At 46.4% G+C, this 71,301-nt stretch overlaps 3 protein-coding genes and 3 long non-coding RNA genes across 10 annotated transcripts; 3 read left to right on the forward strand and 3 right to left on the reverse strand.

The window, feature by feature from the left end:
• Nucleotides 1-5,076: 5,076 nt before the first annotated feature.
• Nucleotides 5,077-6,495, forward strand: LOC120703394 (ricin B-like lectin R40C1). Its single transcript, XM_039987458.1, has 2 exons — nt 5,077-5,450; nt 5,597-6,495. The coding sequence occupies exons 1-2, from the start codon at nt 5,178-5,180 to the stop codon at nt 6,101-6,103; spliced, it is 780 nt and encodes a 259-aa protein (XP_039843392.1). The 5' UTR covers nt 5,077-5,177; the 3' UTR covers nt 6,104-6,495.
• Nucleotides 6,496-6,519: 24 nt separating this feature from the next.
• On the forward strand, nt 6,520-11,339 carry LOC120703396. Of its 2 annotated transcripts, none has more exons than XR_005686938.1 (6): nt 6,520-7,166; nt 7,918-8,158; nt 8,436-8,590; nt 9,052-9,175; nt 10,342-10,780; nt 10,883-11,339. It is a non-coding gene; the product is annotated as an uncharacterized LOC120703396 (long non-coding RNA). The 2 variants fall into 2 exon arrangements; XR_005686939.1 differs by having other exon boundaries at nt 10,381-10,780; nt 10,883-11,338.
• A 2,511-nt stretch (nt 11,340-13,850) lies between these two features.
• Nucleotides 13,851-15,513, reverse strand: LOC120703397. The gene has a single exon (XM_039987459.1). It carries the CDS (start codon nt 15,356-15,358, stop codon nt 14,174-14,176), a length of 1,185 nt encoding a protein of 394 aa, XP_039843393.1. The 5' UTR covers nt 15,359-15,513; the 3' UTR covers nt 13,851-14,173.
• Nucleotides 15,514-36,400: 20,887 nt separating this feature from the next.
• Nucleotides 36,401-37,560, reverse strand: LOC120705111. Its single transcript, XR_005687785.1, has 2 exons — nt 37,400-37,560; nt 36,401-37,039 (listed from the first exon to the last, which is right to left on the reverse strand). It is a non-coding gene; the product is annotated as an uncharacterized LOC120705111 (long non-coding RNA).
• A 21,577-nt stretch (nt 37,561-59,137) lies between these two features.
• On the forward strand, nt 59,138-62,391 carry LOC120703398 (FBD-associated F-box protein At5g56370-like). 4 transcript variants are annotated; one of them, XM_039987463.1, is made up of 5 exons: nt 59,142-59,511; nt 59,932-60,211; nt 60,671-60,826; nt 60,925-61,120; nt 61,400-62,063. In XM_039987463.1, exons 1-5 carry the CDS (start codon nt 59,276-59,278, stop codon nt 61,543-61,545), a joined length of 1,014 nt encoding a protein of 337 aa, XP_039843397.1. In that variant the 5' UTR covers nt 59,142-59,275; the 3' UTR covers nt 61,546-62,063. The 4 variants fall into 4 exon arrangements, with proteins under 4 accessions (XP_039843394.1, XP_039843397.1, XP_039843396.1 ...); XM_039987464.1 differs by lacking the exon at nt 61,400-62,063 and adding an exon at nt 62,071-62,391 and having other exon boundaries at nt 59,149-59,511; XM_039987460.1 differs by having other exon boundaries at nt 59,138-60,211.
• A 4,154-nt stretch (nt 62,392-66,545) lies between these two features.
• On the reverse strand, nt 66,546-67,670 carry LOC120705112. Its single transcript, XR_005687786.1, has 2 exons — nt 66,972-67,670; nt 66,546-66,859 (listed from the first exon to the last, which is right to left on the reverse strand). It is a non-coding gene; the product is annotated as an uncharacterized LOC120705112 (long non-coding RNA).
• Between the last annotated feature and the right edge of the window lie 3,631 nt (nt 67,671-71,301).

The following is a 71,301-nucleotide window of genomic DNA, read 5'->3' on the forward strand; positions in this document are numbered from 1 at the left end:
TCGTCAATCAATGCGGGTATTATGTGCGTGAGAATATCCTCATCAGCTTCAGGCTATGGAAGAAAAGCAGTGCCACCAATAGTGATGATGACATCGTCCCAGAAATAGAAAAGGAAATGCTATGGGCAGATGTGAAACGACACTTCAGTGTTCCGGAGGAGCACGAACCACTATTTAAGAATTGGGTCATAAAAAAGATGGTTATTGCGTTTCTGACGTTCAAGAAAAACTTGAACAAAGACTACGTTAAAAAGGGCCTCACCCCAGACTTTGAGAAGGACTTCAAGAATCAACGTCCTTACTGGGATGCAGGTGTGCAATACAAATCGTCCGAGGGCAGCAAACAGCGAACAGCACAAGCCAAAGAGAATGCTAGCAAGAAAAAACACTTCCATCATCTTGGCCAGGGAGGTTATAAGGCGGCTATTCCAAAGTGGCAGAAAATGGAAGATGACCTCATTGCAAGAGGAAACATACCGGCAACCTTCAACTGGCCGTTGCGAGCAAAGTATTTCTTTTATGCTCACGGAGGCACATTGAACATGGAAGATCGCTCGTTTGTCACTAGCGATGCCATAAGAGAAGCGGCCACCAAGCTCAATGACGCACTCAAGGCCGTGTCAGAAGGCAGCTTCAAGCCTGATAGAGAGAAAGACGAGCTGACGTACGCTCTCAGGACACCCGAACACACTGGACGTGTCCAAGGCATGGGCGTAGTTTCATGGAAGCATGGCTTCAGTGGCGACATAGAGACATATCGAAGTCGACATTGAAGAAAGGCTGAAATAGCAGAGAAGACGCGTGCCCTAGAAGAACGGGTTGCTTCGATCGAAGGTGCACTTGCAGCTAGCCAGCACCAACAACCAGAAGCCAGATCAACGGCTCGGTTGGAGACTAGCCCAGTCGGCTCGCAGCGTCGTAGCAGTGTCGCTTCAACGGAACACCCTGCCGCAGATCGAGAGGAAACGGTTGCGGAACATTATCCCGTGGACGACATCGCCGTGAGGACCCCCTGTGAGCTTCTATATCAGCTAAGGAAAAAACTGAAAGTAGTCGCTCACGGGGTTGCTGAAGTCCCTGTTTAAGGCGGGACAATCCATGGCATGACGATTCCAGAAGGATATGCTAGAGTCATGGTTGACCGTGTCTAGCAAGGATGGGAAGACCTCGACCTCGAGATCCCTAGAGGCGATGGAGAAGAGGAACTAGGACAGGCCGTCCACACTTGGATCTGTTAGAAGAAACAGTACATAAGAATTGCAGAAAGGGATGCTAGCCCGTCTCCGAGGTCACCAGCTGCTCAAGGGTACCCCAGTATGGATCCACCGTCACCGGCCGCAGCCCGGGACCCCAGTGTTAGTCCATCACCGTCACCGGCCGCTTCCGGGGACCCCAGTGTTAGTCCGCCTCCGCCACCGCCTCCCCCCACAAAGAAGAAGCAATCTGCTTGGGTGCCGCCACCGCCACCGCCACCTCCAAGGCCGAAGAAGACCCAACAACACAAGAAGAAAGAGAAGCCCCCGCCAGAGAAGTCAGGTTATGAAATGACTGATGAGGAATTGATTGCTTGGGTGCAAAAAGACGTGCGCAAGCAGTGAAGCCAAAGAAGCCTCCGCCAAAGGAACCAGTGGATCCAGCAGGGAAGAAATTCTTTCTATCCACGATGTGCCAACCAAAGCAGAAAGAATCGATGTCGGACTACGACCGCTCGATCACAAAGTCATGGGAGAAGAAGAGTATCCAGAGAGTTCCCCAGCTCGGAGAACAACCCAACAAAACGATACCCCCACTACTATTGCTTTCAAAAGAGGATGAAGCTACTGCTGAGTTTGTCAAGGAAATGAACCTCACAAAAGCTCAGCTCCTAGGTGATGAAAAAATCCCGGTTCACCAATGGGCAGGAAGAAAGCCATTTGTAATGGGGGAACCTCTGATGTGGCCAGAGTTGATTGACACCCTACCAACAAGAATGCGTGAGTTCCATGAGTGGTACTTGAAAGCATGTGCAGAGGGGTATATAATGCTAGCCGCTCGAATTAAACATACCCATTTCCATCGGGGGATGGATGACATTTGGATCGATTTTGACCATTTTTTGTTTATATTCCATCAAGACGCCCTAGACAAGTCCCTCATACTTGTAAGTGTTTTCTGTCAATTCTATATATCTAACATTTCTTCTATCCATATGTATGTATCAACAGTTTCCACTAGATCCTACTTGTGATCGAAATCGATCGGTCCCGAGTTACTGTGTGGGACTCCTTGAAGAAGCCACCAGAAAAATATCAAAATCTCATACACATCATGCAAAGGGCATGGTCTCGGTTCCTCAAAGCACAATTAGGAGTCACGTCAACACGACTGAACTTGAATTCAACCATAACAAGCCGGTACGAATATCGCACATCTACTTTCATTTATTCAAACAGTATGAATATTTCATAACATGGATATATGTAAATAGTGTTTGACACAGAATCAAGGAACCAACCTTTGCGGATACTACATATGTGAGCACATGCACTATTTTTGCAGAGAAACCAAGATGATAACACAATAAACATTCGAAGTACGTATAACATTAGTAATAATTTCTTGCATCTAATTCCATGCAGGTACTAAATTAAAATATTGGTGTTTATTTGTTGTTGACAGATTTGGAATATGAAGAGAACTTCATCGAAACGGAAATAATTAGGGTAATTCAAGAAGTACTCTGTGGATTCCTGTTGGATGAGGTGATAAATCCAAAAGGTGAATTTCATTCCGATCCAAGGATAAGTGTGGCTCGAGCTGATAAAAAGAAACGCCGCAAGAACGATGCCGGTGCCGATGACGATGAAGATGATTAGAATTATTGAAGAATTTGTCGGAAAAACTTATGAGCATTCATACTTATAAATATTAATTTCTTTTATCCATGTATGTATATAATTTCTAACATTTCTTCTATCCATGTATGTATATAATTTTTTTATTTGCTCTGCTCCATGTACAAATACGAATTCTAGATTCGAGTACGAATACACAAACAGCTACGAGTATGACTACTAATACTAATTAATTGAAAAGAAAAAAGAACAAATATAAAGGATCAAAAATAAAAAAAATCCGTTTAGTACCGGTTGGTATCACCAATCGGTACTAAACTGCTTGGCCCATGTGCTGGTGTGGCCAGCGGTTTAGTACCGGTTGGTGTTAGCAACCGGTACTAAACAGACCGTTTAGTATCGGGTGAAGTGACCGGTACTAAGTGCACACGCACTTATTACCGGAGAAGCGGTACCGATCGGAAAACCGGTACAAACCGAGGGTTTCCGGCCGGTACTAAAGCCATTTTTTCTAGTAGTGACGAATAGATTCCCCTCGGTCTCCTCCTTTCCATGCGCCTCCCATCATTGAACTCTGGCCGTTAGAGCTCCGGCATGGCCGGCAACAAGTGCAGCCACCTCCACAAGGTTATCCGCTATGGTCCATGGATAAAGGATTTGGCCAGTTTGAAAATGGCCTCCTAAAAAAAATTAAAATAGAATCATATAGTATGAGTCTCGGTAGTTTTACAAAATTCCCAGTTTAACCTAGACTTTTAGCATAACTAACTCAGGATTTTTTTTCCAATTCGTGAGCACTACTCAACGTGTCTTGTGAAACTTTCGGCTAACCTCCGAAGTATAAAGGTTAAGGAACAAGTCCAATTTACCCCCTGAACTTGTCAAGAAGTCTAAAATACCCCCTGAACTACAAAACCAGACATATTGCCCCCCTCAACTTATAAAACCGGGTAAATCACCCCTGTCTGGTTTTCATGGTAGTTTTGCTGACGTCAGCATGCGGGTCCCACACGTCAGTCCCTCTCCTCTTTCCCCTCTCCTCTCCGATCACCTCTCCACCGCCGCTGGCGCTCGCCATCCTCCAGCTCTCCCTACCGGGCGCCGCCAGTGCCGCCGCCGCCTGGCCGCCGCGAGCCTCCGCCCCCGCCATGGCCGCCACTGCGCGTCTCCTCCTCGCCCTGGTGGAGCTCCGCGCGCCCCTCCGTGTGGCAATAGGCGACGGCAGTGGGCCGGATCTGGAGGCGTAGGCCGGAGGGCGCCGCGAGCCTGCCTAGCCGGCGGCCGGAGCTCCGCCGCCGGGACGCAGGGACGCCGCCCCCGCCTTGGCCCTTCCTGGCGGTGGGTCCGGAGCCGGGCCGGCCGGAGGCCGGAGCTCCGCCGCCGGGAGGCAGGGGCATCGCCCCGTCGCCCCACCTCGGCCCTGTCTGCTGGGGGCATGGCAGGAGCCTGCCCGGTCCGCCACCGGGGGGCATGGGCGTCGCCCCGCCGCCCCCTGGGCCCTACCAGGGGGTGTGGCCGGTGCTCCGCTGCCGGGAGGTAGGGGCGCCGCCTCCGCCTGGGCCCTGCCTGGGGGCGTGGCCGGAGCTCCACCACCGGTAGGCGGGGGCGCCGCCCCGCCTGGGCCTTGTGAAGAAGATGAGGAGAGGAGAGAGCCAGGGGGAAAGGGAAAAGAGAAAAGAAAGAGAAAAGAGAGAAAAAGAAAAAAGAAGAAAAAGGAAAAAGAGGATAGGGGAGAGAGGCTGACGGGTGGGACCCACATGCTGACATCATCGAAAATCACTGTAAAAACCAGTAAGGGGGGTGATTTGCACGGTTTTAAGAGTTGAGGGGGCAATATGTCTGGTTTTGTTGTTCATGGGGTATTTTAGACTTCTTCACAAATTCAGGGGGGTAAATTGGATTTATTCCTAAAGTTAATAACCTTTAAACCCTTATTTCTATATTTTTAAATGTCATCGGCTTAATTGTTTTAATTCCATTTCTGTTGCAATAGGTTCGTATCGATCTAAACTATAGGATAGCGGTGACGTTTATTATGGTACGCATTTTTAGAATTTAATTTGAATATTAATTCAATTAGTATATAATTCAATACATTTTCCAATCAAAGGCTAATTAGTTTTTTTTAAATCACGTGAGGCAAGCGTCTATGCTACGTAGTTGTCAAATAAAGAAAGAAAAAAAATTTAGGACCATGGAAGGAAGGAGTTATTTTTTCCATGTGAAATAAAGAATTTTCTCAAATATTTTACCGTGTAAGAATTGGCCACCGCATCGCTTCACCTTCCTCCGTCCAAGGTCCAACAAGCGCATCCTCTCCCTCCCCAAAACCCGCCAGAGAAGATGTACGGCTTCGGGGCCGGGCTCGGGCACCCCTGGTTGAACCCTGATGGCACCTTCAAGGTCTTCTGCAAGGCCGACGAGGGGCTCTGCCTCGCCGTCCGCAGAGGCGCCCTCGTCCTTGCCCCCGCCGACCCCGACGACGAGCACCAGCACTGGTTCAAGGACGTCCGCTTCAGCCTGCGCATCGAGGATGAGGAGGGCAAGCCTGTCTTCTCTCTCATCAACAAGGCCACCGGCCTCGCCGTCCAGCACTCGCTCGGCCCCTTCCACCCGGTATTTACCCTCCCACCCCTTGCTCTAGATCCTTCCCCTTTACTCCCTACAATGTTCGATTCGTCGGTTTGCGTGAATGCTTCTCGGATCATTGAATTTTGGAAGAATGCGGATCGGGATGATGTGATGGGGAACCTTGATTTCAGGTGAGGCTGGTGAAGTTCAACCCGGAGGACTTCGACGAGTCGGTGCTGTGGACGGAGAGCGGCCACTTGGGCAGGGACTTCGGCCGCATCCGCTTGTTGCACGACGTCGACATGGTCCTCGACGCCTTGCCCCGCGACGAGGACGACGGCGGCGGCGTGCGAGACGGCACGACCATCACGCTCACGGAGTGGGCCGGGGGCAGCACCCAGAGCTGGAAGATCCTCTACTGGAGCGTCGAGGCCAACAAGACCTGCGGCGGGCTTTTCTCCGAGCCCACCTGCCGCATCTACTGCAAGGCCGACGAGAGCCGCAGCCACACCGTGCGCCAAGGTGCTGTCTGCCTCGCGCCTAACACTACTACTAGAAAACGGCACATTCATCCCTGCACGTTAGTACCGGGCGCACTTTGGCCCGGTACTAAAGATCAATTTAGTACCGGACGGTATACACAGTATCCTGAGAGTCGAATAGTACCGGCTGAAACCACTACTGACGTCAAGAAGTAACGATTTAGTACCGGCTGGTAGCTCTAGCCGGTACTAAATAGCACCCACAAAATTTAATACCGGTTAGAGACACCGTCCGGTACAAAAAGTATTCTATTTGTACCGGACATAGCCTCCGTCCGGTACTAACCATGCCAACCAAAAAATCTTCCGTCGTCCTTAAAATATCCACTCCACCACTCACCAAGCTGAGTCTCATCCTCATACTCTCCTCTACACTCCATCGTCCTCTCCACTCAGTCCTCTCATCCTCTCTCTCCCTCCCTCCTCTCCTTAGGCAGGCCGCAGGCGGCATCCCGGCAGCGCATGGCCAAGCCGGACTCCCGGCGGCGCTCGGGGCCAAGGCCGGCGGCGCGCGAGGGCCTGGCCGGCCTCCCGGCGGCGCACGGGGCCAAGGCCTCCCGGCGGCGCTCGGGGCCAGGCCGGCCTCCCGGCGGCGCGCAGAGCCCGGCGGCGCGTGGGGCCAGGCCGGCCTCCTGGCGGCGCGCGGAGCTGCCTGCTCTTCCTCCGGTGATTGTGATTGTATTCTGTGAAATTTGTGATTGTGAGATGTATTCTTCTGAAATTTGTTATTGTGAAATGTATTTTGCTGATTGTAAAAGGTATTCTTGTGATTGTGATGACTGGTGTGGAAATATATTCTTGTGATTGTGATGTGATTTTTTGATTGTAATGACTGTGTGGTGGAAAAGGAAAAAAAAGGAAAAAGAGAAAAAAAATGAAAATGAAAACGAAAAAAAGGAGGGAAAGAAAACCTACGCGTTTGGACACAAAGACTACCGACCGGTACTAAAAGATCTTTTAGTACCGGGCAACTTGACCGGTACTAAATAGTACCGGCCAAGCGATACCGGTCGGTTACCCGGTATTAATAGGGGGTTGCAGACCGGTACAAATGGCAATATTTCTAGCAGTGTACCGACGCCGACGACGAGTACCAGCACTGGATCCAGGACAAGAGGCTTGGGAGCCGGATCAGGGACTTGGAAGGCTACCCGCTTTTGTCCTCGTCAACAGAGTCACCGGTGACGCCACCGATGGTTCCACAGACCAGGGCAATCCTGTAAGCAACCATTCACCCTTGTTCAATCTACCATCACATGATTAATATCAAACACTAACTAGTCATGAAGCTTTCTTTTTCAAACCCTTCAATCCTGCAACCTTGCCAAATAAAGTCTCGAGACTAGGGATGAAAACGGATTGGATCTGGGTAGATATTTATATATTTTTTTCTCGGGTTCGGATTCAGGTATAGATAGTGTCAGATGTGTCGGATATTGATATACACACACCCTATACACATATCAAATATCCGACTTTGAGTATTTGGATTTGGATCTGGATTAGATGTTGAGTATCATGATTCAGATACAGAATATCCCATTTAGTATCTGAACCCTTCCGTTGGATGGATGAACGGATATCCGTTCCATTTTCATCCCTGCTCTTGAGCTCTCAAAATATAGGAGTAAGTTCCAAACTGTTTCATGAACTGCCTTTTTTTTATGCTCTGTACTGATGCTTGTTTTCATCTCTAGCCTACCCAACTCCAACGTTTCTCGAACGGCTACCCAACCCCAACTTGCTTGGGGCTAAAGGCTTTCTGTTTTTTGTTTTTGTTGAATGAATCTCTACTAGGCTGCAAGGTTTCAAATCTAATGCGTTCATGTTGGATTTGGATGAATTTTAATTTTTGTAAGCAGGGGTATACCTTCAACCTTTCGTAATCAACATTCACCATGCAACATTATTTTAGAGAAGGAAAGTGAATAATAGATTTTTTTTGCATGTTTGATTGATCCAATGTACAGCTGAAGCTTAAGGCATCCAATCCGTGCTACTTGGATGAGTTCACAATGTTGTCGAAGGGCCGTGACATGGGGGATGGCTTTGGGTTCATACACATGTTGTGCGATATCTCCCTCAACTTCAGTGTCTTCCATGTGGATAAGGACCATGGTGGGGTGCACGATGACACCAAACTCATGCTCTTGGATTGGAATCTGGGACTGGAAGACAACTTGCACTTTCAGTGGAAGATTGTCCCCTAGTGTAAGTCTCCCTACAGCACACATATAGCTTGCCTTGAGCAGTGTAAATCTCCTTACGCAAGATCACATTTCCCAAGCTCCTACTAAATTGCCACGGCTTTTCTCAAAATTTTGATTTCCACTGTTGAAACTTTTGCACAATCGCACATCCTAACAAGACGACAACCATTAAAAGAATGCCATAAAGTGGTAGGCTGATAATTTATAGCCTTTCAGGATTAGCATGCTTGGCATCGAGAAGGTTGGTAATGCCTTGTAGTTGTTTCTTGTGTTTGCAGAAATTGCTGTGCTGCAGCTATGCATTGGTCATTGCCCTTGGTTTAGAGTTCCAGAGATGAGGCTCTCATCTGCTGCGGTGCTACTAGAGTGAAGTTGTGTTTGATCTGTGGTGATAATGTGCCCCCATGTGCGTTTAGTTCAGTTCTGTCATTAGGTACTGCTGCGAGAGAAGATGGATCTTGCCTCCGGTGAACTATGCTGGGGTTGTATGGGTGTAGTTGGTTTGCACTGACGACTGATGGTCTGATGCACTGTACCTTATACTAAATACAATACTCCCTCCATTTTAAATTGTAGGTCGTTTTGGCTTTTCTAGGATCATCAATTTCGCTATGCGCGCGCGCGCACGCACACACACACACACACACACATATATATATATATATATATATATATATATATATATATATATATATAATGTCTACATAGCAAGATTGATGAACTTAGAAGAGCTAAAACGACCTACATTTTGGAATGGAGGGAGTATTTATGTTGGGCATTGTTGCGGATTTTGAAACTGCAACATGCTTTGGCATTTTTCTTTAAACCATGTATATTATAGCCGAGTTCACGTATCTGGATCTGTGAATTGTCCTCGCCAATTTCCCTTTTCAGGTGAGCTGGATCTTCTTAAATGACAATAGTCTGCGTTAGCGAAGATGAAGACATGGAGCCCTACTTATGGCAAATCATATAATAAAGTCAAGAAGCATGCCCGTATGTCTCATCAGAACTCATGGTAATGCTAGTAATGAAACAGACCAGAGCATATGTACTTCAATATGAGTCACACCATGTCTGGTATTTTGGTTGATGGCCAATGCGTTCTCTTCCCTTTAGATTTAGGGTGTGTTTGATCCAAAAGGCTTTACTTTATTTTACTTATTTTTTGGCCAAATAGTAGGATTAAATATAAACTAATTGTTGATCTAGCCTATTAGCCTTTGATTAGCTCTCATTAGCCCATATTTAGCCCTGTTATCATATCTAATCTAGGGTTAAATTTAAGCATTTTTTTAGCACACATCCAAACCTGTTTGGTAGGGCTTTTATCGGCTTCAGCTTCACCTATTTCGTGCAAATTGAGGCATAGCATGAAACCGTTTTGTAAGTCGAGGTAAAAATAAATAGAAGTCGGATGAAGTTAATTTTTTTTAGCTTCACCGCCCTTGGCTTCACTTGTGAAGCCGTTTTGGGAGAACCCTTTTGGGGTTCATATACGAATGAAGCCACTATTATCTATGAACACGTCAAGTGCATGACAATTCCCCTTCATCCGACTGTGTACTGCACAGCCCAGCCATTCAGCCGTTCGGCTGGAGCTGCAGCCAAGCAGCGGCTTTTTAGAGCTGCAGCTGTAGCAGTCATATGTAGTGCTGCAGAAGCTTGTAGATGGCTGCAGCAGGTCCTGTAGCTTCTGCAACAGCTGTAACCGCAGCCGTAACAATGTGTACCGATGGCCATGCGTGGTGGCCGCGCGCACTAGCCAAAACCGGGACACAGAGAGCATGCACGAGTTTTAAAGCATGCCCAAAACACAGGGTGTGATTGGTTGGGTGCACCATAGGCTAGCTAGGCTTCCAAATTGCAGCCATGTTTGTTTGGTTGGGTGTTTTGGCCCCTTAGCCAGGCTTTGGTCCGGTACGGCCTGCACTATGGAAAATGTATCTGTGTGCTGAATTTATTCTGATTGGAAATATTTACTTTCTTATATAGTAGGATAGGAAAAATGTTGTTGCATGTCATTGTTGGCGTTATATCTTTTTTATTTTACTTGAAGTTTCTTATACTATTCCCACGTTTTTCCTATTGACTAAATGTTCTTCAGGCTCCTGGATAGAGCCAACTGGATAGTCAACTGTTCATAGATGATCTAGATGTAATCTTTATCGGAAAATGTGGCAGGGGAAATGTGCAACTAATCCTCCACAAATTTTGCTCCAGCGTTTGGCCGGCGATTTTCATTCTGCAGCTAGGTACGACCTAGCTGAAACAAGACAAGCAAGGCCCAGATTACTTATGATTGAGCTAGTCATGCCCAAGAGATATTGATTCCCTAGACTAAAGACCACGTGACATTAAATTCAAGCAGATTCAATAATAATGAAGCCAGACTATCAGCAGATATTTGTGGTCATGTTCTATAAATGGCGGTCCGAACTATCGGATCAAGAAGATTTAAGCATGCAGTATGGGGATCAGGGCTATCCTTCCACTGGCACCGATCATGCTCATTGCCGGGCAGCTCGCGGCGGGAGCAATCACCCTAGATGAGCGTCTGGGCATGCCGCCGCACGGCAATTGCCACAGGGACCAACAAAGACAATCACACTTCCCATTCATGGTAATTCTGTGCTCAGTATTCTTGCATCGCCCTTGCATACATACCATCCTCCTTTTCCACTCCAACAGGCTCTTGATGCACACCGGCCGTCGTCCTTTTCAGGTGACCATAAAGGCAGTGCTGCAGATGTGGAAGAAGACAAGGGCTTCGCGGCTATTTTCATGCACCACCCTTCCACCTTGCCACCGTAAGGCATGCTGAGGAAGTGAGGAAGAAGACTGAGGCTTCATCCCTGATGCCATTTTTGTCCTCAAGTTTTAGCATGCAGTAATTATTAGGAAAAAGTCTATTTTTGACCATCCAATTCTGGCCTCAGTTTGGTTTTGGCCATCGAATTCCAAAACCGGATATCTTTGGCCATTCAACTATCAAAACCGTTCAAATTTGACCATCGGACTGTTTTGGTGGGTGGTTTTAATTTTTTCTATTTACAATTAAATATTTAGATCTTAAAATGATTATTACTTTTTGCCTGTACCTCCGATTTAGGCCATTCTTGCGGTCACGCATTTGTAACGGTGAGCTTTATCTTTTAAAATATTCTTCATACTATTTTATCACTATTTGTTGTATTATTCTTATATTGTTGTGTAATCCAGTTTGCTGAATAATCACATCATTGTTGTCTACCCATGTGTCTAGGCTATCGTTGTACTGAATGCAAAATCTAGTGCCTACAGCTGTATATCCAACTATAATAATATCATGTTGGGTAATCTGTTGGTCCACGAGATCTTGTCAAGTAAATAAACGCCCTGTCAACCATAGTTTGCATATGAGTTCCAATCCTACATACTTCAGATTCTCAAGGGTCTTGCGCTTGTAAACTCAACGACCATTGCAGGACAAGCCTACGTAACCAGTCGGACAATATCTGCCATTGCTGCTGGACCTTCCGTTATCTCTACTGCTAATAATAAAACTAATTGGGATGGAATCAGGTTTTTTTTAAAAGGTGAAGCCGTTTGGGGCTCGTATACGAATGAAGCCACTATTATCTATGAACACGTCAAGTGCATGACAATTCCCCTCCTTTAATTGGGCAACAAACAGATAGCAATAATGCCCATATACGATATGATTTACTAATCCTGTGTATTGCACAGCCCAGCCAAGCAGCCGTTTTTTAGAGCTGCAGCTGTAGCAGTCATATGTAGTGCCGCAGAAGCATGTAGATGGCTGCAGCAGGTCCTGTAGCTGCAGCAGCCAGCCACAACAATCTGTACCGACGGCGCGCACTGGTCAAAACCGGGACACAGAGAGCATGCACGAGTTTTAAAGCGTGCCCAAAACACATATAGGCTCGGTTGAGACTAATCCAACACCACTGTCGGTGAGGTTGTACTAACATCTTCCCAGCTAAACAGAAGTCACGGCAAGACTGACCAGAGCGAGAGAAACAAGGATGACAACATGGCACTCTCAACACTGGACCAGAGCGTGCAGACTGAGGAAAAACATGTTTAAACATGATAAAATTTTAGCAACTTTTTTGTAGTATTTAAACAGTGACCAACACAGACACAAACAAGGCTAAATACTGGTCCAAGGTCTAAAGCTATGTTTAGACTAAACCCTAGAGGAGAAACATCACACCTTTGTCTCGCAGTTTTTAACAGAAATCAATTGCCAAAATGGCAATGTCATTAGTCAAATTGAGTTGCAAAGGCTGAAAAGAACATCTAATTCACTTTTTGAGCTTTTAAATACACTAGCAAGCAGCACCTATATTCACTAATCAAAGTTGCATTTTGATCTACAAAGTTTGCACTTTAATTTTATGCAAGCCTTAGATACAAGTTATATATTATTTTTGTTTTATAAAAATAGAGTTTCCACCCTAATCAATATAAAACAAGTGAGTGGTGAAGAGTGGAGGCGGTATCAAGGCTTTTGTGATTGTTAGTATCTAAAAACCAGTATTGGTCGTCACCAATACCATCCTAGGTAAGATAGATATACCAAAATTATCATCAGTAACTCAAAAAGCACATCTTTATTTTGTAAAATAGAAAACTCCTAAAAACAGAAGAGGTCCACAGCAGCCTTGATATTCTACAAAGTCAGATAACGAGTGTCTATGACCACTGAAAATCAAGGGATAGCCAGCTTCCTAATTTACAAAGTCAGATCGCACACATATGTTGTTTGAAGCCTACTTTTTGATATACAAATTCTAAAATACTGGAACACAACTTCTAAGAGCACATTTCTACATTGATAGAATGGTATTTAGTGTATGTCAGATATGATACTAATGATACACATTTCTCCATAAGTTTATAAGATGCATCTACACTCCATATATAGTATATTTTTCATTTCGATAAAGACAACATGCCAATAATAGAAACAAAACCATGGTTTATACAGAGGCAACAAATAAGGTAAAACAGAAATATTGATTCCCAATCCCATGAAGCAAACATGCTACTTAATCACACTACTACCATTGACACTGAGACAGTTGAGTGAAATGCACCCAGGATACCAGACTTACAGTCAGATAGTGTTAGACTTCATGGTCCTATTAGTCCGGCAGGTTATTTATGGCCTGTTTGGATGGACTAGGACTAACAACTATCCCTATTATGTATGTGGAGTAATGGACTAACAACTAGTATATGACTAGTGGACTAAAAATTAGTCTGCATGTTTGGATCTTTAGAGACAACTTGTCAATTAGTTGTTATTCCTAGGGATCAAACAGGACCTTATTCATATGCTAAAATCTGCATGCAAGCACTAATTTTACTCACAACACAATTCAGTAGCTCAAAGCTTTATATTTAAAAAGGCTTACTGAAAGAAAGAAAGTCAAGAACAGCAAATGGGGTATGCCAGGAGCAGCACAGATGGGAAAAATATACAGATTGAAATTGTGTGCTAAACACGAGTACACAAATAGGGATCGGAAAAGGCCTAATGAAAAAATCAAAGTAGAGAAGTTTAAACTGGGAGTTGCTTATCTAAATCTCGGTGCAGCATCAATTGATTACAGATTACTCATCGTATTGTTGCTGCTTATTGGATACTTCGCGACCTACCCAGACTTTGCACAGCTAAGAAATACAAAATCAAAATTGTGTGCTTACACAGAGAGGCAGACATATCAGCCTACTGAAATCCCTATGCAGCATCACTTGATTACCACAGAGAAACTTGCAAGTTATTACAAATAAAAGACACAAGGTTAAAAAGGCATGACATAACCAAAATAAAGTGTGTGCATGACTAATGTGAAAAGAGAAAATAAATACCAGACTCAAGGTATAGTTTCAGGTTATTACTATTCTGCAGCGCTCTTATTACTAGACAGTTCAGGATCATCAGGAGTGACTCCATCCTGATTAGATGAAACAGCTTGCCAGCACAGACTAATACCGTTGTTTCTCAACGTGACTCAGAATTATCATCACGAAGCACCGCCACAGTTGACAAGCCATCGAACAATGGTTTTTCATCCATACCACCAGTATTACCTTGCATCAAGAAGATGTCATGGCGGACAAGGCTCTCTTTCAACCTATGCCTGGTAAGCCTCAGATAAACACTCCATTCATACCGTGCCAACAATCTGCCATTGGCACCAGAAATGTGATGCAGATATTGCCAGAGGATGCCTGATTCCCCTCTGTCAGAACGGACGAGCACATCTCCTTCTGGGTCCAGTACCGGCAGCAGAGAGAAAAATGGCACGTCCAATTTGATCCGGCTATTCAACGACCAGAACCAGCTCTGGTGATCCTTTAGCACCCAAAGATCAGTCGAGCTGCCGCGGTAGTGGTGCAATCCAAGAGCGCCGCTGTTCATCTCAAACAGCTCAAGAAAGGGGCCATCAACAGGCGACAGCAAATGCTGGAAGGACTCGGACATGGTGTCGAACACCAGCATGTTGTTGACCTTGCCCTCGTCGTTGCCGCTGGGCAGCTTCAACGGGTGCCAGTAGATCCTGCCGTCTGCCAGGACAGGCGGGTCAAGGAAATCCATCGCCACCGCCATCGCCAGATCCCCGGACGCCCACGGCCCGGGAGGCTCTCCGACGCACCTGAGCTCGCCGGACCCGACGGTGTGCACGTGGTACACGGCGTGGCCGTCCTCGGCCCTCTTGAAGCAGCACAGCACTCGGTGCGACCCGGATGGGCGGTGAGGGTAGAGCGCGGAGATGCAGGCGGCGCCGTGGAGCAGCGTGAGGGGCGCGCGCTGGCGGGTCGCCGGGTTGCAGATCTCGAGGCCGCCGTAGGCATAGAGGATGATGAGGCCGTCGCAGGAAGCGAGCACGTGGATGTCGTCATCGGAGGCAGCGGCCCGGCCGACAGGATGCCGCTCGCCGGTGCGGTGGTCCAGGGCGTCGATCCTTCTCTCGTGCGTGTCCGCGTCCCAGGTGGTGAGGAGCGGGAGCGAGGGCTGGCGACGGTGGTGGGCGAGGAGGAATTTGGCGTCGAAGGTGAGCCGGCGGCGCCAGGAGCGGCAGACGGCGCGGCACCGGAGGAGGGGCATCACTGGCAGACGCGTCAGGATCTCAGAGATCACGAGATCCTCGGGGAGCGGGGGGCCGCCGCCGGCCGCTTCTGCCATGAGAGTAGTCACGATTGGATCTGGCTGGGGAAACGGATTTCTTCTGCTCGCGCTCAGGTAGCACGCCGCCGAGCTCCGGGCCGCTCGCGCGCCGGCTGCCGCGGCCTCGCTCGCCCGCGCCGCGCTTTCTCGCGCCGTCCGCCCCTTTGTTCTCCGATTTTGGAAGGAAAAAGCGAGTCGCTCGGTTTCGAACGTTGCCCGCGTTGGAAGCGGGGGGGGGGGGGGGGGGGGGGGGGGGGGGGGGGGGGGGGGGATTCAAAGAAGTAAATTATAGAGTGGCATAAAATAAAGTAAATTAATTGGTGGATCCGCACCAAGGGAGATGAGTGGGATAATTGCCTTTCCGAATCTTTTTATTTGATCAAAGGTACAATAGTAAATCCATAATTGTGTGAATAACATTTCGAATAGTATAATTTAGAATTGAATAGTGCATCTAATATAGTTGGGACAATTGCATAACTGCCCTTATTTTGAGATGTAACTGCACGTTTGCCCTTACTTTTTAAACTTTGCATGTTTGCCCCAGGTTTTCGAAATCGAAGACGCCGTCTGCCCCTGTTTCTTAACACCGTGAGTAGGACTTCAATAATACTCTCAAAAAAAATCGCAAAAAAAGAAAAAAGCGGAAAAGACTATACTACCCTTTATCCAAAAGACAAACTCCTCCCCTCCCACAACCGTAGATGCTCTTCTGTTTCCCGTGACCTGCAAGCGGAGGTAGGGTTTGGAGCGGTCGGCCGGCGGCCGGCGGCCGGGTGCGGGGACGCGGGTGGCGGGCCTCAGATCCGGGCGGCCCCAGCAGGTGCGAGGACGCGGCGCGCGGGTACCGGCGTCGAGCGGCTCCAGCGGCGGGCGGCTGCGGGGACGCGGCGAGCGAGCGGCGACCGGCGCGGCTGCAAGCGGGCGGGCACCGACCCGGCTCGGGGACGCGGCGACCGGTGCGGCTGCAGGCGGGCAGGACCGACGCGGCTCGGGGACGCGGCGAGCGGGGATCGGCGCGGCTCGGGCTGCTCGGCGCTGCCGCGGCAGGCAGCCCGCGCGGCTGGCAGGCGTGAGCCGCGGGCGACTGCGGGGGCCGGCGCGGCGACTGGCTGGCGATGGGTGACGGGCGCTGCGTGCCTGCGAGCCAACCAGGAGACCGACGCGATGACCCGGCGACGATGGAACAGCTTGGGTAAGTTTCTTCAACTTCATCCTTTCTGCAGTGGACAAATTAGGTTGTTTGATTAGATCTTTAGAATGAACTAGCTTATAGAATAAGCTCTGGTTTGTAGGACAAATGACAATCACATAAAACTTGTTGTTATGGTTCGGGCACATTGGAGCTTGCTGGATGGGGGACCAAAGACATATAGAAAGAGGGAAACATTGACTACAACTGTTGACCGCCATGACTATAGCTTGCTAAAGTTGGTAGATTTCATTGGTGAAAACTTTGTATGGGGTTCAAAGCAATACATTTCTTTGTGGCGGGCAGTGGAGGATGATTGTATTGAGATTACATCTGATGAACTGCTGTCCGAGTGGTTTGAGCTCAACAAAGACAAGGGGGAAGTCCATATTGTTGGTCAAATCAATGACTTTGAAGGGCCATTGCAGTTCTCACCGACCAAGCGCAGGCTTCACCCTAGTGTTCGGAACCTTTCGAGTACTTCACCTATTGATTTGGATCCTTTCATAGATCCAACACAGTCTAGTCAGTATACAAATGAGCTTACCAAAGTGCACATGAAAGTCACAAATGATGTATTGAGTGATAGCAGCTATGACTCTGAATTGGCTGCATCTTCTAACTCTGAATTAGATGAATTTTCTGACTCTGAGTACTCTAACCCTGAGTATGAGCCTGATCTTGAGATAGTTGATGAAGATGACAATGATGATGTTCCTGATTGTTCTTATGATGTTAATGCTCCATGTGTTGATATTGGTTGTGTGTTTCGTGATGTGAATCAGTGCAAATCGGCGTTGACCCAACATGCAATCTTGAATGATTATGCTTTCTGTACTGTGAAGAAAGATAATGAGCGATATCGAGCTAAGTGTATGAGAGCTGATCAAGGCTGCAAGTGGACCTTTTTTTGCCTCTACTAGCAAGAAATGTGTTGGATGCAAGGTATAGCAGTTCCTTTTTTTGTTGGGCTGGTTTTCCATAAATTGTGATATTTTGTTACATTGTCATCTTAATTAGATGCTTATTTCCCTTGCAGGTTAAGACAAACGGTCCGAAGCACACATGCAGTTCGGTGAATCAGTGTGGTGACACAATGGCATCAAATAATTGGGTTGCTGAAAGGGTGGTTGAATTCTTGAAGGAGGACTCAACTTTGGGACCTACGGAGTTACAACGTAAGCTAAAGAACAAGTACGCACTAAAAGTTCCTTACAGCAAGGTTTTCAGGGGTAAGGAAAAGGCTCTAGAGATGATATTTGGTAAATGGGATGACAGTTATGACTTGCTGCCCACATATAGAGCTGAGCTACTCAAATCAGCTCCAGGAAGCATTGTTGAGCTGGATACTGAAAATCATCAAGGGGATGTCTATTTTAGGAGATTCTTTGTGGCCCTCAAACCATGCATTGATGGTTTTCTACATGGATGCAGGCCCTACATTGCTATAGATGCTACCCACCTGACAGGAAGATCAAGGGGTCAGTTGGCAGCTGCTGTTTCTGTAGATGGAAATAATTGCCTTTTTCCGGTTTCCTATGGTGTAATTGAAACCGAGTCCACAGAGAGATGGACATGGTTTATCCAGAACTTAAAGGCGGCTATTGGTACACCAACAAGTTTGGCTGTCAGCACAGATGCATGCAAAGGACTAGGTGAGGCTGTGAAGGATGTGTATCCTGGTGTCGAACATAGAGAATGTATGAGGCATTTGTGGAAGAATTTCAAGAAGCATTATTCTGGTGATTTGTTCAATTATAACATGTGGCCGGCTGCCAAGACTTGCACTATTGAGAAGTTCAATTGGCACATGGGGCAAATACAGGAAAGGTTCCCTCAAGCAATTGCTTACTTGGATGAGAACCATCCATACTTGTGGAGTAGAAGCAAATTTTCTGAGCAATGCAAGGTAAACTATATCAATAATAACCTCTCTGAGTCTTTCAACAACTGGGTGAGAAAATGTAAAGACTTGCAGATTCTAGAGATGCATGATGTTATAAGGCAGATGATCATAACTACATTTGAAGAGAGGAGAAAAATTGCTATGTCAATGGAGGGCAGCATAATCCCTAATATAACAAAGGCTCTAATTGCTCAAAGCAAAGATATCAAGGACCATGATGTTTTAAGATGTGGCAATAAAACAGCTGAAGTTACTGCACCTACATCATCAGGATCATCTTACAGGTATGCAGTTAATTTGGAGCTCAAGACATGCAGTTGTAGGTTGTGGCAAGTGAGTGGAAAGCCATGTAAACATGCTTTAGCATTCATAGCGAAACTTAGTAGAGAGGTGCAAATGGATGACTTCGTCAATAATTATTTCTCTGTTGAGAAGCTGAGAAAGACATATTCAGGTGTGTTTAATCCAATGACATCAAAGCATTTCTGGCCACGTGTTGATCTTGGATACAAAATAAAGAAGCCTATATTGAGAAGAAAGCCTGGCAGGCCAAGGAAAACTAGGATTAAGGCATCAGATGAACCTGGTGCTAGAAAATGAAAGAGGTGATCCGAATGCCATGAACTAGGCCATACAGCAAAAAAATGCCAAGGGGGGCTGACTGCTAAGGAGAAAAAGATGAAAGCATCTCATGAGAATGCATCTGAGGTGGAGAGCAATGACCCTCCTACATCTTCCACAAGGGGAAGGGGTACATGTAGCCGATCATCAACTACTGGGTCATCCAAGTATGTTATCCATGTGTACTTTTTTCTATTTCTTATGCTTTGAACATACCTGATGATGCATTTTTTCTATCTCAAAACAAGTGATGATTCAAGTAATATTGGAGGAGGATCACGAACTGGGAGAGGGAGAGGTACAAGTTCATCACCTACTGAAACAACCAAGTAGGTCACTTTTTCACTTTTTCAGTATACTTTGAACAGGTTTCATCACCTACTGAAACCTCCATTTTTTTTTGAAGTGATGGTGCCACTCATGTTAGAGGAGGAAGACCATCAACTAGGAGGGTAAGGGGTAGAGGCAGAGGAAGACCACCAACTGGGAGGGGGAGGGGTAGAGGTAGAGGTAGAGGTGCTTCAAGGCTTGCTACTTTGCTTAATGTGTAGAAATGACCACTGCTTGGGATATGTAATAACTAGTCACTGATTTGTTGTGCATGTATGCCCTGGACATGTTCTTGGCATGTGCTGCCTTTATTTTGGTATGCTTAGTTGTGATCGAGACATGAGAAACTTAATGTGGTTACTGTCAACTCTTGCATTATGATGCAAATATTATGCTTATATATTATCTGGATCTCTCTTCATGTATTGTCTGCAAAGTTAAAAAAATATTATGCTTATATATTGTCTGCAAATATTATGATTATATATTATCTGCAAAGTTAAAAAAAATATGGGCAAACGTGTAGTTACAGCTTAGAAGATTTTAACAAGGGCAAACGTGTAGTTACAGCTCAAAATAAGGGCAATTATGCAATTGACATGTAGGGCATTTCTGTCTTTTCAGCTTGTACTTAACACCGTTAGCTCTCCTTCACGGAACAGGGGCAACTGGAGCCTTTAGGTTCAAAAAACAGGGGCAAACATGCAAAGTTAAAAAAAATAGGGGCAAACGTGCAGTTACAGCTCAAAATAAGGGCAGTTTTGCAATTGACCCTATATAGTTTGAGCCGTTTATGAGTTAGACCCTATAGGCGGCGGCGATTTGGATGAACCCTAGGCGGCGGCGATCCGTGATCCAGTTGAACCCTCGCAGCCACCGCGAACCTTAGCGGCCTCTGACGACGGCTTCGGTGGCCAGTGGGCCGCGTCGAGGGCGCGTCCATCCATTCAAGAGGATGGTGCAGGGATCTGGTGCCAACTCTGGTGAATCGGATAATCCCTCATCGGATTCCTACAACATTACTTCATCTTGCCAATACTTTGATCTATATCCTTTGTTTCCCTACTGATCAGTGTCATTTTTGTTTGGTAGGGGGAAATCCAACATTTGTGAGTTCATTTCTTGATGGATGACCAGGGGCCACCAGAGTTCCAGTAAGTTGCATGTGGCATTTGGCATCTGTATCGTCTGGAGGCAATCCAGCTGAGGAATGATGCCGTTGAAGAGAAGGAAGCTATGCTTTCAGAATAGGATCAGCCATGAGATGTATGACAATTAGTCAAATCTATGGGTTCATCATGTGCATGTTTGGGACGATGATGATTGCCATACTATTTGGCACATTTCTAAAGAAGTAGGTTGGTATAGCACTGTTCATGCTCATTTTGCATGAACAATGACTTGTTCAGAGGGAGGTCGTAGTGGATGCATGGGTGTGTGAACTGAAGTAGATGCAGGTCTGGACTATGCATGGTCTAGTGGTAATGGAGCCATCTTTGTGTGAACTGAAGTAGCTGTGTCTCCCTTAGCTGTGTCTCTTTTGATGTTCAATGATTGCTGTAATGGCTATGGTAAAATGCATGATATTTTGTTGCTTGATAATCAACTTGCTAAATTTGTGATTGAGCATGAGAAGGACAAGTTACATGTTAAATAGAGGACAACAATCATTGTTCATACAAGGTCTGCAATGATAATACAACATTGCATTAATCCACCTAACTTCACAAAGCAGGCATTGTTGTTCAACGGAGCTCAGATCATTGCCATTCACCAGCATAGCTGGACACCACAATCACCGGACAACTTTGGAAGGAGCATCAGTCGGACTGTTGCTACCATGTACACGTACAACCCAACTGGCGGCCCACGAAGTGGGGCTCATCCCGAAATATTGACAAGTAATATAAACGGTGACCACCGGTCCAACCGGGTGAGTGCAGTGCAATCCATGTTTACAGCATTCACCGGTTAGATCTGTTGCGGCACCGTGCATCATAAGCAGATGATCTTTCTTGTAGAATTCATGTTTTCAGTATTCACCGGTTAGATCTGTTGCGGTACCGTGCATCATTCACCTATTTCTGGAGTGCAAGGCAACATTCCAAGTTAAATGCACTCACCGGTTAGACTACAGCCGCACCGTATGATCTTTCTGGTAGAGTAGGAGGGTCAATTTTGAATCGGTAGGCTCACAGATTCCTAAAATATCGTCCACTGCTCTAGAACAGTGAACACGAGTCCAAATAGTGTTCATAAAGAACAGCTTCATCAGGTTTTCTGATGAATCCTTTAGAAAACATACTATTTGTCCACGAGTCCAACCGGTGAGTGCAGTAAAATATGATCACATCCAAATTCATGTCTTTTGTGTACGTACTCAAAGTCTTTCACAAGTTGGCGCCACACTAAACCTTGGTCGTGCAAGGTCTTGGAGGGATTGAAGCACATTTCACTGGAAACATGGAAGATGTTGAAGCACATTTTATCGAGGTCCTTAATGATTCTAGGCAATATCAAATCGTCCATCGTCTTTCGAGTTTTTCACTTCCCTAGTTTTTGTCATCAAGCTTGGATTCGTGGAGACAAATGATTGGGGGCGATGGGGAGGGGAGCGGTAGCCGGACGTTGGAGAACTTTTCCTTGTTGCCAAGGCCGCGTATGTTCCGAGACAGCATGGTAAGCATGCTATGGAACGGTGATCACCGGTCCAAGGTGTGAGAGCAAACCATCAGGAAATCTGCCGACTAAATTAAAACATGTCCGGTGATACCAATAGTGTGACTAGTGAGTGCAATAAAAGAGGCACACGTCAAGCAGCTCAAGCAAGCCGCGAGGCAGATGGGCTGTAAGCCCGTAACACGTGAAGCAACAGAAGCAGCCCGCGAAGTAGACGGGCCGGATGGGGGCGGGCGGCTGGTATTCCAGAAGGCCATGGAGGGAGGGGTGGGAGCGTGTGCGGTGCCGGTTCAGTTCCCGACGCGTCCTATGGGACAACTTGCAGCAGCACGAACTTATCTTGAAAATCCAACACGACTCACAAATCTGAAATGGAGGTTCACCCAAATGGAAAAAAGTTCATTAGTAGAACCATCGCAGTACAGCACAACTCAAAACTGCATTCGCCAGAAGGCCAGTGAGTGTAAACCACCAGGAAATCTGCTGAGGGCATGAACACATGTCCGGTGATACCCACGGTCTCACTAGTGAGTGCAGTAAAAGAGCAACACGTGATTCATTTCACCGGAGACAATGTTGGACCGGTGCATCTGACTGGTAGACACCAGTCCCACATTTGAGTGGAAACAACAAATCCATCAGTGAAAACCACGCCGCATGTTTGGATTCAGGCAACTGCTCGCCACGCCGCAAGTTAGGCAAAGCTCGCCACCAAAAGCTGCCGTTTGATGGATCCTTAAGCTCAACACGTCTGGCTAGGGACCATCAAGTTTCTAAAAATCAATCAGGTGATTTATTCTGGTGTCATACCATTATCATCCTCAAACGAAGTCACATGCACTCCATGCTATTAATTTATGTTATTGCTATGAACCCAGGGTCATGTTGTGCTGTGAGTTGTGAACTGACATTGCTAACTGCCATCCATTTGCACTCAAATTGGCAAATCGGATCAATTTGCATTGAAATAGGTTGCAGATGAGCCAACATTTTCATTTGGTCAATTAGGTGTGGGCCATATACACGCAAACTCCACTGGCGCCCACGAAGTGGGGCTCAACCTGGAATATTGACCATTACATGCAGTGTTGATCACCGATCCAATTTGTGAATCTGGTGATAGCAACGGTCTGGCTGGTCGATGGGATTAGATTGCTGTTGCAAGGGGAAACAGGAAGTAGTCGGAACAAATCAGGAACATGCGAAAAATGTCCGGTGATATCAACGGTCTTCCCGGTGACAACACTCGAACACGTGAAGCAACCAAAATAGGCAGCGAAGCAGATGGGCAGGAATACGTGAAGCAACCGAAACAGCCCGCGAGATTGTTGGGCCGGATGGGGGTGGGCGTCGGACCCAGCCCGCGATCCCTGCGCTTATTTGCTATGTGGTCATCGAGGACCGCGGGGATCGGAAGGGTCGCGTGTCGCGGGAGTCAAGGTGCCGCGAGCGGTGGGGTTCCAAGATGTGGTTATAAATGCTTAGTCGGGTTGGCCGAGAACTCCTTGCTCTAGCACAGTCCGCCTACCTGTACCGCAGTACCAGAGAGGAAGAGGAGAGGGTTTTTTTTCCAGCGCGTCGTCCCTTGTTCCCATGGCCGGCCGGAAGCGCTCCGCAGATGATGAGGCGGCGAGCGCAGCGCCACGGGGCCGCCGTACCTTCGCAGGATTCTTCATCGTCAGGGGTGAGTTTCGCTGTTGGCCTATTGGCTGTTGCCTGGTTCTTCCCCGCCGCGGCTGCGATTGAGGTTGCGTTGTCTTCTTCTAGCAGGGCGGTCAATATGGGCTCTTCTCTGCCCCACTCTGCGGAGGAGGTTGTCAGGGTGCCTCCTGGTGTGTCCGTCGCGTTGGAGGACTCACCGGAGTCCCCGCAATGGACAGCGTCAGATTGTGCCCGGCGCCAGGAGATGCGGGAGTTGATTCGGGAGGCGTCCGACGCCAGAGGCCAGTATTTTGCTGCGACACAGGAGGGGGAGCATCAAAGGTCTGGCCTCGCTGCCGTCCAAGTGACCGCCCTCCATGCCTCGGAGGGGGAAATGTCGACGATCCATGCGGAGGCCGGGGCCGCCCACATCCACGCAGCAGGTTGGCCGCTGTACCGGATCTCCTGAGACCCTATCTTTGTTTCGCTTCTTGCCCGACTTCGCCGAATGTGACTCTGCTCGGTTTGAGGCCTAGAGGAGGATTTGGCTGCTTCTTGCGGGGAGACGGAGGGACTGCGCCAGCGGCTGGATGACCTGGAGGAGCACTATGAAGCCCTATCCCGCGCCGCGCTCGACGCGGTGGGCATTCTGGGGATAGGAGGGTTGCGGTTGCTCGTCTGTCTCCCAGGTATTCCCGACTAGGTGGAGCGCGCGGTGGAGCTCGGCATCCGTCGGGGTGCAATGTTGGCGTTCGCCGCCACTCAGCTTCGCTCCAGCCAGGATCTGCGTCGGTTGGAGCCTGGTTTCCCAGAGGGGATGATGCTTCGGGAGCGGGAAAGGCTTGCCGACGACTTCACCGGAGCTGCGGGCTTTATCGCCACCGAGGTCAGCATCAGCAACCTCCTCGAGAAGGGGGCCAACCCGGATGTGGCCATCCCCTGAAGGCTCCGGAGTGACAACGGTGATCCGTTCAAGCCCACGGCCTTATTTTGTTGTTCCTTTTTCGTGTGGCCTTTTGGATGTCCTGCTAGTGGTTATCTGTTGAACATCTTTCATTTTCATTTTCATTTTGTCTAAGGAAAGTCATGGCGGCTTCAATCGTGTGGGATGCATGGCAAGCCATGCTAATATTACTTTGCTATCTTAATGACTTGTGGTAGTTTATTATATGATGTCTGTTGTTTATGAGCTTTGTGTAGATACCAGAAAATCTGTGGGCGCTTGTTTGGGCTTTTGCGAGGTCCCAATTCGTGTCCTTAAATTTGGATCGGGATCCAGAACGGTGGACACCAGTTCAAATGGTGCTTGAAAAGAACATTTTCATCTATATTTCTACCAAGGCCTTTCGAAAACGTCCAGTACTCATGTTAGTGCTGTTAGCTGTGAACTGATATTGCTATCTACCATCCATTTTCAATTTGCACTGAATTTTGCAAATTAGTTCGATTTGCATTGATGAGGTGACAAGCTCAAGAATAATGCTACGGTGGTTGTCACCTCTGAGCACCGATCAAACACATGCGGTTAACCATGGTGTGAGCATCGGGTTTCAGTAAATCAATCCGGTGAACGATTCCGGTGGCGCACCGGTCCCATCTTCAATTGAAGGGAGTGATTGGTTTGATTCCAAATTATGACTTGCCATAACTAGGGTAGGGCAAAATATTGAGAAAGTACTTTTTGAGGTGGGCTACTATTCTTGTAATCCAACAAATTGAGTCATGTTATGAGTTTTGGCAAGGCAAATTTTGGAACGTAACCAATCAGGGTCGAAGTCACATGCACTAAATGCTTTGAATTGATGCTACTCGTATGAACTAAGGGTCAAATTAGTGCTGTGAGCTGTGAATTGATATTGCTATCTGCCATCCATTTTCAATTTGCACTGAATTTTGCAAATTAGTTCGATTTGCATTGAAATGGGCTGCAAGAGGAGCCAACATTTACTTCAAAAGATCATGAACTAACAGAAAACTTGCACCAAAAGCTCGGGCTCTAATAGAACAAGTCGCATTGTTCAGTACTACAGACAGATCTAACAAAAGAAAAGCCACAATGCACGTACTAAAAATACTAGAGTTGCTCCATATCCTAAGGAACAATCCCGAGCCAGCGGAAGGTGTCCTCGCAGAGGCTCCGGATCCTGCATTCGTCGCTGCAGAAGTAGGACCAGTGGAGCGATCTATCGCGGCCGGTGGGAGCGCCGCACCAGCCTGGGTGGGATGCGCACTGGTTATCATCGTCGCGAGGCACTGGCCCAGGCACGGGGGCCGGCAGCAGGGAGTTGGGAGGCCACAGAACATCCACAGCGTCGCAAAGGCGTGCACGCGTGGACCCGAAACCCAGCGGTCGCTCAGACGATGATTGCCGGGTCGTCATTCGCTACCTCCGCCTGGAGCTGCTTCACCCGGAGGTTGGCCTTGGCACCACTGTTTACTCGCCACAGGACCATGGCGAGCATGTACGCTGCCGGCTTGTGGCCACAGTAGGCAGCCTGATGGAGGTCGTCCAGCGGCGCCTGAAGAGCCCCGTCGTGGTGTCCGAAGAAAACCCTCATCCCCTTGATGAAGATCGCCTCCAGGTTGCCCGCGGCGTAGGTGTTTGCGATCGGTCGCTGCGAGTCTCCGCGTCCTCCGACTGTCGCAACGCCCGGCTCAGGTTGAGGCTGCGGCGCACCAGCAGCGCGCCGTACACCCTGTCGCGCATGAGAGTGCAAGCCCCTCGGAGGTAACGGAGGTCCACCATGGGAGAGCTCGATGATGCCGCGACGTGGGCGGTGACCTCGATGAGCATCTCTTCTGGAAGCACGGGGAGGGAACTCGTGGGCTCCATAGCAGCTTCTGGGAAGGAGGTCGATGGCAATGGCGGAGGAAATTGGGGGAGAGTGTAGATGGAAACAGTGTCATTGACTTTATAGAATCGTCGAAATCAGGCGCCTGTCGTTAAGCTGCATTTAACTCTAGTGGTGGAGTCCGAAAAAGTGGAGAGGCATCTCCGTATCGGGAAATAAATGTGTTGCAGAGGAAGCTTCGCTAAGTCCACACGTCACGACAAAACGCAGGTACGCTCCCTCGGGTGACCACACCAGTTGGACCGGTCAGCACCAGATCATCGGGTGGCCGAGAGCATTGAGTTTCAGAAAATCAATCCGGTGATTCGTACCGGTGACAACACTAATTGCATCGGTCATACATATGTATACATATGTGTAACCATAGTGTGGCTAGGCATTGAGTTTCAGAAAATCAATCCGGTGATATTTCCGGTGGATCACCGGTCTCATGGTGATCCCCCACTGTTGTTGACATGTGAGATGAAACGAAGTCACATGCACTCAATTCATATACAAATTATTCAACTTTTTCACACCAGAACCAGTCTTCCTGGTGAGTGCAGTAAGACATGATGTTGCCGCACATTTCACTACAACAATTAGTACATGAAGAATTTTCATAAATGCAAAAAGGCGCTTCATATCATGGTAATACTTTGGTTACAATCCAACCAAGGAAGGTGTCTCGAGATAAACCCATGCTACACCAAGTCTAATAACTATGATAACAATAGGGAATAAGAACAATGAAACTCATGTCCACTGATGGTGTCATGCTGTGTCTTTTGAGGAGGGACTTGTAGTCCGGTATCACAGGAGAGACCGGTGAAACCACTGGGATCAAGTCACCAATGGCGGACGAATAGATGAACACCTGAGCCAACTGTAAGGATCACCGGGGTATCCGACCCTAGATGGGGAGGGGTGAATAGGGTCGCTAATCGCTTTTTAACCTGGGGCTCAAACTACTTGCATAAGATAAACATAACACGTCCTATACATGCTATTTATGACTAAGGTTTATCTATGCTACTCTCTACTTACCCCTAAAAGACTTGCAACCTAGCCAATCCTAATCAAACCAACTAGGAAAGTAAAGGTATGCAAGATAGAGTAAATGCGGAAACGTAATACGGTAAGTAAAGAGGTAAGTACAAGAGGGATGCAAACTCCCGTGTAGACACGGTCATGTAACATGGTTCGGCACAAACGCCTATGTCCACGGGACACCGAGGCTCTTCCGATCACCGTCTTGCACTACGCCACCAAGGCGATGCCGGCAAGCAAAGGCAAGTGCCCACAAGACACCGAGTCTCGTGCACCGCCACCGTCTCTCTCGGTCACCCGGCCGAAATCCACTACGGAGCTTCTCCACCAAGGAGGGGGTCTCCTCCACACCAAGTCGGAGGGTCACACGACGGATCATAAGGATTGCTTGCCGCAGCAAGACTTCTCTCAAGGGAGCTCTCGCAAGAACTAATCCCTATTACAAGCACTAAGCACTCTCACAAGTGTGCTTAAGCCTATATGATGTACAATGAAGCTCTATAGTGGTTGGAGATGATCTTTGGTTCTTGTATACTTCTTTGGTCTCCAGCATCCTCAAATGAGCCGTGGGGTGGCATATATATAGCCCACACACCCCAAACTAGCTGTTGGAAAAAGGCTGACAAAAAGCGCTATCACCGGTTAAACCGATGCTCCCATTTTTGTCATCACCGGTTTAACCGGTGAGTGCATTTTCCAACTAGACGTTATACTTCAACGGCTACCTCAATCGACCGACGTAATCAACCGATGCAGCGTCGGTTTAACCGGTGAGTGTAGTTGCTGAAAAACTAACTCTCTGGACAACTGCACCGACGTTCACCAATACCTAGCGTCGGTTCATCCGGTGTATAGATTTTGCTTCAGCTGCTGAGTTCATTGCACCGACGTATTCAACTTTCCTAGCGTCGGTTCAACCGGTGTTACCAAAACTCCAGACGTGCTCCAAGTTAATGCACCGACGTATGCAATTTTCTTAGCGTCAGTTCAACCAGTGTAGTCTGCTGATTTGGCCTTCTCTGAGTCCGTTGCACCGGCGAGTACAATTTCCCTATCGTCGGTTTAACCGGTGATAGTAAATTATCTCTGTCTTGATTTCTTTGACTTGGTTTTCTTCACGGTCTCTTCGATTCTTGTTCTTTGGACCGAAGAGCTTTCAGGGCGCTACCCCCGTAGGGGTGGCCCTTCGGGCCTAGCTACGCCTATCTTCTCTTTGTCATCACTTGAACCTAAATTCCTGGGAATGTTCATCTTAACAATCATATTAGTCCAAGTGTTGTGTGTGTCATCAATCGCTAAAACATTATATTGAAATATGGCATGAGAGACCATTTTCGCTACACCAACAAACCAAAGCTGGATGGGAGTGAGCGCTGGACCTAGCCCACTAAGAGTAGGAGGGACAATTTTGAATCGATAGGCTCTCAGTTTACTAAAATATGGACTGGTGATTAAGATCTCGTGCAAATTGAAGTTGTCTGAGTTTGCCCTTGAAAGTTTGTCCGGTAAATGTGAAGCCCCTGAATTCCTGTTCGGTGACTGTCAAAACCTTCAAACAGTCAAATCCCTGAAAGTTTATTCCTATGACTGGTAAGTTCTTGAAACACTAGCCAGTGCGTGGGAACCACAGTTCCAATATAGTCTTGTAGTACAGAAAAACGCTTCAGTGTTCATGTACGGTGCACCCACCGAACACCCGGCGCGGGAAATCTGCCGAGTACATGAAAACATGTCCGGTGACTGGCAAGCCCTTGAAAGTTTGTCCGGTGACCTTCAAACACGGTCCGGTGACGGTCAATACCTCCAAACAGTTGTAACATTGAAACATTGTCTGGTGACTGTTAATATCTTGAAACAATAAACCAGTGCATGGGAACCTCAGTTCCAACAGAGACTAAGTGCAGGAAAACGATTCGGTGATGCTGTACGGTGAGAACACCGGTCTGACTTGTGAGTGCAGTGAGACATGATGTTGCACAAGAATTTACAAACGGTACAGAAAGAATTCACAAACACAAGCAAGCGCTTCATAACATGTTTAGAGTTTGGTGACAATTCTACCAAGGAAGGTGTCTCGAAATACACCCATGCTAAACTAAGTCTAATGATACAGTTCCACTAATCTCCATTGCTGTCACTAACGAGGTGCACGAACAAGATGGATCCTGCTGATATACCAAGTTCTGTACCACAAGGAAAAGAAAGAATAATTTAGTCATCGTAACGAGGAGTTTGCCAGTGAAAGATGATGAGAAATTGCCACCTTACCTATAAACATTCTGTAGCTGCAATCGGATCATTGGCAAATCATTAATCTAGCACATCTTCTGGGAGTTTTGTTTCCTACAAATGAAGATGAACATTAGTCATAACTACACATGCCTCAGACATGGCCAGTTGTCAGCTTTGATGAACATTATCGAAAACTACCTCTGGTCTCAAGTGACATGTTGGCCGATTGTGACCCTGCTCCTTACACATGCTACTTTTGGAGTCGGCTCTAGTCTTATCTGAACTTGACTTCAACTTTTTCTTTGGTGCCCCTCTGGCAGGCACATGCATGGGATCCAGGACATCTCTGAATTCTTCACAATCGACCTCCGGCACTTGTGGCAGCACTGGTCCATACATGTTCCCTTCGTTCGCTCCCGCATTTGGAATGATCACATCAACTTCTTGTTCAAGGACACGTTTGTTCCGCCCATATCCTTCAGTTGAGAGAGATGCTACGAAGAATGTAGCGAGACTGAGATTGCGTAGCCCACGGTGCCACAGCAGGGTAGGGGAATAGTCATACATGGTGCTCTTCCTTATTGGCGGAAATGCACGCTTCGCACCCATTGTCCACCTTACCAAAACACAGTAGTCTGGAAGCATGCTCTCGTCCTGAATGCCCAATACAAAGAATATGTGTGAGCAAGGGGTTCCAAGGGATTGCAACTTACGACAAGAACAAGAAATCTCCTTCAGATTGGCCTCTTCAGTTAATTCGCATTTCACATAGTACATCATGTCTCTATTGCTCCTTCCTACAATATACTTAGTTGTATCATCGCCATCTAGAATCTCAACCAGAGAACCATTTTTTGGCTGCTTCCACGCTGAACTGAACCTTCATCTTAAAAATGTTTGGTGTGAACCTTTTCTTCGTGTTTACTTCGAGAATTGAAGCATCTGGATCTGTGAATGGCTCAGATTGCAGTGCATTAGCATCGTCATCTGCCTCAATTCTGCGCACCTTTGTAAGGCAGCTCTCATAGTACTGTACCATTTCTAACAAGGTCATTTTACCATCCAGCTTCATCTGAAGCCTAGAGTTCATGCCCTTACTCCGTTGGTTGCTCCTCAATCCTAAATAGCCACGAGTCCTCTGTGACATCATACTTTTCGAAAAATACTTGCCATTTCCTCTCAATCTCTTCTATGGAGCAAAGGATATACATAAAATTCTTGAACTCAGCCTTCACTGTATCATTGTGAACATTGCGCACAAGGTTCTGCTCAATATGCCATCCGCAAAGCCTATGCGGTGAATTCGGCCACACCACACTGATTGCTCTCTGCATAGCGAGGTCTCCATCAGTGATCACGGAAATAGGATGCTTCTGAATATTAGCTTCAGTAAATGTTTTCAGCAGCCACACATATCACTCGATATTCAAGTGGGAGATAATTCCACATCCGAAAATAACTGTGTGGTAATGGTGATTCACTCCAACAAAAGGAACAAGTGGCAGGTTGTACCGATTTGTTTTGTAGGTGCTATCAAATACAACAACATCACCAAATGCTTTATAATCAAGCAGACATTGAGTATCACACCAGAACAGTCCCTGCAGGTGTCCTTCCCCATCATTCATGTACTTGAAAAAGAAATCAGAATCTCTATTTTGACGTTCCATCAGGTGACTGATTATTGTTTGAGCATCACCAGCAGCAATTATCTCCTGCTTATAAAGATGGCAGAAATTATACAAGTCCCTTGATGTATAGCCAACCTTGTCATACCCACCATACTGAATCTCCATAATTTAAAATATCTGGTGTTTGCGGATCCCAGCAACCCCCAACTCGACAATTTCAGCCTTCTGCGCATCGCTGATTGATCGATGTGAACGCAGCAGACAACCAAGGTCGGCTGGAGCCAGCGGATGGTTATGTTCATCGATGAAATTCTTCACATACCACTGCCCGCTGTTTCGATCTAGTGCAATCACCAATTTCGCAGGGCATCCAACACGAGTTATATCCCGTGGCCTCCGCTTCTTAATCTCCTTCTTCACATACTTCTCTTCATGGTAACCTTGACGACTGCAAACATACCGCCGAAGGGTGAGCTCAGTGTGGTCACTGTTCCACTCAACATAGCTTTTCCTCACACTAAACGCTTTGCCAAGAACGTATGCGTTATAAAACTGGTATCCTTCATCTTCGTCAGCGAACATCTTGCTAACGATTTCACTGTACTCCATCAAATTCTCAAGATCCGCCATTTCCTACTGCACCTATCAACAACATTAAACAAATTAAATATACACATAGAAATTTTGCAGCATTTCTTTCCCCTGAGAATGCAGACTACAAACAAACATTTCGCTCCAATCATCTAATACTATCTTGAGAAATTTATCATCTAATCATGAAACAAGGGACCCATCAAGAGTAGGCGGAGTTCAAGTACTTGTGGATGGATGCCCAAACACGGGGCAACTGGGAGGGGACGAAGCAGGCGCAGGCGGCAACCTCGCGACTCGAGGGCGTAGGGAACACAACCGGCGGCGTTCAAACCCTACCTAGCGCGCGGAGTAGGGCGACGACCTATGGCGGTGAGGTCGACACAAATAGCGAGTGCGGGGCCGAGTGGAGGGTGTCAACGGTCACGGCGGAGGGGGCAGAGCAGGGCGGCGGCGACGCCGGCGGTGACTGGGGCGGACCAAGGCGGCGGCGAACTCGCGGCGATCCAGCGAGGGGCGACCGGGCGAAGGCAGGCGGTATCACTGTGCGGGCGGATAGCCCAGGGGCGTGGGGTTTGGGGGGCGGAGGGGAGGGCGAAATTACCACAGTACCCTTCCACACATCAAATTAATTAAATTAATTATTTAGGGGAGGCACCGGGAGGCACCTAGAGTTACCTCCAACCATTGTAAAAGACCTCTAAATTTAATTAAGTTATAGTTTAATGGATTATTCTGATTTTGAATATACTTGAAGAGAGTAGATTGAATTTTTTTTCTTCTAAAAAAATACTGGTAGAGCAGTTGTGGCAGCTGCAACAAGAGATAGAACAGGCATTTTCCAGGGAGCTTTAGTACTCATTATCCAGGGTGTGATAGACCCAGAATCGATGGAGGACATAGTTTGATTATCGACCCAAAATCGATGGGGACCACAGCTTGGAGAAAAAGGGTCTTGCTCTTGCTCTTGCTAGTGATCTTGCTGTCAGAAAGTTCTGGCTTGCTACTGACAACATCAGCGTGGTCGAGGAGATCAGGGTCAGGGCAGAAGCCTTTGTGTCCGTAGAGTTTGTTCACGAAGATGGAGCGTCTAATACAAATGCTCGTAACGTGGTCATACTCTAAATTTATCTTTTTTATAAAAAATATTTCATCCTCGAGATTCTCTACTCTATATATTCAGCTTCCTGCATCCATCCATATTTTATATCTTCCTCTATACCAACTACCTCAGGTGGGACACACGTCACATTTTTTTCTTTCTTACCTCGCAGGTCCCTCCGGGAAAGTCTATTTATCGCATATGCGATAAATCGTCAACCCATCGCAGAAGGGAATCGCGGAACCATGCGGCGCCCGGCCCTGCCCCTGTTCATCTTCTACCTCGAGCCAGGGGAGGGGGCGCGGCAGCCAGCGGGCTAGGGGAGGGGGGCCGGGAAGGGGTGGTAGGTGGGGGGAGCGGCCGCCGGCGAGGTTGCCGGTGGCCGGGGTGGTGGCGGGCGGCGGCTGCCTTTAGGTTTCGGGTTGCCGAGGTCCGGGGCGGCTCCATGGCCTCCGGCTATAGAAGAGAAGGGGGCCGGGGGCGGTGGTTCAGCCGGCCGGACAACCGGTGGGCGGCGATGGGGGCGAGGCGGTGGACGGGCGGCGCGGCGGCGTGATTGGTTAGAGTTGGCGGCGGTGGAGGCGCGGAGCCACCGGAGGCGGGGGAGAAGAGGACGGGGCGGAGGACGGCTTCTGCAGCAGCTCTGCGCGAGCTGGCATGTACAAGGAATAGACCCCCCCCCTCCCCCGCTCTCTCGCAGGCAGAGGCCTCCTCGCCGCACCTCCTCCTTGCGGCCTGGCCACCTCGCTGCACCACATCCGCCTTCTCCCCTCTGCTGCTCCGCCGCTCTCCCTCTTTCTGGCAGGCGGTGCGGCCTTCTCCAGATCTAGCACCGCTGCTCCTCGGATCCGACGGAGCCTACAGGACCGCAGTAGCATAGAGGAGCAGGCAGCGCTGCGGGCATCCCTCTCTCTCCCCCTCCCGACCATCCCCTTCTCTGTCTCTCTCTCCCCCTTCCTGGTTCATGGCGGCAGCGGCTGGGCGGCCGCCTCTAGATCTCGCGGCGGCCAACGGCTTCCAGGGGCAGCGGCGGCTCCTCGCGGCCATGTGATGCGCCAGCGGTGCCTCCTCCCTCGAGCTCGGCGGCCTGGAGCTCCTCCTTGCTCGCGGTCTCTCTCTCTCTCTCTCTCTCTCTCTCCAAGCACCGACAGTGGCAGCCGAATTCTTCCACCCTCTCTCTCGGTTGGCGAAGCGGGCCATGCGGCGGAGGAGCAGGGGGCGCCACCGACGACAGGCCTTGCCGCGTCACGGAGGCCATGGCCCATGGTCTCGCTCTCTCTCCGAGCTCCGGCGGTGGCGACCTGATCTACCCACACATACGAGCACGGGCGCGAAGTCCACACATACGGGGTGAGTCCAGCGCGGCGCCATGTCGCTTCTGGCGGAGGACTGGAAGTCCGCTCGAAATAGTGGAAGCGATGTCGTCCGCTTGCGTAGCAGAAGGGGTACCGAACCTCACTGCAACAGTTTTCACGCTAAATGCGTACCGCAAGATGGGGTATAGGCCCCCAGATAGCCTAACTTAGCTAGAAGTTCGGTTTATTGTGTGTTTGGTAGAATGGTGTGGTTACTGTCACCGCCTAAGAGCATTTGTATCTCGGTTCCTAAAGTCATCAATCAATCAATAGAGTGATGATTTCCCTTAAAAAAACTGGAAAACGGGAAAAAGGAGCTTCTTCAAAAACAAAGGAAAAAGTCAATTTATTCCCCCAACTATAGCCAAAATTTGGATAACCCCTAAACTATTATTTGATTCAATTTTCCCTCTAAACTATGCTATTTAGTTCATTTGCCCCATAATACAATCTATCACTTTTTGTTTCTCCATACACAATTTGAATTTGAATTTCAAATTTTGCAAGGTAGTAGTGGACATCACAATGCATATTTTAAAAAATATTATAATTTTTCTATAATATTTTTCTTCATTAGTTTTCATATAACTTTGAGGTCCAATGATTAATTTATTATTAAATTTCTTAATCTATCAAAATAATGATAAAAATTATGATATTTTTAATATGTGTTATGATTCATAATATTATTTGTTAAATTTTAGCTTAAAACTCCACTTATGGAGACATGAAAAAACAAATTGTATTAGATCAGGGTAATTTGAGCCAAAGGGTGCAATTTTGGAGGTAAAATAAACCGAACAATAGTTTAGCATATTATTCAGATTTTGGTTATAGTTGAGATGAGTAATTTAGACATTTTTTTAAAAAAAACTAGGTTCGTGCCCGTGCGTTGCTACGGACAAAATAATTTATTGTTAAATACAAATACCTTGCAAATGTATTACATATTTACATTCGGACCAAACTTGACGAGTCATGTGGAAATTATTTTAAGTATAATCATATATTTATTTTCTATGAATAGATAGGTACCCATTCGCTGCTTAGAATGAGCATCAATTTCACACAACAATAAAGACATACTCTTTGATATGAAAAATATTCATGCACCATTCCAAAGTAAGCAAACAAATAGCTAGATATGTGATAAAAATAGAACAAAAGAAAAAAATCAGTGCAACTTTATCGCTTTTCATCTCGCTCTCTACTTTCGCCTCCACAGGAACCACCCGTGAACAGAAAGCCTTCCAAGAGGGAACTGGTGCTCCAGTTGAGCATCCATTGTTTGATAATCCTGATCATAGTTTTCATTTATAAAGAAGAGAAAATGAACACAATTGACTTTTTGTGCAAAGTGCACAATTACATATAAGGACCATATAGATACATTGATGTAGAGTTGTAGACCATCCCTGAAATTTACTGATAAGCACCAATACATCTATACTGACATAGGCAATCCCTGATGACAATAATAGTGACTTAAGAAGGTTGGTGTCTTATCAACGGAATATCTTAGCAAGAATACATACAACTCAAAAAATAACCCGTGTCACAATATAACTAAACTCAAGCACATGATACAATTATTTTTATATTCTTTCTGGTTCTATTACATTTTCAAACAAATGAGTAGATTTAGGGCTTATTTTGCAACGGCTCGGCGTCCTCCTAATAAAAGTAGAAACAACAACACAACTTTGCTGTCAAAAGAGCATAGAAGCATCATTATTCAAATTTTCGTTCTACAGGCAGGGGTTGTACCAGTAGGAATGTTTTTAGAGCTACAGCTAGAGCATGGTTGCCTAGACCTTTCTTGAAATGTGATATGGACTCCACAAATTGGCTTACTAACACATAGTCCTCACACGGATTGAAAAAAAAAACACATAGTCCTCACACGGAAGGGAAGATTTGCCGAATTAATTTAAATACTTACACAACAAAAACAAGTTATGGCATGCATTAGGCAACCAGAAACGTAATAGAAGAAAACACAAAAGTACAATAAGTTCATGGTACCTTTGCGTGCCACTAAAATAAGAAAATGGAATAATTTATGGCACAGGCGAGGTATGTATGTTGATGGACATTTCAGACTCAGCTCTGCATAAACAAAATGAACAATCTAGAGAATTCATATGAGCATTCAGTTTTCTATTACTTGAAGTGGTGAAGAAAATATGAATATTAAGTCTGCAGTCACCAAGCACCAACATTATGTTTTTAATAACTGAAGTCCAGTTCTAGCACACATAACTAAAGTCTCCAATCTAAGATCACCACACACAATGGGTACTTTTTGTAAACTACAGTCCAATATGAAAACTCATGCTCACCTGAAAAGAGATTTTTTGCTACCTGTTCAAAATTCATTGTATAATCCTTTCTTTTACTATCATTTCCAGAAGCAAGGTGGGGAGTAAAGAATGATTAACAATCTGTTTTCAAATGTTTTGATTACTCCGTCCGGTCAATAGACGTTCTTGCTGGCTGCTGCTGCTTTTGATTGTCTGAACGTCAAGATTTGGTGACCTGCAGTATTTCATAGCAAGTTTTAGCAAGGATAGTTGGATACCTATTTGACTATGAAGCAGAATTAGTATTTCACAACAAGATTCAGCATGGATACCTATGTAACTATGCAGCAGAATTTGTATCCATGGTTACCCATTCGAATATGTTGACATTCTCTCAAACAGTCTGATGAGTGCATGTGTTGCTATTCGACTCACTACCCATAATATATACTACGTAACAGATCAAATTTTCTACCATTAATCAAGGGGACGCGATTCTTATCTATTGCACGATCTGCCATGCCAAAATTTAATTAGAATATCACAGCTACAAAGGAGTAAATTATTCCCAAACATATGTAAAACAGTAACACACCTTAAATGAACATTGAGACACTGCACGGGGTTGAGCTTCTCTGGCAGCAGGGCTGACGTCCTGACGACGAAGTCCAGGATTAGCATGTCCGTCCAGCAGGGGAGCTGACAGTTAGTGTTGCGATGGATGATGATATCTATGCAGCTTGCGCTGCACGCCTGCGCCATCACTACCGGAGACCTCGAGTTCGCCGTGTGCCCGAGGCATACGGCGAAGACTCGTAGGCACACGGCGAAGACTTTGCCGACGGTGTCCGACGGCAGCCACGGAGACGGCAAAACTCTTGTTCGCCGTGTGCCAAATGTCGGGCACACGGCAAACCTATTCGCCGTGTGTATATATAGGCACACGGCGAAAAAAAGCGAGCAGACACCGTCACGGCCAGCTGACGGCGTCGGCGGCTCTTCGCCGGGTGCATGCGCCGTGGACACACAGCAAACCTACAGGCTTCGCCGTGCGCCCGAGCGGCTGGCACACGGCAAACCTTCAGGCTTCGCCGTGTGCCCGAGCGGCAGGCACACGGCGAAGGATGGTCACTTTGCCGAGCGGCAGGCACATGGCGAAGGATGGTCACTTTGCCGTGTGCTGCGTTTTGGCACACGGCAAAGTATGCTTCCAGGCCGGCCCATACGGTTACTTTGCCGTGTGCCATGGCCACGGCACACGGCAAAGCGACCGAAGGAACCCTGTTTTTCTTGTTTTTTTAGGTTTAAAGGACCACACTCCAACATATATTAATGCATATATCACAAACAACATGCACTCACGGTCATCCATCCTTTAACATACGAGCGAGAAATTTAAAAATCGATTTCATATACACAATATCTAACAAACTCTAATAGGTGAAGATAGGTCCTAATCCCACCCGATGATGCGTAGATATGGTTGGTTTCCATGATCCACTCCTAGCCGAGACAGAATTTCGGCAGCACCTCCCCGCTGCTCTCCAAATACACGTCCTGTCAAGGAGATTGTGTATCCGGAGAACAACAGGGAGGTGATGCCAAAACTCTGGCACGGATCGGAGTTGACCATGAAAACTAACCATATCTACGCACCCTTGGGCTGTCCAAATGACGTGGACAATTCGAAACACATATGGTTCCATATATGCAAAGAGCTGCATATTTCGAACCGTATCTCTTTCGAACGGGGGACGCCTAAGTTACATGATCTATGGGCTTATGCCGCTCACCTATGGGCTTATGCATAACACGGAAAGAGAGGTTGCTTATGCCGCTCACCTATGGGCTTGACGACCTCCTTTTCCTTGTCCTCCTCTCTCCTCCTCGTTCCAATCTAATTCCATCAATTACAACATAAGTATAGGTCAAATTTTTAATGTCATGACTCAAAAAAAATTAACACCCGACGCTTACTCAAGCAGTATGAAATCCATTTAGATTTAGCATCCAAAGACAATGGTAGCGTGAGCTTGCTGGCCTCACAAATGGTCCCAGGAGTAAAGAATTTGATATTGAACTTAGATATAAACCTAAATTGTAAGTCACTATCCTTGAATTATATTTCAATCACATGCACTATATTGATCATCTTTAATTGTATTTGCCTTGTTACTAAGCAAAGTGGCGATAGATAACTGTCTTTGTAGTTTGTACTTAAATACTTAAATACTTGCTAAGCACAACGAAAGATGGCAGGACAAATAGTTCTCTCTGAAATATGTTCTCAATTCAAAATCCATTTTCCTACTGGAGCTTATGACTCTGAGTTTCAGCGTTTCGCCTTCTGCTTAACCAGCACATGGTAAATTTTATCCTAGCAAATCCAGGAAAAAACACATACAGAGCGCTAGAATGAATGCCTAAATAAGACTTTGGACCTATCGATTCCAGCCTAAAAAAGGCAAGCCATGCCACGAGACTATTTACTGCAAGCTTTAGAGTGTGATTCTGATAGTGGCAATACCGAGCACAGCCATCAGTGGAAATAATCATAACGCATAGCAAAATGTAGTAGTGGATTAAATTAGTCTCACAGATAATGAGGAAATTTCATTTAGATTAATCAATGTAAATTAGAATATACAGGTTCAATTATTCAGTAATTGAATTCATAAAACAAATTTAGTTCAGAAAACAATGGGGAGAGAGATTGATGCGTACCTCCTCGCGGACGGTGGCGCGGCAGTACGAGAGCCTGGGCCTGGCGGCACTGGACCTCCTCGCGGGATGGCGTGGCAGGAGGGGCTGGGGATGGCGCCGGAGGTCAGGCGCAGGAGACGGCGGCGGGCAGCTCTCCAACAGGGACGGCGGGCAACGCGGGACCTCCTCGCGCGGGCTCCAGCAGCGACGGCGGGCGGCGCGGGACCTCCAGCAGGGGCGGCTCCTGCAGGTCGACGGCGGGCGCAGCGGGGCGAGGACGGGGAGGGAGAGTCGGGGCAGGGCTGGGCCCGGGTGGGGCCGCAGTGGCGGCGTGGCGCCGGGGCGGAGGGGCGGGGCGGCGGCGGGACGGCGCTGCGCGCCACGCAGCGGCGGCGGGGCGGGGCTGGGTCGGTGCGCAGGGGCAGCGGCGGGGCGGGGCCGCGCCGGCTAGGAGGGGCCGGGGCAGGGCCGCGGTGGCGGCGCGGCGCCGGGGCAGAGGGGCGGGGTGGCTGCGGGACGGCGCTGCGCGCCACCCAGCGGCAGCGGGGCGGAGCCGGGCCGGCGCGCAGGGGCGGCGGCGGGGCGGGGCGTCCGGCGCGGCGGCAGGTAGCGAGTGAGCGAGAGAGTGAGAGAGAGCTGAGAGAGAGAGCGAGAGTGAGCTCGAGAGCTAATAAGTGCGTAGGAGTTCGCCGTGTGTCCGATCTAGGACACACGGCAAAGATTTTTTTTTCTTTTTCTTTCTTTTCAAATTCATCTTTGCCGTGTGCCACAGATGTTAGCACACGGCAAACATATAAACTTCGTCGTGTGCCTAAACCTGAACACACAAATACTGGAAAATGAATTTCTGTTATTTCATGTAGTCAACTAATTTGTTTTTAAAACATATTTCACTAAATTTAATGAAATGTATATTGAAAAATAATACCAAACTCTCTAAACATTGCATATGAAATGCTTCTTTGAAATTTTTTCATTATTTTATGCATATATAGCTCAATTTCATTATTTTCACCTAAATTCTAATATTACTAAAAAATTCAAAAAATGGCAAACAAGTCCAAAAAATTTCCATAATTGAACATGAACTACTTCGTGTGGTTTATTGTCTATAGAAAAAATTTGGAACACAAATTATAATTTGAACATCATTTCGCATACAGACGTAACTGCAATCTTAGAAACTATATAGATCTTTTTCGGAGAAACTCAAGTTTGTTAAGCAGCTTTTGTCAAAAAAATGAGAAATGCAATCAAAATTTTACCATAGCCTCCTTGCATGATATTATGACCGCTTGACAAATTTCATAATTTTCACACTACGTTTCGATTTTATGGAATTTATAAAACTCTAAGCCACAAGTTCGATTGTTAGTAAGTTCGTAGCACTTTGTTTATTTTTGCCGTGTGCCAAGGTAGTGGCACATGGCAAATAGTTTGCCGTGTGCCTCCATGTGGCACACGGCAAAATATGACGGCGTCGACCGGCTGTGATCGTCGGGCCACATGGCGCTATGTTTGCCGTGTGCCTCCATGTGGCACACGGCAAAGAGGTCGATTCGCCGTGTGCCTAACGGAGGCACATGGCAAAATATGACGGCGTTGACCAGCCGTGAACGTCGGGCCACGTGGCATTATCTTTGCCGTGTGCCGGTCTGTGGCACACGGCAAAGAAATCGGTTGGCCGTGTGCTGAGGTTAGAGCACACGGCGAAGCTTGCTTTCGCCGTGTACTTTATTTTGGCCGTTTGTTCTGTATTTAGCCCATGGCAAAGGCTCTCTTCGCCGTGTGCCCGATGATTTGCGCACGGCGAACTCTTAGGCACACAGCGAATTACCGGTTTCTCGTAGCGAGGGAGCTTCAGGCCGATCCAGACGGAGCACACGACCCCACCACCAAGATATGAGAGGAACCCATGCCCTTCATGGGTGAAAGGACGGACACGACCAACTATGGTAGGCGGCGCCATCTGATACCGATCCTCATCCTTGCACAGCTTGTAGGCGTAGACAACAGTTTTGCAGAGGAAGTAGATGCACTACGGGAGACGCCCCCTTTGCCGTGTGCTAGGGGCACACGATAAAGCCCCAAAAGCCCACGGCAAACCCTTTGCCGTGTGCCGCACACGGCAAAGCGCACACGGCAACCAGGCATCGACAAAACCGGCATTTGCCGTGTGCTATATATCGGGCACACGGCAAAGGGTTTGCCGTGTGCCACTCTCGACCCACGGCAAAATAAAGTAGGCAGACAGGAACGATGACGTGGCCAAATATTTGCCGCGTGCCCTGCAGACGTGGCACACGGCAAAGTTCAAATCTTTGCCGTGTGCCATGGTTTTTGCACACGACAAAGATTGGCACCTTTGTCGTGTGACATGGTTTTTGCACACGGCAAAGGTGCCAGAACCAATTTTTTTGTTTGATTATTACGTATATGGTACCCCAGAAAATCATATATATCATAATGATTATTCCATATATATGTTACCCTTAGAAAATCATATATATCAAAATAAATAAGCATCACAGGCATTTGATACACACATACAAATAAAGTCTTGTTTCATTCATCGACAACCACAAGTACTGGTCGAGTTCATACAAATCAAGTTCAAACAAATCCATAAAAGTGGTACAAAGCAAGTCCATACAACATAACTCACGGGGCCGACGGCGATGGCGGCGGTGGCGGGAGCTGCGGCCACATCGGCGGGGGCCATGTAGGCGTCTGCGACCAACCTGGCTGCTGCTGCTGCTGCTGCTGAATCCAAGCCACCCATTGAGGCGGTGACCACACAAACTGCTGAGGCTGCTGAGTCTGCTGCACCGGAGGCGAGAAGTCGGGATTCACTGGCCCATCATTGGATGCCGCCGACTGATTCTGCACATAAGCGAATATATATTGAGTTACATAAGAATGAAACTATAAGCATTAGCCTAAGTTCTAAGTCATTGCAGAGAGCGGCGTGGAGGCGGGGTGGACGGCCCCTGCCGCACGGGCCGGGGCGTGGGAGGCCGGCGCCGTCGGCCTGCCGAGTCCTTGCGGGCGCGTCGACGAGAGCCGGCCGGGAAAGGAGAGGAGGCGGGGGTGGCTGGGACTCCGGCGTGCCAGGCGCGCCAACCGGGGACTGCCGAGCCCACCTGCGCACTGGCCGGGGCGTGGCGGGGGTGGCCGGGGCACCAGCGTGGCGGCCGGGACAGGCGCGGAGGTGGGGTGGCCGGGACAACCGCGTGGCAGGCGCGCCGAGCGGGCCCTGCCGAGCCCGCCTACGAACGGGCCGGGGCGCCGGCGTGGCGGCCGGGACCGGGGTGGCAGGGAAGGCGCAGCGGAGGAGCAGGGACTGCGCGGCGGGGGAGCGGCGTGGCGGCGGGGACACGAGCTAAGCGGGGTGTGTCGGAATGGGTGGCCAAAACGGCTAAGTGGGGTGTTTCCCCTTTTGCCGTGTGCCACCCGATCCGGCCCACGGCAAAGGGTGGAACCTTTGCCGTGTGCCCCGATCCGGCCCATGGCAAAGGGCCAGAGCGGGCCCGGTAGTGACGGACCACTTTGCCGTGTGCCTTGATCCGGCCCATGGCAAAGGCTTTGCCGTTGGCCTTTGGCACGGCACACGGCAAAGGTCCCGTTTGCCGTGTGTTCTGTCCTGTGCACACGGCAAACAATTTGAAAATTTTGAATTCAATTTTAGAAATGTTTTCTTTTCAATTTTTTCCTTCAATCGCTTTGGTATTCTATTTCATGTTTCAAACTTTATCACATTTTCTCATTACATTGCTAAAATGATTAAACAATTCATGTTTTATTTTAATATTATTATTATTTCATGTGTTTGAAACGAATATTTGAATGCAAAAAAAATTAATAAATATACCAGTTATTCGAAAATTAACCAAAATTTGGCATTAAAGAACTTATGTTGTTTTCGGCAAACACAAAAAGTTCTAAAGTCAATGGCTAATTTGTTCGTAACCTTTTGTCCAAATGTAAATGACTCCTCCTCAACCCTACGGGTCTTATCTGGACATTTTTCGATTTGTAACATGCGTACATCAAAACTTTTGCAAAACGTTCCCAAAATTTTACCACCATCTCCATGCATGAAATCATGATACCATGACAAATTTCATGATTTTCTGAATTCGTTTGCTATTAATAGAATTTTCAAACAATTTATTCAAACTGTTCTAAGTATGGTCCGCGAGCAAGATGTTCGAAATCTACTTCTATTTCGTGCTTACGTCATCAAATTAAACTCCATAACATGAATATCATTTTTCTATCCATTATACTCCACTATTCAAAACACTTCAAGTTGAACCCTAAAAATTCGATTAATGAAATTAAATGACTAAATATAGCTAAAATAACTAAAAATATAACAGATTTTAACAAGGAGTACAATACACTATATATGCATAGAAGAAAAAATTAGGAGTGTTGTGTCTACTTTTTTTGCACAATTTTACCGTGTGCCAGAGGTTTGCCGTGTGCAACATAGCAGGCACACGGCAAACAAGGGCTCTTTGCCGTGTGCTAAAGATTTGCCGTGTGCATCCTTTTTCAGCACACGGCAAACGCACATGTTTGCCGTGTATTTTTTGGACGGACACACGGCAAATAAAATTATTGCCGTGAGTTGAACCTTTGCCGTGTGCTGTTTCTTCTAGCACACGGCAAAGGTCCGGTTTGCCGTGTGCCCGTGTTTCAGCACACGGCAAAGGTTCTCGCACACGACAATTTGTGAGTTTCCGGTAGTGATGGTGTCATCTTCCTCCAAGTACACACCACGTTCAGAGATTGGAACGTACATCCAATCCTCCCTGGCAGTGGCGACCACAGCCCAGGCACGAGTGCAGCAATTGAAGGCGCAGAAGAGGTTAAATGGCCAAAGCGACAACAGGATTGTGTCGCCGACCATCACATGCCCCTGGAGGGCAGGGATTGTATCGCTGAGCATGTCAGCGCCAAGTGGGGGAAGTTTCAGCACGACGGTGCCCGCCTCCACCCACTTGGCAGCATCCTTGTCAAAGCGCTGCATCGCGAGGCTGGATGGGCCATAAACTTTGGAGAGGTACGGCGCCCAGAGATCGCCGGCGGCCGAGATGGGGCAGGTCGGCATAAGAGGCCTTACTTCCGGCGGTAGGCCAGGCAGGCGTGACACGGTGATCCTCCTGTCGTCGCCGGCGGCGAGGTCCATGTGCAGCTGCAGGGGAACGGGAGGGGAGATTTTGCAGGCAATGAGATCGGACAAGTCGGCTTCCTGAGAGAAGAAGCAGAGCGAGAGGGAGCGGCCGTCCGGGCTCCTCACGGCGGTGGCAGCACGGATGTGCGATGTAGGGGTCTTGGCCTTGTAGTAGCCGCCACCCAAGGTCTCCAGGGCGCCGGAGCTCCGGCCAAGGACGCGGCCGGAGCGCGCGACGCGGAATCGGTGCAGGCGTAGCGAGCGCTCGCGCTCGGACGACGTTGCCATGATGCCGACCAGAACCGACCGCTCGGGGCTGTCATCCGCGTCGGCCGGCATGGAGGCGTACTCCCGGCCGGGATCAACGCGCGGGACCAGCGGCAAGCACAGCTTACTCCACAGGCAGCAATGGCTCAAGGGACAGTCGGCCGCCGCCGGCGACATCGCGGATTGGATTCGGAACGCTGGGGTTTGGCCCTCTCTCCCCAACCACGTTTTCCCTAGGTTTTTCTCTCTATACTATATATACCCCGCCGGTCCCCCCCGCCCGCCTGGCCGATCCACGCCCGTCTGCTCGCCAGCCTTGCCGTCGTGCCCTCCCCGATGCCATCGTGACTCCACCGTCGCCACACCGGGCCATCCCGCCGCACGGCCTGCATTCGGCCGCGCCGCTGCAGTCGTGTCGTCCCCAACGCGCCGGCATCGCCGCACATCTCGAGGGCATCTTGAGATGTCCTCAATCAGCGGCACACTGAGGCTCGCGGAACGCCTCGCAGCCACGCTACTCGTCTACCCTCCGCCCCCTCCGATCCTCACTCCTTGCATCACGAGGGCACGCCGAGGTGCGAGAGGAGAATAAAAAGTCGGCCAGGCAATGCATGACTCCCTTATCTGCATGCAGGGACGCCGTCGCCGAAGCATGGTCACGGCCACCCCGGTAGGTAGCGGACCAGCATGCACTACGGGAAACCGGTAATTCGCCGTGTGCCTAAGAGTTCGCCGTGCGCAAATCATCGGGCACACACGAAGAGAGCCTTTAAGGCCGAACATGGAATAATCATTATGATATATATGATTTTCTGGGGGTACCATATACGTAATAATCAAACAAAAAAAATTGGTTTTGGCACCTTTGCCGTGTGCAAAAACCATGTCACACGGCAAAGGTGCCAATCTTTGCCGTGTGCAAAAACCATGGCACACGGCAAAGATTTGAACTTTGCCGTGTGCCACGTCTGCAGGGCACACGGCAAATATTTGGCCACGTCATCGTTCCTGGCTGGCTACTTTATTTTGTCGTGAGTCGAGAGTGGCACACGGCAAACCATTTGCCGTGTGTCCGATATATAGCACACGGCAAAGGCCGGTTTTGCCGATGCCTGGTTGCCATGTGCGCTTTGCCGTGTGCGGCACACGGCAAAGGGTTTGCCGTGGGCTTTTGGGGCTTTACCGTGTGCCCTTGGCACACGGCAAAGGGGGCGTCTCCCGTAGTGCATCTACTTCCTCTTCAAAACTGTTGTCTACGCCTACAAGCTGTGCAAGGATGAGGATCGGTATCAGATGGCGCCGCCTACCATAGTTGGTCGTGTCTATCCTTTCACCCATAAAGGGCATGGGTTCCTCTCATATCTTGGTGGTGGGGTCGTATGCTTCGTCTGGAACGGCCTGAAGCTCCCTCGCTACGAGAAACCGGTAATTCGTCGTGTGCCTAAGAGTTCGCCGTGCTCAAATCATCGGGCACACGGCGAAGAGAGCCTTTGCCGTGGGCCAAATACAGAACACACGGTCAAAATAAAGCTCACGGCGAAAGCAGGCTTCGTCGTGTGCTCTAACCTCAGCACACGGCGAAAGCAGGCTTCGCCGTGTGCTCTAACCTTAGCACACGGCGAAACAATTTCTTTGCCATGTGCCAAAGACCGGCACACGGCAAAGATAGCGCCACGTGGCCCGACATTCACGGCTGGTCAACGCCGTCATATTTTGCCGTGTGCCTCCGTTAGGCACACGGCGGATCGACCTCTTTGCCGTGTGACACATGGAGGCACACGGCAAATATAGCGCCACGTGGCCCGGCGTTAACGGTCGGTTGACGCCGTCATATTTTGCCATGTGCCCCCGTTAGGCACACGGCGAATCGACCTCTTTGCCGTGTGCCACATGGAGGCACACGACAAATATTAAAGTTTGTCGTGTGCCACTACCTTGGCACACGGCAAAATAAACAAAATGCTACGAACTTACTAACAATCGAACTTGTGGCTTAGAGTTTTATAAATTCCATAAAATCGAAACGTAGTCTGAAAATTTTTGAAATTTGTCAAGCGGTCATAATATCATGCAAGGAGGCTATGGTAAAATTTTCATTGCATTTCTCATTTTTTTGACAAACAATGCTTAACAAACTTGAGTTTCTCCGAAAAAGATCTATATAGTTTCTAAGAATGCAGTTACATCTGTACGCGAAATGATGTTCAAATTATAATTTGTGTTCCAAATTTTTTCTATAGACAATAAACCACATGAAGTAGTTCATGTCCAATTATGGCAATTTTTTGGACTTGTTTGCCATTTTTTGAATTTTTTAGTAATATTAGAATTTAGGTGAAAATAATGAAATTGAGCTATGTATGCATAAAATAATGAAAAATTTCCAAAGAAGCATTTCATATGCAATGTTTTGAGAGTTTGGTAATATTTTTCAATATACATTTCATTAAATTTAGTGAAACATGTTTTAAAAACAAATTAGTTGACTACATGAAATAACAGAAATTCATTTTCCTGTAGTTGCCGTGTGTTCAGGTTTAGGCACACGGCGAAATTAATATCTTTGCCGTGTGCTAAGATCTGTGGCACACGGCAAAGATGAATTTCAAAATAAAAAAAGAAAAAAAATCTTTGCCGTGTGTCCTAGATCGGGCACACGGCGAACTCCCCCGCACTTATTAGCTCTGGGGCTCACTCTCGCTCTCTCTCTCTCTCAGCTCTCTCTCACTCTCTCGCTTACTCGCTCCCCACCGCCGCGCCGGACGCCCCGCCTCGCCGCCACCCCTGCGCGCCGGCCCGGCCCCGCCCCGCCGCTGCTGCGTGGCGCGCAGCGCCGTCCCCCAACTACCCCGCCCCTCTAACCCGGCGCCGCGCCGCCACCGCCTGCCCCTAAAAATAATTTTTTATTTTATTCCAAAAAATTATTTAAATTTTTAAATATAGTAAAACAAACTAAAAGAAAATGAAACTTCGACACTATGATTATTGTGACCTATAGATACAGAAAAAATATGTCAAATATATATTTCAGTGCATATAAAGGTTAATATTGTGGAAACTTGAAAATATGACTTGAGTTATATATAGTCATAGCCATATATAAGGCACAACTAGCAAATGATCTTGTGATACTAAACAATCTTAAATGAATAATGTATAAACTATAAAATTTTAGATCTTACCACAAAAATTTTATTATGTAACTAATCTACATTCTACAAACTTTATTATGTAACTAATCTACATTCTACAAATTTTATTATGTAACTAATCTACATTCTACATCTGAGGTTTTTTTAAAAACAAATCAAAACTTGTAGATGTTAAAACTAGAGAACTTATAATAATTTTAAGAATAACTAAATGACCTTAAATAAAAAAGTTATCAACTACAAAGTTTTAGACCTTGTCAAGCTCTACAATTTTGGTGTAAAGTTTGTTTTCACCCAAGATCATATGAAAAAATTATGAATTTTTTTACGTGAAAACACTTTTAGAGGCAGGTCATGGCATCACCCGTCCCTAAATATGGTGGCTATTTATAGGGACGGGTGAAGCAATCACCCGCCTCTAGAAAATGCATTTTCGGGGACAGGTCAACTGCTACAGTAGGTCTGCTCCATTTCTAGAAGCGGGTTACATTTTGACCCGTCCGTAAAAAAAATGGGTCCATCCTACAAATCGTTTTTATAGTGGTGAAAGAAGAGAAAAAAGTTGTCCATACAAAGATTGCTTATACTTTTCATCAAGGTAGTGCATACAAAAAAAAGGAACATGTGTAGATCGAAACAACATCAGCAAATTTATTGCACGGCCAGATGAGGTGGCACAATCTGGAATTCTCGATCAACCGATTGAAGCTCCACGCCTATCCTTATATCACATTGAATAAACGGTAATGCTAAGGATGTGATGTCCAACCGATCGGACGCCCCATCCACCTTGCCACTGCCCCCTTCTCTTTCCTTCCACTGCCCGTGACCTGCTCGCGCTCCCCGCTGCAGCGGGCTCGCTCCCCCTCCCCCTCCACACGAATGGCGCGGCGGCGGTGCCACGCGCGCGGCAGCGCTCCCCAAGAGCTCTGCCTGGCCTACGGTCACTACTATAGAAATCTTAACCGAGGCGGGCAAAAACGATTAATCGAGGTGTTTTTTGCAACCGCCTTAGACCTAAGGTTGCCTGCCCACCTTAGTTAATTAAATAGAAAAAAACAAACAAATAGAAAGCCTGTGGATAGGCCCACCAAATCCATCCATGGGCCCGCTGAGCCCATCCGCCGCCGGGGAAGGCCGGATCTGACCCCTGCTCGCCGGATGCAGTATCCAGAGCACCGGATCCAGCCCGTGGAGGAGGAGGGCGCGTCGGGCTGCATCGGGGCAATGTCGCCGCGCCGCCGCTGCCAGAGGGAGAGAGGGCGCCACCGCTCCGAGCCGAGGCGTCGTTGCTCCCGTGGCCTCACGCCGCTGTCCGTGCAGTCGCGCGCTGCTGCAACTTCATGCCGATGGGGTAAGAGCGCCGCTGCCATTGAGGTACAGGAGGGGCACCGATCGGTGGGGGAGGGACGACGGCGCGACGTCCCCAGTGTGGAGAGAGAGAGAGAGAGAGGAGGGAGGGGGCACGGGATGCGAAGTGAGGGAGGGGGCAGCGCGGGATGGGGAGGGGTGGTGGTGGGTTAGGGTTTTGTTAGATAGTCGAGTGAGGTAGTGGGCTGCTGACTGGTTGTGGGTTGGGCCTGATTTTCTGAAGTGGTGGACGCCTTATGCATGTCTGCCTCCATAAATGATTAACTGAGGTGGGTATTTTAACCGCCTCGGTAAATAAAACAACCGTCTCGGTTAATCAATTTTGCGAGGCAGTTGACTATGACCGCCTCGGTTAATAAAAATGCCCGCCTCGGTTAATCGCCGGCATTAACTAAGGCAGTAACCCTTGGCCGCGCTGCACTCTAGCTCCTCCTCCTTCCACTGCCGGCAGTCCCGCTCTGCCCCAGCTACAGTGTTGCCGGTGCCTCGTGTGCCGCCACTAGGCGCACTTCCTCCGCACCGACGACCCGATTGGGGCAGCGGAGCTCGCGCAGCGGAGCACGCTCGCCTGGGGACGAGTGGAGCTCGTGCGTGGCAGCCAGGGGTAGTGCTCCCCGTGCCTAGGGGCAGAGCTCGCCGGCGGAGCCCCACACTGGCCGATGGAGGAGCTCCGGGCTGCGTCCATAGCAGCCAATAGGCAGGTTTTGGTGCATTGTTGCAAGCGTATGATACACGTGTTTAAGATGTTTCAGAAGAATGTTGTAAGTGTTTCATATGGATGTTGTAAAAGTAGATCTAGATGTTGCAACGTTGCATATGCTTCACAGAGTTGTTGCAAGTGTTTAATCCGAATATTACACTTTCTTTGAGATGTTTCATGTGGATTTTAAATATTCTATGAAGCATGAAACAAATGTTGCGGCGGGTTGTTTTGCTCATCATCAACGGATGGCTAACAATAATTTTTCAACATGTTTTTTATGTCGCAAACGCTAATTTTCGATGTTGCAAATGTTTCAAATAAATATTGCAACAGTATGCTCAAGTGTTTCATTTGATCCGGTAATGTTGTCTGCAACATCAGATAATGTTATGGCGGAAATTTTCACTCTGCTGGTACCGTCCGATGGCAGCGCCCAGATTGGACGTCTGGGCGCTAGCAGTTCCGTTGAATAAATATTGCATAGAAGAATCTGAAGTACTCAAACCAGTGATTTTCAGCAACTCTGCAAGTAATATATTTATAAAATCCAGGGGATTTTCAGCAACGAACTCAGCCGACTAGCAGCGATCGACCACGCCGCCCGGCCGCCATGGGCACTCGTAGTCCCGGCCAAGAGCAATGACGCTCGGTATGTACTTGTTGCGAACGAAGAGCAGCGCCGCCTACGCCACATGCCCACACCGACAAGCATCGTTTGTCGGCAAGATATAGGAAGATAGACTTGGACCTTTGATGTGGTATCGGAGCCGAGGTCACCATTTAATCAAGGCTTAACATCCTTCGGTGTCAACAATGGCTCAAATTGTGTTCAATTACGTTGGGGGAAAACCACCTATGTTTGATGGCACATGTTATGACCATTGGAAGAGAAAAATGAAGATGCGTTTAAGCACAATGAACAAGAAGGTGTGGGAAGTCACCGAAAAAGATTATGTCATTCTTGATGAAGAGAATCAATCACCAAAAGATCAAGAAAATGAGCAATGCAACTCAATGGCTCTCAACACCTTATACAATGCACTTGATACAAAGGTGTTTGAGCAAATCAAGGGCAAGTGAAGTTTGGCAAAGGTTGCAAGATACATATGAGGGCACACCGGCCGTTAAGAGTGCTAAGCTATATATCCTCAAGGACAAGTTGACAAGCTTCAAGATGAAGGAAGAAGAAAGTGTGCCAGAAAGGTTCTATAGGATACAAGTAATTGTGAATGATTTGAAGGCCTTGGGAGAGAAAGTGAATAATGATGATGTGTCCCACCGGTTCCTCATGTGCTTACCTCCAAGATTTGACACATTGAGAACAATCTTCATAAGAGAAGGATTGAAGGATCTCACCCCTAACCAAGTACTAGGTGATGTGATGCAACAAGAAACATACCGTGTGGAAAGGGAAGGGGGAGAGCAAGAAGAAGAGAAGAAGAAGACATTGGCATTCAAAGCCAAATCAAGCAAGAGCAAGGGCCAGACCAAACGAGAGCAAACAAGTGATGATGAAGATGATGGTGACATTAATGATGAAACCATGGCTCTCTTTATGCGCAAGTTTGGCAAATTCATGAAGAAAAAAGGCTATGGGGCTAGAAAGAGAAGAGACAACTTCAATGGAAAAAACCGTGTGAGAAGATGCTACAATTGCAAAACCAAATATCACCTCATGGCGGATTGTCCCTATGATACAAATAGTGATAGTGATTAGGAAGAGAAGAAGAGGGAAAAGAAAGATAAGAAGGACAAGAAAGAAAAGAAATTGAGCTTAAAGAATAGCAAGAAAGGTGGTGGCTATGTAGTGACTTTGGGATAGTGATGCCTCTTCGGATAGTGATGATGACAACACAAGGAAGAAGGCAATTGCAAGCTTAGCTATCAACACCAAGAAACCATCCATCTTTGACACACCACCGCACACATGTCTTATGGCCAAAGATGATGATGAAGGAAGTGGCGAAGAAAGTGATGATGAGGAGTACTCAAAGGAAGAACTCATGGATATGTTGGAGCAACTCAACACTTGCTTCACAACAAAAAGAAAGGAGTGCTAGGCATTGAACAAGAAAGTGAAAGACCTTGAAGAATCATTTGATCAACTCAATGCCACTCATGAGAAGACATTAGAAGCCAATGAGAAGCTAAGCAATGCAAACATCAAGCTTGAGAAGTCAATTGATCAAGACAAAGTGAAGCATGACACTCTAGTGGAAGACCATGATGATCTCAAGAGTGCTCATATCAAGCTTGAGAAGGCCCACGAGAAGCTAAAGGATGATTACTTCAAGCTAGAGAAGGCTCACTCCTCACTCATGGGACACAACAAGGAGGAGGTAAAGGCAAAGGTGACATGTGATGTTGGCTCAACATGTGATTTAATTAATGAATCTTTCTTTGAGCCAATTGTTATTGCACAAGCTAACCCCTCTTATAGCTCTTCAACGTCTACTCTACCCCTGGATGATGGTTTCACTTGTGATGCCACACTCATGGTGGAAAATGAGAACCTCAAGAAGGAGGTGGAGGAGCTCAATCACGCCTTAGGCAAGGCCTATAGTGATGAGGACCGCTTGCTTAGGTGCTTGGGTAGCCAAAGGTTCTCCCTTAACAAGGAGGGACTTGGCTATACCCCCAAGAAGGGCAAGGCGGCCTTTGACTCTCACAAGAGCAATTTTGTGAGGAACAAGGGTCTCTTTTGCTATAGATGCAAGCGAGTTGGTCACAAAGAGCAACTATGCCATAACAAGAACAAGAGCAACTATGCCATAACAAGAACAAGAACAAGAAGAATGTATCCTTTGGCATCCAATTTGATTCTTGTTATATGCTTACTAAGGGTATCAATGGTGTAAAGGCTAAGTTCATTGGTACACCTAAGGAGGGCTCAAAGAAGAAAGCCATTTGGATACCAAAGACCTTAGTTTCTAACTTGCAAGGACCCAAACAAACCTGGGTACCAAAAAAAAAGTTGATATCTTTTGTAGGTACCATGGCATTGGAGACTTGGCTCAATTTGGTGTTCACCTAGTTCATCATATGATTGAGTCAAGCAAGTTGGAGTTGATTGATCATCATCCCAATGCCGAGATCATCACTAGTGCTACATGAATTGAAAGCCCATCCTCTCAACTGGTTCTCCTCATCACATCATATGGGTGAAGAATGAAGCTAAATTGTTGATAACTGATCTTCACCACGCAACTATTTGATCTCCGTGGCATGTCTCTACACCAACAAAGCGAAGGTATCATTGGTTGGCATGTGCATTCATACTTGCTAGGACATACCTAGAACATATAGACATATTCATTAGGCTCATAACATGGAAATTAAAATGCTTTTGAGTTCATATGTGACCACTATTGTTTGTATGTTTGAAATGATCTAGGGGTGTCATATGACTTGTTGATGAGCTTGTGAACCTAGCATTTAATCTAGAAAATGAGCATGGAAAGTTTAAGTTAACATTGTCAAGATAACCCTTCTAGTGAGGTGTGAAGAAGCTTTCCAATGGACAAACCAAGTTAAATTAACTAGTGCAAGTGATCTAGATTGAATCATAGCATGGATGCTAATGAAAACAATCTAGTTCAAGATGAAGACCTCAAATGATGCATTCAAGTGGTGTTGGGCCAATAAACATGTGTTCCATCCGATTAATATTGGCCTACACCAAGGACTTGCAAGTAATCACAAGTGGGATTGGTCCTAATTTCAAGATGAATCCTCAAAGAGAAGACAAGCACAAGAGCTCAAGAGTCAACATCCACTCCTAATGCACCTTTGTCATGGGAGCATACCTTTTATGGAAATTGATGACAAAGGGGGAGAAGTTTGATCACAAAGATACAAAAGGAGAAGACAAGTCCAAGATATCAAGTGAAGATCTTGTAATTGGACAAGGTACGCAATGAACCATCATAGGCCAATGATGGGAGAGCGTATAGGCCAAGAAGAGGAGCATCCAACAAGATCAAAGGATTGAAGATCTAGATTGTTGGAAGCAAAGCAAAAAGGGGGAGCAAGCTCATTAACATGATTGATTGCATCTGGTTGTGCATACATATGTTTGCTTGCATTGTTAACTCTTAATTAAAATTTGCATTCTTTCTAATTCTAGTGGTATTAGGAGCCTTCTTGCTTGTATGATGCATGCTAAGCTAAGATTTGAATGATGATTTGATCAACTAGCATGAATAGGAGTAACTAGACTTTGTGTTTTCACAAGCAGTATTAGGAGCTATTTCATATAAATGTTGATCTCATAAATGTCTTCTAAGTATTTGATGTCTAGTTGCTCAAATGGTGCTAAGGAAGGTTTAATTTTGGTGCACTCCAATGATTATCACGCTTCAAAGGTCCACACTTAAACCTTAGCATCATTTGGTAGTAGTAGTTCTCCCAAAATTTCATATTCATACATATGTGCAAAATATTCCAAACTTATCTAGCACATATGTAGGGGGAGTTAATACTACCAAATCGGATTTGCATAACTTGTTTAACTCTTTTCAATCATGCAATATCGATTGAACAAGGGATGCAAAGCCAACAAGCTTAATTTTATATCTTTGTGATGGGTTGTCATCAATTACCAAAAAGGAGGAGAATGAAAGCCCAAGTTTGGTTTTGGTGATTGATGAAACCTAGTGATCTAACTATTTGCTTAAGTGTGTATTAAGAAATAGGTTGGATCACACCAATGGAGCAAGGTGGCTACATGACATGATGATGACCAATGTAAGAAAGCCACAAGTGCTGATCAAAGGTGGATATGGTGTATGCCACAAGATGATCAAGCTCCATGCATTGGAAGGAGAAGAGATGCAAAGGTGCAAAGCAATTTGGGCTCAAGGCAAAGGTATATTTGATAGGAGCCATTTTATTTTGGTGATCAAAGACATGATAGAGCATGTGATCACATCATAGGATAGATAGCCGTACTATGAAGAGGGGAGCTTCATTGGTTTGGTTGATCTAGTGCCACTAGTTGTTGATCATATGCATTGCATGAGTAGGGCACGATAGAACCTTTGCAAAACCCTTCTCTAGTCTTCATCTCGGTGCTGCAAGTGTGCTACAATGTGTTGGAGATGAAGCATGAAGCAAAGGAAGAAGATTGGATTGAAAAGGAATCAATTGGACTTCATTTCATACCTTCGGACGCTGGTGCGCGAGGCACCGGATGCACAGGTGGTGCGTCCGGTTAGTTGTCAGACAGTGCGTGGAGCCAACCCTTGCGTCGGACGCTGGGCGCGCATCCGATGCAGCGATCAGGCGCGTCCGGTGCAAATCTGTGCTCTCAGCGAGCTCTCTGGATCGTGCGGATGCAGGGCGTCGTACGCTGGGCGTGCGTCCGGTGCTACGTCCGGTGTGATGCGGTTGTAGCCGTTGGGCAGCGCATCGGACGATGGTCGAGCGCGTCCGATGCAAGTGTCGGATGTGGGCCGCACGTCCGGTGCAATGTGAAGAGCACGGGTCAAGTTTACCGTTGAAGATCTGATGGCTCGTATTCAAAGCAGAGGGACGTGTGGACGACCCAGGATGACCGGACGTTGAGCACGCATCCGGAGCAACGCAGCTGGCGCGTCCGGTGCGACGCAAAAATGAGGGTAACAGTTGGATTTGAGTGTGGGGTTATAAATAGACCCCTTGGCCAGCTTAGGTTCTAACTCTTGCATCTCTAGCACCTTGAATCATTCCATACTCTTTTTGAGAGCTCAAGCAACCCTCCCTCTCATCTCTCTTGCTCATGTGATTGGATTCCTTTGAGAGATTGAGAGCTAGCTAGTGCATTTGCATTGTGATTGACATTCTAGTGGCACTAGCTCACCACACTCGTGGAGTTCTTGTTACTCTTGGCACTTGCCGATGCCTAGACGGCTTGGAGGTGTGGTGGTGGCGTTTGGAGGAGTTGGTGATTGTCTCCATCCTCGCCAAGTGATTTGTGAGGGGTGTTTGCACCTACCCCGCGAGGAGCTCGCGATTGGTGACTCTATTGGATTGCTCGTGTCAAGGAGTTACTCTTACTTGCGGTGTGGTTCTTGTGGCGTCCATTTGTTGGACTCGGTGTGTCATACCGATTAGCCACCGAACTCACGAAGTGTTGAGTCGACACAACGGGGACTAGCGTGCCGGCAAGCACATGAACCTCGGGATAAATCTTTGTGTATTTCTTGTCCCGGGATTTCATTGTGGATATTGATTGGTCTCTATCTCTTGCCGGTTGGGGTAACTTCTCTCTACCCTTGTATTTACATTGTGTAGTTTATCTTGTGTAGAGTAGTTGCTTAGCTAGTTTAATTGTTGTTCTAGGTTCTTTGTCTTGCTAGATCAACTTAGGAGTAACTAGAACAACCTAGCTAGTTTGTGTGCTCTAGTGATCATAAGATTCTAGACTTGTATTGATTAGGTGGCTTACATAACTAGTTAGAGCTAGGCAAATTTGCTTTTCGCTTAGTTATTTACTAACTAGTTTTCTAGTGAGCTTGAAGGTTTTAAATTAGGCTATTCACCCCCCTCTAGCCATAGACTTGGACCTTTCAGTTTCTTCCGTTGGTTTCGCGACTTCATGGGGAACGTTTTGAAAGTGCTCTTCTCACCTAGTTGAGTAGGCATCTTTCCTTGAACCTTTTCTTCTACCCCATAGAAGTTGAGGGTTCTTTTCCAGTCTGCTAGCCCGTGAATTTCTCGTGTCAGTCTACTCGTCTTCTTGACAGCTTTTGCTCTTGGTATCCCTCTGGCTCTGTGTTCTCTGAGCACCCAACCTTCTCCATAGGCTCGTGGATATCAGTTTTCGTGTGAGTTTGCTGCTTGGGGTTGAATCTAGGACAGCGGCCAATATTTCTGAAAAGAAATTTGAGACTCCCATTAACCCCCTCTGGTCGCCTATTTCGGTCCTTCAGGTTTAGGAAAACCAACCTGGAAGTCACGGCATGGGCGCTGCAAGCAAGATGACAATGACAAAATAAGACCCGAGTTGATCGTCCTTGGAATGACCTTGAACTCCCTTCACATCCTAACTCATTGCCTCTTTTTGCTATTGCTGTCAACACCGAGATAGGAAATGGTAATAATACACTCTTCTGGACAGATAAATGGTTGCATGGATGCTCGTTAGAGAACCATGCACCCATGGTCTTTGCAAGTGTACCGCCTAGAATCCGGAAAAAAGCAAACAATAGCTGATGCTTTGGACAACAATATATAGATGGGTCTCTGTAATTCGTGGTGGCCTCTCTTCGATTGGAATCAGGGAGTTTTTGCATCTATGGGACTACATCTAGGGAGTTGAGTTAACAATTAACATTGATATATTTGGGATCCTGAGACTTGGGGGTGCTATTCCTCTAAATCTGCTTACCGTGCTTACTTAGAGGGATCAGTAACCTTTGAGCCTTGGAAAAGACTCTAGAAATCCTGGGCACCAAACAAGTGCAAGATATTTCTTTGGTGGGCAATTTGCATTAGGTGCTGGACAGCAGATAGACTTGAGAAAAGAGGGCTGCCTCACCCAAATAAATGCCCTCTAAATGCCCTCTATGTGATAAGGAAGACGAAACAATACAACACCTGTTGGTTTCATGTGTGGTGGCAAGAGCAAGACAAGTCTGGTTCAACCTCTTAGCACCTCTGAACCTTGGAGATTGTGTTCTCGGGTAGCAAGAGCACAATTTTGCTGAATGGTGGTGTAAAGAGATGAAGAATGTGAAAAAAGAATGCAAGAAAGGAGTAAATTCCCTTATAATTTTGGGCGCTTGGATGAAATAGAAGCACAAAAATCCCGATGTTTTTCATAGTGTGGCTCCCTCGGTTAACTTCATAATGGGGGAGCTTAAAGATGACCACATCCTCTGGTGCTTGGCCGGCGCTAGGAAGCTGCAAGGGCTGAGGTTGGCTGGTGTTTTGTAGTTGCCTAAGTTGGCATTCTGGCCATGTTTTTCTTGTTTTCATAGGCTAGCCTTTTGTCTGATTTTTTAGCCCAACTCTCATATTTGGTCCCTGACGGATGAGATTTGCATGGGGACTATATATTTCTCTCTAATCTCTAATACACTAAAACGCAACTCTCCTGCGCTTTAAAAAAAACATGCCCTAAAATCGTTAAAATTTCATCGATGTCCAAATTGGGAGTGGTTTTGAAATGATTTTGTCCTTTTTAGTTAAAAAATACCGTGATACCGATAATGTTTTAAGTTTAGAAAAATGTCACTAAATCCTAGAATAATCTAAAGACATATTGCTTTTGAAAAATCCAAATAAAATTATTAGAGTTCGTGAAAACATCATTGAAAACTTCAAAAAAATAGGTTTAGCTATAGAAAAAGGGAAAATATTTAAAAATCAAGAATTTTTTGAAACATTCTAATTGATACACAAACATGTTTTAAGGACTTAGGGCAAAAATATAAGACGTAACATGCATGGATACAACATACATTAATGTTGAGCACATTAACACTATGCAGTCATGCTGGTTGCTTCTTATGTTTTCTTGTCGCAAAAAGTTTTCACGACATGTACGCATATCAATTAAAATGTTTTGAGAATTTTCTAGATATTTCCATTTTCCTAGGGATATGTCTATTTTTAGGCATCTAGAGACATTTTTCATGAGCTTTAAAAGTTTAGAAACATTTTTAAAAAAAACAACAAGGATTTACCGAAACTTTTTTAACTAAAAAGAAGGAAACACCTTCAAAACCAATTTAAAACATAGTAGGGAGGTAATTCAACCAATTTGATAGTTCAGGTGACAAGAATTGCAATAAGCGAGCGTGTCTCAAATAGAGATGAGTTGCTAGACTACGCCGAATAATAAATTTAATATAAGATATCTGGTTTTAGAATTGGAGGAAAAAAATTAGACTTACCTGTAGAGACAGAATAGACTTTATTCTTCCCTCCGGCCTTAAAAAATAGCCCAACACTCCAAAACCCAGCGAAAAAATAGTGGATGGAAGAATTTTGTGCTGAAGAAACAACGATTGGAGCAGCTATAGACACTGTCACACTAACCAAGGGAAAACTGGGCGAGTACCGCAGTACTGACCCACGAACATTGAAGCTCACCACCTGCTCGGCGAAATGCGGAAGCGGAGCCGCGAGAACTGTGAGGAACCGGCGGCCACGGCGAGCAACGACGACCGCCTCGGTTCCCTCCCCGACGACGCCCTCCTACACGTGTTGTCCCTGCTGCCCTCGGAGGACGCTGTGCGGACCTGCGTGCTGGCCCGGCGCTGGCGCCATCTCTGGCGGTTCACGGCCGCGCTGCGCATCGCCCGCGACGACGGCAAGCGGTGGAGCGTCCGGTGGCTGCACAGGTTCGTCACCAACTTCCTGCGCCTCCGCGACAGCCTCTCGCCGCTGGACGTGTGCGACATATTTTGCTGCCCGTTCGTGTTGTACCGGGGTGGCCACGCTGCGCAGGCGTTCTGCTTCAAGGTTGCGGAGGAATGGGTCCGCCGCGTAGTGTCGGAGCACCGAGCTCGGGTGCTGAAGGTTTGGATCTACACTCCCGAGAATATGCTGGAGCCTGCTGACGCGCCACTCGTCTCGAAGCACCTGACTAGGGTGGAACTAGGCCAAGTGGAATTGCCAAGCGGAATTCTAGATCTATCAGGCTGCCGTGCACTGGAGCATCTAGAGCTCATATCTTGCAGAATCGAGAGCGAGAGGATATTGCTTCCGTCAGTGAAACATCTTACAATCACTAACTCCAGTTTCTGCATTATCCCCTGCAGTAGCATTTCGGCCCCGAGTCTTGTTTCCTTGCAGCTATCTGACAATTGGGGCTTTACTCCTGTGCTCGAGAGCATGCCGTCACTAGCAAAAGCAATTGTCCGGTTTGATGACGAATGCTGTGAAAAATGCCCTAGAAATTATTACGGGGATTGTGGTCTTGGTGACTGTGATGGATGCTATGGGAATCTCTGTTTGGAGGATGACGAAGACAATCAGTGTGTGCTTCTTAAGGGTTTGTCAGGCACAACGAATTTGGAGTTGATAGGTCTACCTGAAGTGGTATGCTTGCACTTTTGTAGCTTTTAGTCTTGTCTGCCTCCCCTACCATTATATCTCTTGTATATTATGTACATCTTTAGAAAGCATGTATCACCATCTTGGTTCGCTTGAAACAGAATTGCATATGACCTCTTTTAGACTTCTCTACATCCACACTGTATTCCCCACAAAGCAACATTTTTAATTAGTATATTTCTCTGTAGAAATGTAGTAGTTAGTTTGTGATAATTGTCTATAAAACACACACACACACACACATCTGTTTGTGCTCATGGATGTTCAAACTTGTAACTTTAGACAATTAGAAAGCAAATAATTTGGATGATTTTAGCCTCTGCTTTCACATAATTGCTTATGCAGCTAGAAACCTGCACACATTTCATATATAATTCAGTATTTACGAGTTAAGTGCTTTAAAGGTGTACCTTGAACCATACTCTACTCCTTCGCATTTTCCAGTTTGTCTGCAGAAAGGATTTTAAATGGCGCCCTACATTTAGAAAGTTGAAAACATTGTTGCTCAATGAGTGGTGTGTTGCTGATGACTTCAGTTTGCTAATTTACTTTCTCCAACATTCACCAATTCTAGAGAAGCTTACGCTTCAACTGTCCAAGGTACCATTATTTGTTTCCTACCTATGTCATCACTTGTTTCGGTTAAAGCTTTACATATATTTGATTCACCTCTGTGCATATGTTTTCATCTAAAACAGGTGCCAGAACCTGTTGTTAAAGCAAATGGATGCCACAGCCCAAGGGAAGGATCCATGGTATCTAAATGCCTCAAAGCAATTGAAGTCAAATATCAGGAGGATGGAGTGCTTGATAAACTTTTAACGATCTTAAATACCTATGGTGTATCTTCTGATGTGGTTACCATCCAAAAGAAGGATTCTTTATCTTCTGAAAGTAAGTTATCTATTAATGTTATTTGTTGTTACTATATTTGCAGAATATGATTGTGTTGTTTACTAAATCTTAATGTATACCCGTGAAAAGATAGGCAACATAAAAGTTCAAGTTCAGTTCCGTGTTAGTATAATGATTTTTATAATGAAGAAAAGGAATTAATTTGATTCAGTAATTAAAAAAATCTAAAGTGGGGATCATAGCAGCATTGCTTTGGTTTATGTGTATTTAACTATTGATTCACATCATCGTACACACTTCTTCCTGCCAATGTTACAGTGCAATGCGGGGCATCTGATCCTGTGAGGTTTGACTGGCTCCCTGTTCTCATCGGCCATTGCCAACATAGGTGCAGAATCCACAGCAGCCATTGCCCTGGTTTCTGTGCCATATTCAGATGGGCTACAGCCAACTTATTCTTATAATTATCTTTTACCCTTACCTAGGGTGACTACGAATGGCTGTCTATCTGAGTTGGAAACTAATGCTTGAGTAGCATATGTCACCACAGAATATTTGATCCGTCCACTTTAAAGGAATGGCCTACCCATGCAAGAGCTTGCGCTTTTCAAATTTCAATAGGACCTTTCTCTTTCTGATCTCTAAACCATTGGTAAAAAATCAGAATCGCTGCACTAAAGGCAAGAAAAATGTATGACGGTTCTCCTTTTGTACTCCCAATGAGGCAACTAGCTATATGTCTATTTTAATGTGTAGAGCTAGGACACTACATATAACCTAAGAAGTGCCAAATAATAATAAGCTAAAACTTTCAAACAGTTCGCACCATTAAGACATCCTTCATGCTCTTCAATACTAAGTATGTAATAGCATTTTCTGTATTTCAAGGCCCATTACTAGGGAATCTGAAATTTTATCTGAACATCATATTTCTCTCTTTCATCCTTTCTGGTTCTCTAATACTCACTACTTGTTTAATGTTTGTACAGAATTCAGTTTTGAGCAGAGGATTAAGACTGATGCCACTGACATCTCTACGGTCTCCTAGTTATTCAGAATTTTGTCATAAAGTTTGCAGCAATGGCATTGCTGGCTTTTGTCTATCTAATTCTTTGGTCAATCATGTTTCTCAGAATTCAGGGGTAGCTTAGATTCAGTCATATATAACTTGTATGACTGTAGTTAGACTTGGATCGATTGCACTTTGCATGATATATACATTTGAATGCATTGTCTCGACTTTCAAGAGGTTTCATTCTGGATGCACATACATTTGAATGCATCTGAGTCTCGACTTTCAATTGGTTTCATTCTGGATGCACTTTTTCTATTTTCGTGTACCTAGTATAACTTCCCGATGAATATGCTTTGCTTCAGTAATCATCATATATTTAGTATTAGTTTCCCCTGTTTTCTTGTACCCAAAAGTGTAAAGAATGCACGTTTGTCCACCCTTTTAGTGGCAAGTTTGGGTGATTTGAGATTAAAGCAATTCCTGAAAACTGGAAACTAAGGCTGCGGTATTTGTTACTGTCAAACAGCAATATTTGGCTCGAACTACATGTACATATAGAGCTATTCGGCAATCGGCATCCTTCACCAGCTACTCCCAAGCCACACAGGTTCATTGCATCTTGTTTCCTGCTAGAAATCTAATCTAAAATCACGTAAAGCATTTGTGATATATCTAATTGGCCGTCCATTTTTTATCAAGACCAGGTGCGTTCTAGGATTCATCCAACTTTTGTACTACTCTTGCCTCTTCCTCTGGTGCATATCAGCTGTAATAAATGCCAAAAATGTTGTAAATAGTAGAAATCTGTCCAAATACATATCTAGAAGCTTTAAGGTTTGTTGCAACTTCTAATGGCTCAATGCAAGGTATGTATAGCTTCACCAAACAAGAAACGTACCATGTGGATCAGAAAATTTCTAGTTTTGGAGTTTAGTGAGTTCCTGTGCTACTCCCACTCTTTTTTCTCTCTAGAAAAGTAGAAACGTAAAATATATCACGAGACAGGAGGAAGCTTTCAGTGTGGGTGGCCACAAATTTGCTACTGGATTGTTTACATTAACCCTACTCTCTAATATAAATCTGAATTGAGTCAAGTCTGTTCGAAATCAAGTTGAAATTAATAAATTTGACTTCATTCAGTCTACTAAGATTATTGCAAGTCCAAGAAGCTCCTTAGCTTTGAGCGCAGTATTTCTTTTTTTTCTAAAAAAAATCGAAAGTTGAAATTGCAAAACTGAGTTCAGTCCTTCAATATTTCAAAACCAAGTCTGAATTGAATTCAAAAACCCCATGTGACTTTTTTTTTAAACGGAATATGTAATTCCATTAAACCGAAGTCACAGTCAGATCACCGGACAAAAGTCCTCGAGACCATACGGTGTGCCATCCCGGGACAGTTACAACCTTTTGCCGCCTGAGCATTAGCTACTTTAGGCCTTGTTTAGTTTTCAAAATTTTTGTCCAAAAATTTTTTACTCATGTTTGGACACATACATGGAGTATTAAATGTAGATGAAAATAAAAACTAATTACACAGATTGAGAGTATTTTACGAGACGAATTTTTTGAGCCTAATTAGTCCATAATTAGCCATAGTGCTACAGTAACCCAAATATGCTAATGACGGATTAATTATGCTCAAAAGATTCGTCTCGCGGTTTCCAGGCGAGTTATGTAATTTGTTTTATTATTAGTGTCCGAAAACTCTTTCCGACATCCTGTCAAACACCGATGTGATACCGAAATTTTTTCCCTCCCCCAACTAAACATAGCATTTCAGTTGCCAGCCGGATGCTACCACTTTCAAGAGCTAAATTCACCATAATGCAGTTCGTTTCTACTACGATAGCTTTTTGAATTCCCAGTTGGTTGGCTGCCTTGACGCCAGCCATACATGATACTTGCAAGCAGTTCTGCATGAAAAGCTCCATAAGATGGCTCAGTTTCCCGACTCCTTGAACAACCTCTCCATTATTAGTCCGTAGTCACAAATCCTGTCCTCCTTTCCCGGAATTGCAATCAAAAGCCCCATCCGAGTTTATCTTAACTCTTAAGAGTTAGTCTCCCCTACTGGGTCTCTGCCATCTCTGTTTCAGACTTCTTGTTGTATGCCCTCTGTTCCAAGTTCTTGCCAGAACCTTTTATCGTATTTGAATTTGAAGAATGATAATTGACCACCATCTTTGGTTTGTCTCATGCATGCTACACATTTAATGTCTTCCATGTGAATTGAAATGTTAAGTTCTGTTCCCAGCAGCTGCCACACGCCGCTCGCGCGCCCAGGTCCGGATCATCTGGCCTAGGGCCGGATCATCCGGCACCTTCCAGTGGCAAACAGTGCTGTTTGGTCGGATCATCCGGCATAGGGTCGGATCATCCGATCAGCACAGACCTTTAGTGTTTGTAAAATTCGCAGAAAATTGCAAAAAAAATCAGAAAAATATAAAACCAATTTTGTTTGCTTCGTAACTTCATGCTCTATATGATAGAACATGAAATGTATTATTTGACAACTTTTTATATACAGTTTTAATTATGCTACATAAATGCTTCTATAACTTGTTAAATGCATCGTTGGAGTTATGAGCATGTTAAAAATATAAAACCAATTGGGTTTACTTTGTTTAGACTCGTGTAATATTTAATCGACTTCCGCTTGTGTAATTGTTCATATTTAGGCAATAATAATCTTGTGCTTGTATTGCTGCACCTTTTATCGCATCATCCTTGCATTCATACATATGCATCGTTGCACCTCATTTAGGTACGCTAGATGTACAACGTTTGGACGTGAAGCATGTGGTGTTGGGGCCGAACCGCAAGACGGTGTTCGGTGGACATATCCAGAAAATGAAAGGACCCGCTAAAGCAACCGAAGACTCGGCCCAATGGTCGGAAGGGCCCAAGGCCTTGATAGCATTAACACTAACTTAGTGTTACCCTCAGGCAAGCCCCGGTGCATGACCTACTATTTTAAATTATGAAATATTATATATATTTATTACTTGTGCATTACATTTTCAGGAATTATTTGAAATCTTAGTTGCATGATCCCTAGGTTCCCTGGGCCTTATACTAGTATGAGTAGGTCGGTAGCACGGCTATGCTTAATATGTCTCGGTAGAGTCGAGTAATTTCCTGTTACTCGCGAGATATAGGATATTTTAGAGTCGAATAATTTCCTGTTACTCGCGAGATATATGATGTCTCTATAATTTTGAATATATGAAATATTGGAATATGCAGGAAAGAAAAGGAATTGAAGACCGGGCGGGGAATGTTTAGCTCCGCCTGTGTCGGTTAAGGACCGTCCGTTGTCTGGCATTGCTGATCGAGTTTGATATTGTACTAACCGCATGCCGGGAGTAGGAGGTAGTCGAAACCGGTAAGCCTATTATTGCTTTGCTTCGAAAGTACAGAAACCCGCACCCAACTCCTAGGGTAGTCGAGTGGCCGTGGAGAAAGGGGTTGCATATGTTTACTTTTGGTGGTCTCACGTAGGGCTCGGCTGACTATATGTCGTTGGGCTGGTTCCTGTAGTTCGAGGCGGGGAGGGGAAGGGTTGGTGTGTGTGGTCCAACGGGACTTATGCGTGCCGGGTTGGTTAGGTCCACCTTGCAAGGTTAAATCGGATCGATTCGCCGTCAGTCGCTCTCGGATATGAGCACCTTGATCGCAGCACCGCATCGTAGTAATGTTATATGGAACATGAATTATACATTTATGATGGTTACATTGAATTATAATATATTTGCTCTAGTATGTGTGCTCTAGATATTATGCAAATACTAGTTTATGATTAATTTATATAGAACCTTGAGCTAAAATATGGAGAATAAGGATCCATTTGTAGATACTTTTTTTCGCAAAACAAACTACCAGCCAGAAAGCTTTCCATGTCTAGATATGTGGGCTAAGTATACCCAATAGTCAGGTAAGTTTTGCTGAGTATTAGTTACTCAGGATTTGTTTTTTACCCTATTTCAGGTATAGGAGCTAACTAGGTTTCACATCGGTGGGCTCGATGTGGCGCATTGTCTTCACGTCGCGGTAGTTCTTGACTTATTTAGTTTGTTTATTTATTCTCTAGTAAAAATATTATGTAAGTTAAATTCTCTTCCGCTGCTATCTTTTCTTTTGTAAATTTTAAATTTAAAGCTGTTTTTGTAAAAGTCTTAATATTATTTACTATTTTTGTAAAATTGTATCATGTTGGTACCGTCTGGGCTCGCCGTCGTGCGAGACTTCTGGTGTGTTTCGATCGGCCTGTGGGTTGGAAACAGCCTGCTAAGTTACACTTAATTAAGCTAATGCGTCTGATGCATTCAAATGATGGCGGTTACGCTTAATTAACCGTTTTAACTCAGCGGGTCTGTCACCCTGCCCTCCAGCTGGAAGCTTCAGAAGAAAGAAAAAACATTGGTGGAAAGGTGTGCTCAGGGTCCAGAGTTGTCATGGGAATATTTCCATTATAAAGAGTTGTTTTTACTATTATTTTTCAAAAAAACAGAACTTAGTAATCCAATAAGTCTATTCATACATGTAAGATACTAGCCATGGGAATTTCGGTCCAATTAGATCGTAATTTTTCAATAAACTTATAGGACATAGCTCTTACGTGTACCACAGCAGAGGAACCATTCCAAGATATTTCGTACCTGACAATCCGCTTCATGAGCCATAACATTCTTTTTACCTCAGCGCGGATGAATTCTTGAGCTAAAATGCAAGAACTTAACTGAGCACCTAGGTAAACTTGCTCACTGCAATGTACAAATCATCCAATTAGTGTCAGAGTTGAGCATATATTTTTTCTATTAGGCATTTCATCAAACAGATTGTATGCAGCGGTGATAGGACAACAGCAGGTGATACCAGCGAAGTCACGGCGATGGCTGGCGACAGAAGCGTGGCAGTTGCGTTCATCGCTACAAAGGGAGTGCCATTCTCCGCCAGTCCGCCTCTTTGCGATGCCAACGGTCGGTCCACGAGTACTGACTGACCTGAGGAGGCAGATGGGGCTGGTGGAAGCAGATGAGGAGGGCCATTCTTGTGTCCAGACACTCGCCGGCCATTGATGAACAAGACGACCTCGACCCCACCACCGCCGATTCCATTGATCTATCACTAATGCTTGGCGGCTTGCATTGGGGAAGAGGAGCCCACGCCTGAGGGCCGTCCCGTCCGGCTGCCCGTCAATCCCGAGCGCCCGACACCCGAGCTCATCCTCCCGATCATCCACACATCAAGGTCGTCGCCCGCCCGCCCACGTTGCCTCCGTGAGAGGGAGTGGGACATAGCAGCGCGGGAGCGGCCGCTCCCGCCTCTTCTGCGCTGTCGATGCTGAGGAGGTGGAAGCATTCCTCCATGCCGCACGATAAGAGCTGCTCCTTCTCCTTCGCGGGCTACCGCCGGCCGCCGCTGCCGCGTTCCCCATCCAATTCCGGCCCATGATAAGAGCTGTTCCTTCTTTTTTTCTTTCTTCCAGTTATTATTACTTGTAAGTACTGGTTGTGATTTAGATGCGTAATTTTTTTGTATGCGTCAATAATTTATTAAGAAAAAAGAAGGAAGTGTAATATTTAACATTTTAGAAAGTAAAGCACGTTTATTATAATGTAATTTGAAGAGACAATTTATTTGGAATGGTCGTTATTGAGATTTAAATAGTTCACAAAAAATATATGTATATGCTGGTAGATTTTTTCTGCAATACTTATCATTTTTGAAAGAAAAAATGGCGTAGATAGATAGAAAACTCAAATGTTGTTAAAAATTGTGTGGATGTTTTAGCCATTTTAACCCGTCTTAGGGCTTGTTCGGTTGCACCCGGTTTCATTCCGGGCCGGAAATGATAGAAACAATAAGAAATATAATAAGATGTCGGATTTATTCCAGGTCGGAAACTACTTGCAACAAAATAAGCTCATAATAGATACAACAAAAGAACCGGATTCATTCCCCATCTCTAGACTCATTGATTGATTCCGGGTCTCTTGTTGTATCTATTGTGAGTTTATTTTGTTGCAAGTAGTTTCCGACCCGGAATAAATCCGGGTCTCTTATTATATCTCTTATTGTTTCTATCATTCCGGGTCCGAAATGAAACCGTGTGCAACCGAACAAGCCCTTAGGCGTTTGGTTGGACTTTTGAAGTGCTTTGGCTTTAAAAAAAAGATGAAAGCCAACCAAACAACATGACCCATCAGAACTTCCACACAAAAGCAACTTTCACCCGATGTAAATTCCACAGCAGGGTCAGCCTTGCTTTTACTGGCTGTCGAGCAAAGCTTTCTCTAAATATTTCCGCCTGCTATCCATTATGCACGTATCACTTCGATCTCTTTTCTCCTTCCCCTAGTGTTTCCTCGTCTCGGCGTTGAAAAAAATAGCAGGGCACCCGAGGCCCCCCTATGCGGTGGCAGAGTTGAGGCTTGTACGTCGGCGGACACCCTGCACCCTGCTCCATAGCCGGAGGCCACCTCCTTGCCCATGGTGCCAAATCCGAGTTCCACCCAGCCTTCTCCTTCATGGTGCCAAATCCAAGCTCCTCTACACTGGCGGCACCGAGGTGTCATGACCACTATTGGGCCTGCGTGCCGTCATGGGCCGAGTGGGCCATGTACTAGTGACTGATGGCCTGAACTATGTAACGTGAACCCTGCTATGAATGGAGGGCAACGAATGAGACTAAACTAAACCTATCCTTCTCCCTTCCTCCCATGCTCGAGGCGCCGCCGCCGACCTCATTGTCGTGTGCGTTGCCGGCAACCTCCTCTATCCGTGTCGGTCCTAGGATCGTCACATTTGGTACCAGAGCCTCTACTCCCACACCGCGGCGACTCGATTTCGATCCTGTCCCGCCGGAGCCGAGAACCTAGCGCCATCCACCACCACCACCACCACCACCTCCACCTCTAACCCTCCACCGCCGTCAAAATCCCCCAGCCCACCACCACCACCGCCACTGCCACTGCCCAGACCGCGACTCCGAGGGAAGAAACCACCAACCCTATCAGCTCGCATGTCGACTACCGAGGAGAAACTCGATCTCTTGTTGGCGGAGGTCAAGTCCCTCCAAGTAGCCAGTTGAAGCTCATCACTACCGTCGACACCATCAACACGTGGAGCATCGACACCGATAGGATCTCCACCGAACTCACCAAATCCCTCAACGATCTCACATCGCGCATGGAGGCATTGGAAGCCGCCACAACCAAGTGTAACAGATCAGCCCACAGGCCGTGTTGGACCGGACCGAATTCGCAGTTACTGTAGTAGTGGGGCTACTGTAGCACCGTGGGGGTACTATAGCTCGTCGCAGTATTCCCAGTTTAGTCCCATGCTGGAATTCGATGGAGAGACAGACCGGCTTAAATAGCCGGTCCCAGGAAGCGTATTAATTCCGGATCGATCATTTTGCGCGAAGCGAGGATGAAAGCGCAAGAGAATTAATTAGCAGGTGTGGTCTAATCAACGTGTAGAGTAGATCTTAGCCGTTATCCCGGGCTGGATCATTACACCAAGGCTCCGCCTCAGGCCCCACCGCGCGAGGAAGGGGGGCGGGCCAATGGCCACCGCGTCGACCTACAGTACCAGGGTGTCGATGGGAGGAACTCTTCTCTCCATCACACTCTGGTCAAGGGTGAGTCCAAAAATTTAGTTCTGCATACAAATGGCATGGATGACCCTAAGTCCAGTGATAGGAAGCACCAATTTATCAATTTCAACTATAGAGATTACAAGTTGCCTAAGTTAGATTTTCCCCACATTTAATGGTGACCACCCAAAGATCTGGAAGGAGAAGTGTGAAAAGTATTTTACCATGTATAGTGTTCCTGCACATTTATGGGCACCTTTTGCTACCATCAATTTTGTTAATCCTGGAGCAATGTGGCTTCAATCCTATGAAGCACAGCACAATATAGGGAGTTGGCCTGAACTTTGTGTTGCTGTTGACCAGAAATATGGTAGGGACCTTTACCAAAATCACATAAGAGAGCTTCTCGCCATCCAACAAACTAGTACTGTCTTAGAGTATGCTGAAAGATTTGAGCAAACAAAACATAGAGTCCTAGTGCACAACCAGAACATAGATGATGTTTTCTTTGTTCAGAAGTTTGTGGATGGTTTACGTTATAATATCAGCAATGCAATCACTTTACACAATCCGAGAACGGTTGATGTGGCTTTGTCTTTGACACTCATTCAGGAGGATCTATTGGAAGCCTCTTCCAAGAGGTATCATACCAAGCCTAACCAAGATTTCATCAAGTTCAGCACAAGACCATCAACAGCCCTAGCAACAACTCCCAGATCAGTAAACAAGCCCAAGCGGGACGACAAGCCAACAACACTTCGGGCACGACGCAGAGCCCAAGGACTGTGCATGAAATGTGGCTCTAAGTGGGGCAGAAATCACAAATGTCCACCACAGATCCCTCTGCAAGTGTTGGAAGAGTTTCTGGATGCTATGAACATAGAAGAAGAAGATCCAGAGGAAGAGGAAATATCCATTGAGGAAGATGTACTCTCCTTGTCATTGGCAGCAACTGAGGGCATCCAAGGCAAGAAGACAATCAAGCTGCAAGAGTTGATTCACAATCAGGAAATCTTATTGCTGGTGGATTCAGGCAGCTCCAGCACTTTCATCAACACCCAAACAGTAGAAAAATTGCAATACCAACTACAAGATACTCAAGAGGTGCAAGTTACAATGGCCAATGGCAATATTCTAAAGAGCAACAAACATATTACTGGTGTTACTTGGTGGACACAAGGTCATACATTCTCAACCACAGCACGTGTCTTAGATATCAAGTGCTATGATATGGTGCTGGGCATGGACTGGTTAGAGCATCACAGCCCTATGTGGATTGACTGAAAAATAAAAAAGATGAGATTCAACCACAATGGGATGAGAATTACATTAACTGGAGTCAAGGATTGCCTATCTAAATGTACCAAATTGAGGATGAAAAAGCTGAAAGGGTGATGAGGACATGACAAGTATGCATACGGCCAAACATGGTGAATGGCATGAAGATGAAGGAGATCAACAAGGTTTTCCAAGTCGAGAAGATGGCCCAAAGCTTATCCGGTTCGATTCCCCAAGGTGGAGGCCCAAAAACAACTCAAGTTCGAGTCCACCTCGGAATCCAGGAGCAGCCCACACAAAAAATGACGCCCAGATCGCCTACAGAGT

Source organism: Panicum virgatum, chromosome 4K, assembly GCF_016808335.1.
Source record: "Panicum virgatum strain AP13 chromosome 4K, P.virgatum_v5, whole genome shotgun sequence".
NCBI classification, from domain to species: domain Eukaryota; kingdom Viridiplantae; phylum Streptophyta; class Magnoliopsida; order Poales; family Poaceae; genus Panicum; species Panicum virgatum.

Coding starts and splice junctions, on each gene's coding strand:
- LOC120703394 (XM_039987458.1), top strand. CDS start 5,178: ATGTACGGCTTCGGGGCCGGGCTCGGGCACCCCTGGTTGAACCCTGAT. Junction 5,451..5,596: donor CGCTCGGCCCCTTCCACCCG/GTATTTACCCTC, acceptor CCTTGATTTCAG/GTGAGGCTGGTGAAGTTCAA.
- LOC120703397 (XM_039987459.1), bottom strand. CDS start 15,358: ATGGCAGAAGCGGCCGGCGGCGGCCCCCCGCTCCCCGAGGATCTCGTG.
- LOC120703398 (XM_039987460.1), top strand. CDS start 59,276: ATGCGGAAGCGGAGCCGCGAGAACTGTGAGGAACCGGCGGCCACGGCG. Junction 60,212..60,670: donor TGATAGGTCTACCTGAAGTG/GTATGCTTGCAC, acceptor CGCATTTTCCAG/TTTGTCTGCAGAAAGGATTT. Junction 61,121..61,399: donor GGATTCTTTATCTTCTGAAA/GTAAGTTATCTA, acceptor CCAATGTTACAG/TGCAATGCGGGGCATCTGAT.